This window comes from Cyrtonyx montezumae, unplaced genomic scaffold (assembly GCF_038088225.1).
Source record: "Cyrtonyx montezumae isolate F1298 unplaced genomic scaffold, pur_monq_1.0 scaffold_29, whole genome shotgun sequence".
NCBI lineage: Eukaryota > Metazoa > Chordata > Aves > Galliformes > Odontophoridae > Cyrtonyx > Cyrtonyx montezumae.
Genome location: NW_027072033.1, coordinates 21,323 through 92,841, shown reverse-complemented (window position 1 = coordinate 92,841; position 71,519 = coordinate 21,323). Strand labels below are relative to the sequence as shown.

At 41.0% G+C, this 71,519-nt stretch overlaps 4 protein-coding genes across 4 annotated transcripts in view; 3 read left to right on the top strand and 1 right to left on the bottom strand.

The window, feature by feature from the left end:
* Positions 1-16,779: 16,779 nt before the first annotated feature.
* On the bottom strand, positions 16,780-25,147 carry HABP4 (hyaluronan binding protein 4). Its single transcript, XM_065740548.1, has 5 exons — positions 25,094-25,147; positions 23,426-23,575; positions 20,453-20,592; positions 19,469-19,630; positions 16,780-16,949 (listed from the first exon to the last, which is right to left on the bottom strand). The coding sequence occupies exons 1-5, from the start codon at positions 25,145-25,147 to the stop codon at positions 16,862-16,864; spliced, it is 594 nt and encodes a 197-aa protein (XP_065596620.1). The 3' UTR covers positions 16,780-16,861.
* An 11,625-nt stretch (positions 25,148-36,772) lies between these two features.
* On the top strand, positions 36,773-43,212 carry ZNF367 (zinc finger protein 367). Its single transcript, XM_065740583.1, has 5 exons — positions 36,773-37,435; positions 37,970-38,120; positions 41,187-41,306; positions 41,712-41,850; positions 42,408-43,212. Exons 1-5 carry the CDS (start codon positions 37,085-37,087, stop codon positions 42,646-42,648), a joined length of 1,002 nt encoding a protein of 333 aa, XP_065596655.1. The 5' UTR covers positions 36,773-37,084; the 3' UTR covers positions 42,649-43,212.
* Positions 43,213-45,603: 2,391 nt separating this feature from the next.
* On the top strand, positions 45,604-62,713 carry SLC35D2 (solute carrier family 35 member D2). The gene is made up of 12 exons (XM_065740582.1): positions 45,604-45,728; positions 47,456-47,489; positions 49,038-49,124; positions 51,834-51,901; positions 54,204-54,275; positions 55,916-55,984; positions 56,952-57,054; positions 58,309-58,401; positions 59,316-59,383; positions 60,126-60,204; positions 61,814-61,896; positions 62,451-62,713. The coding sequence occupies exons 1-12, from the start codon at positions 45,604-45,606 to the stop codon at positions 62,551-62,553; spliced, it is 984 nt and encodes a 327-aa protein (XP_065596654.1). The 3' UTR covers positions 62,554-62,713.
* Positions 62,714-68,582: 5,869 nt separating this feature from the next.
* HSD17B3 (hydroxysteroid 17-beta dehydrogenase 3) overlaps positions 68,583-71,519 on the top strand; it is a 24,090-nt gene continuing 21,153 nt past the window's right edge. Inside the window, exons 1-2 of the mRNA XM_065740563.1 lie at positions 68,583-68,751; positions 70,779-70,825. Coding sequence (XP_065596635.1) covers positions 68,598-68,751; positions 70,779-70,825 — 201 coding nt within the window. The 5' untranslated portion in view covers positions 68,583-68,597. The remainder of the gene's footprint in view (positions 68,752-70,778; positions 70,826-71,519) is intronic.

The following is a 71,519-nucleotide window of genomic DNA, read 5'->3' as shown; positions in this document are numbered from 1 at the left end:
GCACTGCCAAGACTGCCTGAGCAGCAGCTGCTGTTGTTCACTCAGCTGCAGGTGTGAGCAGTGTCTGCATGCCAGCAGACACACACCACTTCTGTTGCTCTGCCACCGCAGAATCCCAGCTCCTCCAACTCCCTCAGCTGCTGCACACCAGTTACACCATCAACGTGATAAAAAGGTCAGTCCCAAACTTCCTATGCTAACAGGACAGAGGGAGCAACCAGAAAACTCCTTGGCTGCAGCTGCTAATGCAAGAAAACCCAATATGACTGCTGCTAATAGTGGGAAGATTGCCATTAAAGCTGATGGCCTTGGTAATTTCTGATTTCCTTGGTATTCTTCACAGTGGAAGGGCTCAGCTTTGTCTTTGCTACCTCCTTCAGGTTTCCTGCTAGGCCCACCTGGGTTTCTTCCTAGATTTGAGTTCTGTCAACAATTTGCTGTTCACTATTTCTCCCAAAATGTGTCTTTACAACATGCAGTACTTCTGGTATCGTGCTTCTAGGTGCTTTCTGTCCACCTCTGCCCCTTTCACACCAATATCTACTTTGTTTTTGAAGTAAAATGTTTAATGTTGCTCCCATACTTGAGGAAGTCCCTCACTTCAGTAAAAACTTCATTGAAAATGCCCACCAGAAGGTTACTTTTCCTTCACCAAGGCACACGGCCTTTGGTAGAGTCAGGAAAGACATCAGAAAACAGCATTTGATCTATGAACAAAAAAACACAACCAAGCCACTCCTCACCAACAAGCACAGAATTACTGGGTTATATGAGTAGTATGTCAACGTATTTTAATCCAACCTTGTGTCTGCTACCTTCACCCTTCAGTAAAGCTGTCCTGATATTTCATTATGTTATGCAAAACTTACTGTCTCTTATTCAAGTAGCTACTACTGTACAAATCTAGACAGAAAAACCATTGCTAAGAACTGACAGCAGCTCACAGGCAACTATGAATAAAACAGACAACTGAATGCAGAACATATTTTTTTACACTTTCTACGCAGGCAAGCATAAACCTTATTTGAATCCTTAAGCACTAGTTTGTCTCAAGCACAACACTGCCATTAGATATGATGCAGTACCTAAAGCTGCTCTGTAGATCCAGCCATCTGAAACATTTATTGCATCACACCCTCAAAAGAAGTGCTTGTGGACAGGTAATACCTGCAGGTTTGATGTACTTTATGTTAATTCTGAGTAGCAGAGTTGAAGAGTGGAAGGTGCTTCTTCGAGTCAAAAGGCTGAAGATCCCACCCCACAAACTGTTCCATGCTTGCCCAGCATGTTACTGAAAAAGATCTCTAATTCTATGCCTGTTCACTCAGTGACGTACATGAATGTACACTTTCTGCAAATAACCATGGATTGCATTCAGTGACTGATCCAGCATTACTTTATTATAAACACTGCATTTATGTGTGTACACTACTTCGTGTATGAATATGTCCATATATGCACATATTCCTGTGACAGCTATGCAAAACAAAAAAAGAAATGGCTTAAGCATGAAGTAAGAATCTAATTGATGATGTCTATGTCTAGATACAGACTGATTATGAGTAGTGTTCCTCAGGGGTCTGCCTTCAGCATGATGTTTTTCAACAACTTTATTGACATCAAAGACAGTGAGATTGAGTGCACCCTCAGCAGGTTTGCTGATGACACTTTATCTCGCATTCCTCACGTCCACACTGGGCACCACACTGATGGGTGCCTTAGCTCCACCGTATTCCTTACTTGTTTCCTCTTCTCAAAGACAAGGGTGGGGTGAAAATATGATGGAGAAGGGCTCAAGGGTTGTCAAGATCACTGCCAAGTACTGTCATGGGCAAAACAGACATGGCATAGGGGTATTCCTATAAATTATTCCATATTACTAACAGGCTGGAGTAATGATGAAACTAAGAGTAAAAGCATCTTTCTTCCCACTCTCATTCACCTCCCATCAAAGCAGCACAGAGGAACAGGAATGAAGGCTGCAGTCAGTTTGTGACTTTGCCACGCCTCCATAGTCATTCTGCCCATGCTCCACGTAGGTTCCTCCCATGGAATGCCCCCTCCTAAAATGATCTTTCATGGGTTTTCCTCAGGCTGCAACCTTCCCAGCATTGCTCCAACACAGCTCCATACTACGTGTACACAGCAGCTCCCCCAGCCCTCCTGCCCCACCACAGGCCACAGCTCTGACCCAAGGCTGCTCCTGTGGGAGTGTCCTTGGGCCGTACCTCCTCCATGCCTCATGTACTGTTGCCTTGTGGAGATGTGCTCCATGTGGTGCCCACAAGCTTCAGGGGGACAGCATGATCCTCCTTGGGCCCTCCTGGGCTACAGGAAGCTCCTGCTCTGTGCCTGGAGCAACTGCTGTCCTTCCACATACTCACTGAGGTGCTTGCAGGGCAGGCACTGGAACAGACTCTCCAGCGCCATGGGTTCAACCTGATGGAGGTCAAAAGGTGCTTGGACACTGCTCTCAGACAAAGAGTTTGAATTCTGAGTGGTCCCGTGTGCAGCCAGGAGCTGATCTCAGTGACTGCTGTGGATTCCTTCCAATTTGAGATATTTACTATTTTAGTCTGTGGTTGCTCTTGCTGTAAATAAAATGCTTCTGTAATGATTTGGTTCATTCTTCAGTTGAAAATTATTTTATTTCACCATCAACATCTTGAAAGTAGATGCAAACAGCTGAATATATTCAGTTTAATTATGCTATCACATTCACTGTGTGATTTTATGACAACTTATGTTTAAAATCCTACAGCATTTTAAACTCCATACTTTGCAGACCATCTCAAATTCCTCTTTTAGTGTCTATGATTCTATACAGAACAGAAATTTCTTGCAATATAATGTCTTCAGCCTTGTTTATTACTTCCTAATTTATTTCAAACATTCACTGCAGAAATAAATGTTCATTGCATCCCTTCCTCTAGTTAGCATTATGGCCGCCGGTAATCCAACCTACAGAAACTTCTGTGTTAGAGTTCCTCAGCCAGAACCTGTATTTCATTTCAAGCAACTTGTTAAGGGCCAGGAGCTGAAAATAATCAGCCAACATACTGTGAGGTTGGTAACAGAAATGAGTCCGTCACAATAGAAATCCCCTCAAAATAGAGAGGGAAGGAACAGCCACCACCAAAAAAAGTTGCCAAGCAAACAGAACCTGCAGAAAACATTACCATTACTTCTGGTTGAGGTCTTGTCTCCTCAACTCATCTGCAACAGCCACGACCTTGTGCTCCTCTTCATCGTTGGCCAGGGCAAGGAAGACTCCCAGAATTGATATCTGTGGAGAAGTGGCTTAGGGAAGGAGGTTGTGTGTGCTTATCTTTGTAGCAGTGCGAACAAAACAGCACATTCGGATCACTTCATTTTGAGAAGTGGTGCACTGTTGACCAGGCAACGATGAGGGAGTAAGTTTGCGGTGGAACCAGATGGCCCTGGTATGTGTAGGAAAAGAGCAACTAATTGGACACTGCTTATCTCACAAGGATAGAACAAGAACCACTGCTTAGCAATTATTCTAAAAATAGCATGTGTTCAAGGGGTATAAAAGTATGTAACCTGCGCAATAAAGTTGTCTCAGCTGCATAATCATATTGATGTCTCTCTGAGTCCTTGAATCGGCATCTTAAGAAGATCATTCCGATGTGGCCGTGGCTCATCCTCCTGGGGTCACTGCAACATTTGGTGCCCGAATAGGGACCCTGAAGCCACTGCCGAGCTTGGGATGTGAGGAAGGTGACTGGTGCTTCACAGATGGTTGGCACTGCAGCATTCTAAACGATGTAAGTGTTGTGGTAGCTGGAAGCAGGATCGTGACCTGCCCTCTGTGCCACCGTGGAGTGGGAAGCTGTGGAGAAACTGCTTCTATGTATTCTCTCTAAGGGAGGCGAGCAGGCATCTCCAAAAGGCATTTCAGAGCTGGTAAAATGGGCCTGAAAAAATGGACATTTATCAGAGGTTGCACTGATATTCAGTGTCTCTGAGTGCATGAGATTGGAAATCATATTTGGAACACAGTTATAGAAGATAAAAAGGAGGGAAAACAATTAGTATCGCTAGGCCCAACCTGGCGGGCCATTATCAATAGCTTGAACCAAATGCGGACAGAGCATCAGGTTGTAGCAGCGGCTGTCCAAGCCCTGTCTGCTCCCTCCATTCCAACTACATCTCCAACGACTACAATAAACCTGTTAGACTTTCCATCACTAGGCATAGGGCACCCTGTTTGTTCAACAGCAGCCCAAGTAAAAGCGGCATTGGAATCCCCCTTTGTAGAGGGCAGAGAGGAGGCTCAGTCTGCTGAAATGACTGGTACTGAATGAGTAAAGGAGCAAGATAACTGATTCAGAAGCGCACAAACTAACTCGACAAGGAAGGGCAAATTCTTCCGACTGTTTCCCATGCACGCCCCCCCTTCCACCCCCGCCACCGCCCCTTAGCACGGGAAACAGCTCCTGCCGGGACTCGATTTCTGATTCCAACCTCACCCCCGCCCGGGTAGCAGGGAACTCGACACCTCCTGCTGCACCCCTGCCTCCTTCCCCCCGCTCCGCCCCGCGCTGTTGCCGCTCGCCGCTTCCCCCCACCCTCCCCCCGCAAGCTGCCTCCCTCCGCACCCCCCCCCCTCCTTCCGCAAGCCGCTGTCATGCCACCCTCGGAAACAGCCTGACAGAGAGACACATACAGATCTGGCGCAGTTAGAAGAGGAGATGAAATCCCTAACAGAACAACTTCGGCAACTGGAGCTTAAGATTGCAACACCTGCAGCGCCGGGGTCTCAGATGGCCATTCCATCCGCTCCACTATTGCCGATACCACCGGCAGGGCCCCTGTTGCGTACCACCGATTCCTCTTAGTTGGAAAACTGATGAGCCAGCATGGGTGGAACAGTGGCCTATGACAAAAGAGCGCATTGAAATAACGCAACAGTTGGTTCAAGAACAAATGAAAGGAAAGGCTGTTGATGTAGTCTACCTGGACTTCAGCAAGGCCTTTGACACGGTCTCCCACAGTATTCTCCTGAGGAAACTGGCAGTCTGTGGTGTGGACAGGTTCACTCTTCTCTGGGTGGAGAACTGGCTGGAGGGCCGTGCCCAGAGGGTAGTGGTTAATGGAGTTAAGTCCAGCTGGCGTCCTGTTACGAGTGGTGTCCCCCAAGGGTCAGTTTTGGGGCCCATCTTGTTTGATATCTTTATTGATGACCTAGACGAGGGAATTGAGTGTACCCTCAGTAAGTTTGCAGATGACACCAAGTTGGGAGGATGTGTCAAACTGCTGGAGGGTAGGGAGGCCCTTCAGAGGGATTTGGATATGCTGAACAGCTGGGCTGAGCAAAATGGGATGAGGTTCAATAAGACCAAGTGCCGGGTCCTGCACTTTGGCCAAAATAACCCCATGCAATGCTATAGGCTTGGGGCAGAATGGCTTGAAGAATGTAGAGAGGAAAAGGACCTGGGGGTGTTGGTTGATGCTCGGCTCAACATGAGCCGGCAGTGTGCCCAGGTGGCCAAGAAGGCCAACAGCATCCTGGCCTGTATTAGAAATAGTGTAGCCAGCAGGAGCAGGGAGGTGATCATCCCCCTGTACTCAGCTCTGGTAAGGCCGCACCTCGAGTACTGTGTTCAGTTTTGGGCTCCTCACTACAAGAAGGACATTGAGACCCTGGAGCGTGTTCAGAGAAGGGCAACAAAACTGGTGAGGGGTCTGGAGCACAAGTCTTATGATGAGCGGCTGAGGGAGCTGGGATTGTTTAGTCTGGAGAAGAGGAGGCTCAGAGGAGACCTTATTGCACTCTACCACTTCCTGAAGGGGGGTTGTGGTGAGGAGGGGGTGGGCCTCTTCTCCCTGATAAATAACGACAGGACGAGAGGGAATGGCCACAAGTTATGCCGGGGAAGATTTAGATTAGACCTGAGGAAGCATTTCTTTTCTGAAAGAGTGGTCAGGCACTGGAATGGCCTGCCTAGGGAGGTGGTTGAGGCACCATCCCTAGCACTGTTCAAGAAGCGTTTAGATGAGGTGCTAAAGGATTTAATTTAGTAGTTGGGTAGAGATAGTGATAGGAGGATGGTTGGACTAGATGATCTTATAGGTCCTTTCCAACCTTATGAACTTATGAACTTATGAACTTATGAACTTATGAAATGATGGCAGGGCATATTCATCTCTCTACAAGCCCCTGGAATACTCCAATCTTTGTAATCCTTAAAAAATCTGGAAAATGGCGTTTGCTACATGATCTCCGAAAAATTAATGATCAGATGGAGGCTATGGGAACCTTACAACCTGGTATGCCATCCCTATGTATGTTGCCCAGAAACTGGCACATTACTGGTCATAGACCTTACGGATTCCTTTTTTACGATTCCTATAGCAGAGCAAGACTGTAAACGTTTTGCCTTCTCAGTACCTGCCATAAACAAAATGCAACCTGCACAGAGATACGAATGGGTTGTTTTGCCGCAAGGCATGAAAAGTTCTCCAATGCTGTGTCAACTTTTTGTAGCTACGGTGTTGGTACCAATCAGGCAACTAAATCCCAACACTATTATCTACCATTATATGGATGATATCCTTTTTTGCCAATAGGATACATTCACAAAAGAATGAGAAAAAATCATTGTTGAACGTCTTATCCTTTTTGGCCAATAGGATCCATTCACAAAAGAATGAGAAAAAATCATTGTTGAACGTCTTAAGGAGTTAGGCCTTAAGTTAGCTCCTGAGAAGGTTCAATGGTAAAGTCCTTATTTGTATCTTGGTTGGTCTTTGTCTGATGCAATGATTCGACCGCAAGTTGCAGAGCTTGATGTGAATGTGCACAATGTAACTGATTTACAAACAGTTCTGGGCCATATACAGTGATTACGACCTACAGTAGGGATTACAAATCATCATTAAGAACCATTGCTACAATTACTTAGGAGAAAACGGTCCGCCGGTACTAAAATTACCTTGACTAAGGAAGCTACTGATACATTGCAGGAAATCAGCAAAATAATCAAAGCAGTAATATCTTATCGGTATTGTCCAGACCTTAGGTTATCGGTTGTTATCTATGTCCAAAGTACTCATGCCTTTGCAGTTGTTCGTCAATGGCAAAAAGAAAAGGGGGATGTGGGGGATATTAGGCAGCAATGTCTACAATGTCTAAGAAGGATGCCATTGACAAACAAAGAGAAAGGCAATGACAGATTACCTATATCTAATAAGATGAGAGAATATCATTCACCACAATTTTTTTTTCTTTTAGAATGGGTGTTTCCTGCTGTTCAACCAAAGTTATCACTTTTGACACAAACAGAGATGGCAGCTTTACTCATCGTTCAAAGTTGAGAGCGTGTGGTTGCTATTTCAGGGAGAGCCTGATGGTAGTCTGCCGTTCACAAAAGTTTGGTTAGAATGGACACTACGACATTCAACACCACTAATTAGTGCCCTAGAGGGGTATGGCGGTGTTATACATACATTGAGGCCTTCCACAAAGATAGGTCAATTTTTAGAAAAAATGCAGTGGGTAAAGCCCCCTTTACAATCAGATCAACCAGTTGGGGGGGACAGTTTATACTGATGCAGGAAAAAAGACAAAGAAAGCAGTGCGTACATGGTGGGATGGTACATGGAAGCACCATTACATGCCCATAAAGGCTGCTGATTCTCTACAAATTGCAGAGTTGAAGGCTGTCTTATGGGCATTTGAGAATTGGTGCAATGAGCCCCTAAATCTTGTCACTGATTCCCTGTATGTTGCTGGCATCTGTAAAAGAATTGAGGACTTCTACTTGAGGGCATCGAGAAATGAGGAGTTAGTGTCACAGTTTATCAGATTATGCGATCTACTAAGAGCAAGAGAGCACCCATATTGTGTGATCCACATCAGAAGTCATCTCACAGAATTCGGTTTAGAGGAAGGAAACATGTTAGCAGACAGATTAGTAACTACTGTTCCAGTGAATTTGTTTGAGGCAGCCAAAATATTTTTGTGTACTTTGGTGAAGCTTTTCACCAAAATGCAAAAGGATTGCAGAGGCAGTTTCATATCAGTCAAGCTGATACAAGACTGATTGTGCAAACGTGTCCACAATGCAGTCATCATAATGAAGGTCTTGGTATAAGGACTAACCCCAGAGGCTTAAAAGCTTTAGAAATCTGGAAGAGTGACGTTACCCATATTGTAGAATTTGGCTGTTTAAAATACGTACATGTCAGTATTGATACATTTTCAGGGATGTTGTGGGCTACTGCTGAGACGGGAGAATCAGCGAAACATGTAATTCAGCATTGGAGAGCAATCTTTGCAATTATGGGTGTACCTAATACTATCAAGACAGATAATGGACCAGCCTATCGATCAAAATCCATTCAAGACTTTTTGCAGAAATGGGGTGTGCAGCATTTATTTGGTATCCCACACTCTCCCACACATCAAACAATTATCGAACGAGCACATGCTACTTTAAAAATGCAGATATCTAAGGTACCGACAACTCTAAATATCTATGAACGTTTGTATCAAGCTCTATTTGCTTTGAGCTTTTTATTTATCCGAGGCGATGCCACTAATTCCCCCTGTTGTAATACATCACTCTGGTATTAGCCTATTATCAATCCAAAGACCGCCCAAAGTTCAATATAGGGATCTGACGATAGGAGAATGGTCCAGACCAGCCACACTGATCTTCTCCGGTAGGGGTTATTCTTGTGTCTCTACAGATCAGAATGGGCTGATTTGGATTCCTGCTCACTGTGTTCGCCCTTGGCATGACCAGAATAACTGCAATTCATCGCATGGATCAACAGAAAAACATGTGCGTAACATGGAGCAATATCATTAACAATCCTGAATTTTGCCTAGCATTGCCATCAGTCATGAACCCATTTCAAACCTGTCTGATAGGAGTACCTTACATGGATTCCAGCGTGATATATTTGGCCTTATCTCAAGGCAGGAAATAGCATCCAACCCTCATAAGGACTGGGATTGTGTGTGTCTTTCTTATTGTCATTTTTTTTTTTTTTTTTTTTGCAAATTGTTGTATTTGTTGATAACTTATGTATGCCATAGTATGTGATGAGAAACAGCTGGATTAGCCACTGAATGCTATCTCAACAATAACACTGATCATGGTATGACAAAAATGGGTGATTTTTCTGTGTTACCAATGTAGCCTTAAAAATTAGAATTATTAGGCATTATCTAGGTTGCTGTGTGCTTCTATTTTAGTAGTAAATTGAATGTGAATTTGATAGGATTTCATGTTACCAATGTCGAAGTCCATGGAAATAGCACTTTTACTGTATTAAGAACGCACAGTTATGATGATATTAGCCTATCAATTAGCTCTTTTCCAATTTGTTAAGACAAACCTGAAAAAGAATCCTAGGCAAAGGAATGATCTTGTTTTATAATGAATTGAAAGAGAATTGATCATTCATCAGGATAGTTCTTTATAACTATGCATCACATAAGATAAAAGCACACACTATCTTACTACAATTTGACATATAATTCTAACAGAGAAATATGGCCCAACAGATATTTAAGTTCACTGATTCCTTTAATTAGCACCTATATTAGGAACCTAAAAGCCCCTGATAGAAGAATGATCTTGGGAAGTATTCTGATAGTTTTAAGGCAACTGATATTTACGACCGTAAGTATTTTTAGATAGAGCTAACCTTGGTAGTTTATTCTGTTTTGCAAGCAGGTGTTCCTTTTGGATTCTGCGTCATGCACTGGCTATGCATATGCAGTGTACAAATGGAAAAAACTTTGCAAAGCTCTGAGAAGAATTAAAGCTGGAGGAAATCTGTGATGGGTGAGAGAGGAAAAGTGCACCTTGAAGCAGGGGATGCCTTGCTAGCACTGCCTTTCGCATCCACCACTGGCATACTCCTTTTCTCTCTTCTTTATGGTGATTTGCCATTTCTCAAGGGTTAATAGCTAGTAATGCATTTGTTTAGGGAGTTTCTGCTTCGTGCTTACTCCTATCTGAAAATAGATGTCTGCGTGTGTCTGAGTGTACATTGACAAACTTTAACCCTTTGTGTTACTCTGAATGTGCAGTTTGCTTGTTCCTGTTCTTGAGATGTCCTGTTTCTCAGATCCAGCATACCCTGCAACAGCACCACTCAAGTTTTAGCCGCAGTCACCAAGTTAGGATGTTAGCTAGCAAGGGAAATTATACCACTAGTGATGTTCTAGCAGGTTTGCCCACTGATATTGATTCTATCTGACAGGCAACTTAACAAAGTTGTGCCACCGCTGATCTTCCACTATTAACCAGAGGTATGATGGTGAGGATTTTAAGGGTACGTGTTATATGAATCTTAGGGAACATTAGAAAATCACTATATCAGAGTATATAAAAATCAAAGGATTCTTCCTAATCAATTACTGATTCACACAGAATTATACCCTCAGGGACTCTTTTTCAGGTTGCAGGAACTTAAGCCGTAGGTAGAACATATGTTTGTTCTTTTGTTAGTAAGTTTAATAGTATTTCTTGTCATTATGATATGATTGCCTTACATTCAGCGTGTTAACTATTGAAGCCTTGACTAAGTTGTGATAACCTAAATGAACCTTTCAATGCTGTTACAGAGTTTTACACAAAATGAAGAGAGCTGTAAATCAGGTGGTTGGGATGATGTTGTTGTGGTTCTGATGCCGGTATTCCACACCAGAGCATCACGCAGCAGTGAAGGAGTTAATGCTGTGGGAGCAGCAGAGGGGCGGAGCTCCGCACCGGATGCCAGGCGGCGCTCTGCCTGGGCGCGCTCCTCTCAGCGGCCGTGGAGGTTCAGCACGTGTGCTTCCCCTGCAGTTTTCCTCCTTAACGTAAGCGCACAGCTTTTGTTTTTGGAAACTTCATTTCTCTCTCAATTGTTCAATTTTATTTGATTTAGTAAAGTTACCGTTCCTTCTCAGATCGTGCCGTTGTTTTCTTGTAGACCCATCTCTTCCCGCTGTTTTCCCCCTCCCCCTCCCGGAGCGCGGCTCTGCTCGGGCGGCCGCGCGGCCACTGACGCAGTTTCTTTTTCTCTCCCCTCTCCCTTCTCGGTTTCCCTTGGGTCACTGTCACAGATAACACCGTGACAGCTGTGTACAAGGTGTAGTTATGTTCTGCTGTTTTGTTAGCACAAAAAGAAAAAGGGGGAATTGTGGAGAACTGGCTTAAGGAAGGAGGTTGTGTGTGCTTATCTTTGTAGCAGTGCGAACAAAACAGCACATTCAGATCACTTCATTTTGAGAAGTGGTGCACCGTTGACCGGGCAACGATGATGAGGGAGTAAGTTTGCGGTGGAACCAGATGGCCCTGGTATGTGTGGGAAAAGAGCAACTAATTGGACACTGCTTATCTCGCAAGGATAGAGCAAGAACCACTTCTTAGCAATTACTCTAAAAATAGCATCTGTTCAAGGGGTATAAAAGTATGTAACCTCCGCAATAAAGTTGTCTCAGCTGCATAATCATATTGATGTCTCTCTGAGTCCTTGCATCGGCATCTTAAGATTGTTCTGACGTGGCCATGGTTCATCCTCCTGGGGTCACCGCAACAGATATCCAGCTGAGATGTTATGTCATTCACTGCTCTTTGGAAAACATGAGAGTCATCTTCAAGCTCTCCCTTTTGTACCTAGAAAGAACATATGGTCAAGGCTTGTAATTTCAATATACGGTCTTCTACCCTCTCTGACAGATTTACATACTTACATGTATTACAGACTAAGCAGCAGATAAATTAAGATGAGATCTGGAATAGGAGACAGGCCTCAACTCGCACAGCACTTGAACAAAAGAAAGATAAATGCAGCCTCACAGATGCCTGGGGTAGTTTTGTTTTCTCAGAGTCCTTGAAACAAGATCTGCCTTTCCAGCTTGGTAACAATGAAGAAGTTTTCAGCAATACAATCTGTACAGCTTTCCTAAGGAACTAGAGAATCAGGCCTAAGTTACTTACTCCTACAGTTACCTTCAAGTAATGATTAAAAGGACAGAAACCACAGTATTTACTAGCTGATATATATGTTTAATAAATTTGTCTGTAGCTACAAGAGTACTGTTTTAACTCTGCATACTCCTAGTAGCTAGTGGATTTAAGGCTGCTTCCCATAATAATTTATAATGATTACTAACATCCATTGAAATTAACATACCTGTAAACTCATCCCATACTGTGATGAATCTCTCATTCTAAGATGGATTTGACTTGTCTTTGTCAAGACTTTGTCTTGATCACTTCTGCATGTGCAGAATCACTAAGAACCGACAGCATCCTGAACATTTCAATTTGTTTTCCTCAATAGTAAGAAGTCTGGTAATTTTGGTTGATTATCTGAAACTTCAGTTCCAAAAATAGGTGCTAGAAACAAGACAACATGCAAGCACCCAGAGAAGGAGAAAAAAAGAAAAAGCTAGTAAGGGTGTTTTTTTATTAAATGATTCCTAAGCCAGTTCGTCAGGACAGAACCACTGAAGTGTGTTTCTGAACTTCAGGAAGTATTTTGTCCTTCTCTCCCTTCTCCACTGTTTCAATCCTCAACAAGAGCTGCAGGAAGGAGTATTTGTTGCAGCTGTTTTTTATAAGTACTAGTTATCATTCTTTCAATCTGCAAAAGAAACACACACATTCAAGCATAGCTTTAAGGCCAGCTCTGTGCTATTTTTTGCACTGTGAGAAGTAATGCATTTACCACATTTCCTAGAGCAAAAAGTCAGCAAAGAAAGGGACAATGGTGCATATATTCAAGAGCTCTGAAGGACCATCGGAGTTTTTACAAGATCCTAAAGAGACTCTTAATAAAGAGATGGAGAAAGTGATGTGAAATAAGAAAAAAAATGCAAATACAAATACACTAGAAATTCCAAAGAAGCAAAAATACTATCAGGCAAAAGTGTCAGCTCCCCAAACACAGAAACACTGTCAAGAAAAAAGCTCAGGAAATATGGACACTCTGCTACCTAATCTATGCAACATTAATGCAGGTAACACAGTCAAACATCACCTCCCCCTTTCCAACCAGCATAATACTAGAAGGACATACAAAAATTTTTGTTTGGAAAAGACATCACTGCTGATAGGATGGAACAAAGCCTGAAGTGAGTGTCTTCCAAGTAGGAATTTCTAAAGAGTCCAGAAGAGAACAGTAAGACACACGAAGTCTAAAATACATGATCTACAGGAAAGTCTTTAAAGAAGGGCTAAAGAAGAAACTTAAATAATGCAAAAAATGTATAAATTTTGGTATGACCATGATGAACAAGGCAAGACACTTGGGAGATGAAAGAAAAACAGCACTTGATTTCAAAGATTAGAAAGACCATCAAGAGGTAAAGTAAGACCAATTATAGGATAAAGTCACTGAAACATAATTACAAAGACTTGGTCTGGCTTTATGTCACAATTGAGAAACAAGAGAAGTCAATAAGACTGCAAGCTTGAATTTTGGAATTCCTTATTATTTACCAGACAGATACATGTACCCACCAAAAAGGGACACAGGTTTTGTGTTAAGAAATGGAAGAAAACACCACAGAATAAATACTAACTCCACAAATACCTTTGACAGGAATTGGTTAGACTGTGTTGAACTGAGTAAAAATAAAAATCCATCCATCAGAATTACCAAGCAACACGTTTGTTCAATTCTTTCGACTGTGAAGACAAGTTCAACAGAAAGCATCTGTGAGGACAGCTTATATATAGCTGTAGTTCTTGTATTTTATACTCATTAGCTGCAGAAAAAAATTACTAGCATGTAATTTATGATGATATATACAGCATATACTGATGTTGTTCAGACTTAAAGGAAATTTGAAGACACAGCAAGAAATAATTTACATTATACAAGTAATACATTCTTGTTCTACTATAGTTTGCAAATGGAAGCTTAAGAATAGCAATATAGACACAGTCTTGAATGCAAAGATCCTATAGGTTATACAGGCTTGCAGAAGTCATTCCAGAGACACACTGAAGTTAGCCAGTACCACACCAGAAAGCTATATAGTATCTACACTTTAACAGATTATTCCCAATTGCCAGGACTGTAACTACTTATTTTCAAATGGTAAATCACTCCAGGAAAGAGAAAGAATTTTTTTGTTTTTAATATATGTCTCAAAACAAGCACACCAGTGCAGCTAACCAGAAAAAGAAACTGAGTGCCCACCCTCAGTAAGTACATCGATAATACGAAGCTGTGATGAGTGACGAACGCAGCCAAACACAGTGCTGTCATTCAGCAGGACCTGGGCAGAAAGAAACCAGATGAGGTTTAATACAAGCAAGTGAAGAGTCTTGCACCAAGGAAGGAATATCTGTACAGGTTGGGGGATGACCTGCTGGAGAGTAGCTCTGCAGAGAGGGACCTGCATGTTCTGGTGGACAACAGGTTAGCAATGTGCCAGCAGTGTGTCTGGTGGTCAAGAAGGCCAATGGGATGCTGGGGTGCATTAAAAAGAGTGTGGCCAGCAGATTGAGGGAGGTGATCCTCCCCATGTACTTTGCCCTGGTGAGGCCTCATCTAGAGTACTGTGTCCAGTTCTGGCCTCCCCAGTTCAAAAAAGACAGATCTCCTCTCTAGAGTTCAGCAGAAGGCCACAAAGATGACAGAGGGCCTGGAACATCATCCCTATGAGGGAAGGTTGGGTGACCTGGGTCTGTTCAGCCTTGAGAAAAGAAGACTCAGAGGGGATCTAATCAATGTCTACAAATTTAAATGCAGGAGGCAAAGGGATGAAGCCAGACTCTTTTCAGTCATCTGGTGAGGACAAAGGGAAATAGCCATAAACTGCAACATAGGAAGATCCACGCAAATATGCAAAGGAACTTCTTGATGGAGAAGGTGACAGAGCACTGGAACAGGCTGCCCAGGGAGGTTGCGGATTTTCCTTCTCTGGAGATATTCAAGACCTGCCTGGATGCCTACCTGTGCAAGCGGCTAATGGAGCCTGCTTCTGCAGACAGGTTGGACGCAATCTCTGGAGGTCCCTTCCAACCCCTACAGTTCTGTGACTACTGGTATTTAAGTTAAAATGAGAAAAGCTTGAACACACACCCCTAATCCCAGAGGGGTTAAGGAGGGCAGAACACAGACTGGTTAAAGTCTTCTGTTGGTATATGCTGCCTACCAGATGACAGCAACACCGTAAAGCAGAGGGCAACCTAAAAAGATAAATCCTTTAAGTACATTTTGAAGCATATCATGCCTGAAAACCATATCCCAGCAGATTTTGCCTTTATATATTTGAAGAGTAACAAATTTTCCACATTAAGGAATCCCTTCTTAAGTAGTACAACCATCCCTAATTACATACATACCATTCAAACTTTACCTTAGAAGATGTGAAGCCACCAAAATGACACTACTCAAAGATATCTGCAGTGAGGTATACATAACTTGCATTTTGCATGCAGATTTGTGAGTTTCTATAATATTATTTACTGCTCTGAAAAGACTACATTATGCAGTTTCATACTTCTACTTTACTTGCTTTTCTGCATCTTCCTTAATTCAGCACTTTCCCAGTCTAAACATTTAAAAATATGACAAGCAGTAAAGGCTCTCAATCTTTTTGACTATCCACCGATTTAGAAGATTTCTGAGAAATGAAAAGCAAAGAAAAATGGCAGTTTCTGTCAGATGCTTTAGCCAAGATGTAAACTTCACATCTTATGTTCTACCTGATGTCAGGACATGCCTACACAGAGCTTGAATTTCTGGGCATGTTTACAGCTACAGTGATGGAGGTACAAACCTGAAAAAAGTAAAGGCACCAGTAACTGAAGAAAATTGCTTAAGAACTGTTCTCAGATTTAACTAAACAAATCTGTCAAAATTACACTACTTATCTACACTGCTCATCTGACTTAAGTGTACTTAAAAATCTTTCTGGGAAACCTATTATCATTCAGCTTCTTAGATTTTGCCATGTATAAGAAGACTTATCTATAAACTAAAAGCTAGCTTTTAATTAAAAGGAAAATTCTATCAACTCAGTACCCTACGGAGTTATACAAACTAAATATATATAACAGTATTTGTAGTCTAGTCGGTACTGTAATTACATAGATTCATTTCTTAATTTGAATTAATAATAAGTTGCATTATCAGGAAAGAAAGGCTCCGTAGCAACAGAAGAGGCCACAGATATTTTGTCACCTTCCACTGTTTAAGAGATACAACATGCTATTGGCTCATTCTTTGAATTCTCTTGGACAAGACTGTCTGGTTACTTCTAAGGTAAAGCATTTATTTTATCTAAAATCTCCTCTGGACACTGAATAGAATTGAAGTCAGAAAGCAAAAGGCAAGATCCTCTTTTTACCTTCTCAGATCTTCTATTTCTAAGGCTCACTGCAAGACCATTTCCTGCACGTTTTTCAGGTTCTAATAATATATGAAGGACCTTTATAGTGATTGATGAATGTGTTTGAGAATTCTATCTTAGTGAATTTTAATTGTGTTTGTGTGACTGCACAGGTACCCTAAATACCTTATTTTTTTTAATTACCTCTGAAGTACTTTAGTACTTCAATAAAGGGTAATTTTTACCCATTACCCAAGTCAAAAGGTAACACAAAACGCACAGCCCCTCATTAAATGATTACTAAGTGTTAGGAATGTCAGTATCAGTGGGCCTATAAAACTGCAGCTGTGTAATCAAGCTTTACTGATACTTATGAATTCATTTTCTTGAGCCAAAAGTAGAGAAAAAGTTTCTTTTTTAAAATATTTTTAGTAGCAAAACTTCACAGTTCAGGTTTCAAGTACATTTCTCAGTACAAGTCAAGAATATCGATAACAGTAAATGTTTCCCCTTGCATTTAGAAAAAAGTATTTTAGGTAGCTATACTTGTTGAGATTCTCCTTCAGACATCCTTGGAGACCTAGCTGTTTCTGCAGTTGCTTCCATAGGAGCAGTCAGTTCCATCCCACTAAAACAGTAAACAGAAACATAAGGTCTTTGTAAGATGTATTAGGAAAAACCTGGAGGACGAAAACATTACTTTTTTGGCAAAAATCCTTAAAAAGAAGAAAAACAATAGAAGAAACTCTAGAATCAAAAGAAAAAAAGTTGCTCTACATGACTATATGAACTAACAAAACTGAAAGGATTGGAAGAACCTAACTTTTATGTACTTTTAATCAAATAAGTAATATGCATGAAGACAATAACCCTATTATGAATACCAGTACTTGACTACAGTACATACCTGATGCTTATACCTGCATTTTTATTTTCAGCTATTAAAATAGTTAAATTCATATTCCATCTTTGAAGTTTTCATTTTCTGTAACACTTCACTGGTCAAATAAGACCTATTTTCATTCTACAGGTAAGGAAGCATTTTTTTAATTTTAAAACCATAAACCTAGATTCAATTAATCATTAGCAATTAAGATACAGATACATTTTTAGAATTGCTTAGACAATTCCAATTTAATCAAACTTCTACCATATGTGACATATCACAAGAAGGCACTGATATTTGTACTTGTATCTTAAGCAGTGATGCTACTGAACAAAGAACTAGCAAGGGGAAATAAACAGAACCATAGAATCCTCAGAGTTGAACAGGACCTCTGAAGGCCATCTAGTCCAACTCCTCTGCTAAAAACAGGGATACACATCTAGATCAGGTTGCCCAGGGCATTATCCAGCCTCTCCATTAAGGTCTTCAGGGACAGGGCATCAACCATATTACTGGACAACCTACTCTGGTGCTTCATCACCCCCACTGTAAAATATTGTTTCCTTATCTCAGTAGTTCACAGGGTCATCCTTGTACCCTTCTTAAAAATGGGTGTGATGTTGCCTTTCTTCCAGTCACCAGGGACTTCACCTGATTGCCGCAACTTTACAGATATCATTGGGAGTGGCTTGGTGACTACATCAGCCAGTTCCCTCAGGACTCTGGGAGGCATCTCATCAGAACCCATAGATTTGTTGATGTCAGGCTCCTCAGGGTGGTTGCAAGCCTGATCTTCACTAACAGTAGGAGGGACATTGTTCTCCAGTGTTCATCTCCTACCAGATGAAACGACTGAGGACTGTGTGGCAAGCAGTTATTAGGGAAGACTCAGGCAAAAACACAACTGAACTTCACTTTCCTGAGCCTTACACAGTTCACATCATCTTCAGCTATATACTATGCAAGCTAGCTTCGTGCTACCAACTAAAACCACAATTATGGTTTTAGCTAGTGGCACAACTACTGTGGTAAACAACCACATAGCTGACCACTTGTTTTGTAAAGCTGGAATACTTAAAGCTTTCAATCTTAGTATACAGTATTAGAAGAGAAGTCAGTATAATCTTTCAGAAGAACTTGGAATATCAAGCCCTGAAACTGTTACCTTTCAAAGGTGTTTTTCTCTCTTCTGAAATCTTTTAGCCAGATACCCCAAGAAAACCTAGTATATATTAACAAACATCATAATCTAAGTCAAAAATATAAAACTACTATTTAAAACAATTGTACGTGACCAAACTGTTCATTCTAAGCTCAGAATTTTGCCTTTTTCTAACACCAGCCTTCAATTAAAAACTTCTAGAAGGATAAAAGCTACTAAGAGGAATAACATATTACTAAATGCAAAGAACAGACAAAAGCAGATTTCCCCAACAAGCTTCTTGTTAATCGAAGCACAAGTAAGTGAGTGAAGCAGAGAACTGAAGTTCCTAACTTTTCTAATCTTTCTGACCATTAAAATAACAGTTACATTCTGTCACTGAGCCTGGCATGCTTTGAAACGTATTAGTGGCACAGTCAGCTAAACATCTCTCGAGCCACACAGAACTGAACTACAACTTTGCAACATAGAATACGATACACAAAACTTGAGAAAAAGGGAACAAATCTTAGGGTTCACTTTAACTACCATTTTGTAGTAACATCAATAAATACCAGAATCCTGTTTACTTGATTAGGAACATTTTTAACTCGTTTCATTTCAGTTAAAAGATGACTTTGTCCCCACTCAACAGGACTTTGGCTGGTCTTTATTCAAGAAGTCTCACCATATCTTTGCTACAAGTTAAACTCCTCAGTATATATATATGGAGATGAGTTCAGAAAGCTACAGAACTGACTTAATTACAATTATGAATAGAAAACACAACTTATGCACAACCTCAAAAACATCCAGACTTCGATGAACAAAACATGGGCTACAGTGGGAAAGAGATGGTGATGGTGGGCACAATTATATACTGTACATCATATATGTAGCTGTTCTCCAGTTGCAAGCTTCCACTTCCACCCTTGGTGTCATCTGTTCTCATTCCTTTAGAGAAAGGAATGCGCATTCTTAGTTTTTTCAGTCGAGCCCCAAATTAAAATGGGTCTTTTTGGCAACCAGTTTATCTATTGAAGAAAGAAGAGAATATGTAATAATTCTACTGTAATTTCAACTCTATTGTTCACTGAGAATAAGTACATTCAGCACTTACATCTTATCACTGTCACTTTTTCTTTCAAATTCCCATTTTCCTCTTTGGTTGAAGCCATCAAAACTTCTGTTTATTCTACCACCTCTTCCTCTGCCTCGCATTCCACCTCTTCCACCACCCCTTGTCCTTTCATAATCTAACTTTTCAATTGGTCTAAGACGACTTGATCAGAGAACAAGGAGAAACAAAATATTATGTTTACACTTGGGTAGCTGTAATGACATCAGCACAGGAGAGCTACTGTAAGATTTTTAAATCTACATCTTTACATAATACAGTACAGTTGTATTATTGTTGACATTAAAGTAAGAATTATTATACACAATAGGAATAGAAACCTTAGCTGTTGATGAATAGAAATATTAGAGAATTCAATAAAATGCTATAAAGCTGTCATGCCCTCAGTGAATTAACTGAGCAATAACTCCACTACTGAAATTCAGATTTGTATTCAACTGCAAACAACTTCTCCAAAATTTTAAAATATAAACTATTTTAGCAGACAGCAACAAGAGCTATACTCTTAACTGTTATAAGTTTGTGGAATTATTCTAGTACCTATAACAAAAACAAAATATGCATGTGTTCAGTGTCCAAGTAGCCAATAAAGGTGTAGTTTCAGTATGAAAGTAGAATAAATCTTACAATACAATCTGCTACAGATGTCCTATAAAACTTGTCAACCAAGTCCAGAAATGTCATGTTTACATTACAGAGTAAGGTCTAAGTTTTCAAATCTTAACAGTTATTAGTTTTGCCTTTGGTTAACAGAACAGTTTCAAATCAGTCTGCAAGGATGCAAAAATTACAGCTCTACCAAACATAATTAGTTTGTACTCCACCAAAACTCCACACTAATAATACAATTATGCCTTTAAGTCACCTTTGGCTATGATATCTGTTTAAAAATGTTAACTCTTTCCCCCTTTCCCATCCCATTTACATTTTTTTGAGGCACCTTATGATCTTCTGTATGATACATACCTTTTAGTTGTGAGTTCTGCTTGACTTTCTGCTTCATAAGATGAGTATTTCAGAAATGAGGGTCCCCATTTATCTTTGTCCTGCTTCTCTGCTCTGTTATTGTCTTTCCTTCCACACTCTTCTTGTTTAGGCGCTTGCTTCTAACCTACATAAACATACACACATATTACTAATAGTTTAGTAAATGAATTGCAATTACTAGTAATTAACAGAAGTAGCTAAACACACCTTCCAGACTTCTGCTTTAGCTCTCTCCAGTCCCAAATCCCCCCCAACTATTAAATGCACTGACAGTCTTGTCAGACACTGTATTTAAATACACAAAGAAAATCCACTCAGAGAATAAGATAAAATTGTGATAGATGAAGGTTCTTGTTATGCAATAAGGATAATCATATCTGTACACAGAATAAAGTTTGTTTGGTTTTCTTTAATCTACAAACCACTTGAAGTGATACATTCTCCCTCCTCAAGGTTTAGATTATCTCAATTCTTACACAAGGCAGCGTAATTGCATCCCAAAAACTAAGACATAATATCTGGTTAAAGGACAGTTTCTGAAACTAGTTTGAGAACTTTTTATTAAAGTGCACTAATTTGGAAAGCTTGAAGTTATAAAGAATACAGAATGGCATACACTGTCCACTATACGCACATTCCAACTATAACACCAATTATACAAGCACTGATTCTAAGCTGGAGCCTTAGTGTGGGAAAAGAAAACTACTACTCATTTATGACCACTTACTTTGATTGGATCTGAAAAAGCAATTGGTATGCAACTTTCCTTCAAAACTTGTAAAGCAAACAAAGGCAATGACAGAGCCTTTATGTGAGATACAGGTGCTATAGAACAAGATATCAGAGAAAGAAATTAACTCACCCCTCTCAGCAGCAGTTTGGAAAAAAGTATGAGCTCAGGAATGCAGCCTTCTATACTTTGAACTCTGGCACACCAGAAAAGGAAAGGGGGATGGGGGGGCAAAACACACAGGCACTGAGTGCATATGTGCTCCCAGAAGCACAGCTGGAGGCATCACCAAGAGTGAGAGAGAGGACAGGTGGATCTGGGCTCCCCTGCTCCCATCACTCAGGTGCTCTTCTACTGGTTCAGGCTGTGACCTGGCAATTCCATCGCAAAATCACAGAAGGGTTTTGTGGATCTTCTATGTGAAGTCTAACAAACACTGTGATAAACTGAATACTGATCTTTTCTAGGTCAAGTTGACCTAGAAAAAATGGGATGAAGTCGTGAGGTAAATAACTCCCAAGGATGGTACTTCACAACAAAATAGTATAGATGATATTATATTTTGGGTAGTTCTATATAGATGGGATACAAATAATACAAAAGAGAAGATGGCTCACCTTCAAGATGTCAAGGCTTGCAGGGGACTCCACATAGGAGGGATCTCCAAGAAGAGATCCTTCCCTGGTGGTGGTCAGCCCTTAAATGGGGTTTGGGAGAGGTGGAGCCAGGCTCCACCTCTTCCAATCACACAGGTATATCACCTCCACCTGTGCCCCCATGGTTGACTTGGTGCTCACCTCAGGTGACCAATCAGTGGTTCAGGCTGTGATTCAGCAGTTCCCATACACTCCACCCCTTCACGACATGAACCACTGATCAAGTAACCATAAGGTGAGCTCCCCTTGATACAGAGACCCAATACATCATGACGCTTACATAATTGCCCGTCGCAACGCATGCTGATGTAATCCGAGATGAGTGATGATTGGCATATCAGTTGAACTCTTCTTTGGGTCAGTGCTCGGTGGTATCTACTGGAAGCATGCAATCACACAGTGCAGGTCCATCTTATGTGTCATCAGTCCCGGTTAGACCATCACCAGATGCTGCAACTCCGGAACACTATAGCATTGTTTGGTTCCTTCTGGCGACTCATAGACTTATGGGGGGTAATATAAGTGTTTTAGAGGTACCAAGAGGAGAAGATCTGCTCTCCAGGGTAAGATACAGGCCGTATTCCTGTCTTGGGTTAACACTTCAGCTTGTACAGGGGCATGCCCTGGCCGTCTGTACCAAACTCTTTGACCCGATGTCTGTGGCTGTACGACTATATCAGGCACCAAAGGGGGTGTTCTGATCTGCCACAGAGACATGATAGGGGTCCCCTTAGCAATAAAGGCTGGAGTGTTACTCATTATTTCAATAGGCCATGTACCAATTACCAGAGGGGCTACCGAACCCCCCAACTCCAATAATCTCCCCGAAGGTGCAAGTAGGCCGCACCATCGTGGTCCTACCTGCACCTTCCAGGGCCATTTTATCTTATTGGTACCTGGTTTTAGGTCCTCAGGGGCAGGGAGCAGAAGATTGTTCTCACGGCCAATCTGAGGTCTCACCTCATTATCGGTGCCCGTAATTTGGATCCTAAGTGGGGAGGCCCATATTGTCTGTAACATTTTCAAGGCACTGGGTCTGCCATCTCTAGGTCTTTCATTCAGGTCCTGCAGGGTCTCGGGGAGTCTCTTTGTCCACCCCTGAAGGAACTGAGAGTCTGTCTTCAGGGCAGCCTTGAGAATACCATTGTAACGTTCGATAAGGCCTGCCCCCGTTGGATTATATGGCAGGTGGAATCGCCACTCAATATTATTTTCTTCTGCCCAGCGTTGTATCACTGCACCCATGAAATGACTTCCTTGGTCGCTCTCGATGACTTGTGGTGTCCCGTAGGCAGCCATCAGCCTTGTGAGTGCCTTTATAGTGTATGCCTGGTTGGCTTTTGGTACTGGATAGGCCTGCATTAGCCCACTCGCGGTGTCGACACAGGTTAGGGCATATCTCGCCCCCTCAGACCGAGGGAGAGGCCCAATATAATCAACCTGCCACCTCTGTAGAGGATTGTGTCCTCTAGCAAGATGGGCTGTAGTTTCAGGCAGTGACCTCGGTCTTATCTTAGAGCAAGCGTCACAGTCTCGGCATGCTTGAGCGATGTCCGATAGTTGTACGGGCAGTCCCCACGCTTTAGCAGCTGCCCACATGGTCTTCTGCCCAGCATGCCGCAGCTTTTGATGTAGCCAATAAGCAATATTCTCAGATGGCGAGTTCTCAACCCATCTAACTCGGGCCAGTGTGTCGGCTTCATCATTTCCTGGTGACTGTAAGGGTTGATGACCAGAAACATGGTAGACACGTACAGTTCTGTGTTTGACTGCATTCCATATGTCTAACCACATATCTTTGCCCCAGATCAGTCGGGAGTGGATAGTCCAATCCTGGGTGGCCCACTGTGTGATCCAAAGAGTGAGCCCCCGATACACAGCCCAACTATCTGTGCAAATATTCAGGATACCATCACCAGGTTCTTTGGTTATAACCATCCACACCACCTGCAGCTCTGCCCACTGGCTGCTTTGACCATCCCCCTCTTCAAACCAGATTGTGTCTGTGGCAGGATGGTACGCTACTGCTCTCCACTTACTTGGGTTGCCCTTGTTGGACCCATCCGTGTACCAGGCATCTTCAGGAATAGGATATTTTCCTTCCTGGACGGGACTCTTCCGTGGTGGAGCAACCAAAGTTTGTTTCGGTGCATCACTATGATATGTTACTGGGCCAAGAATCTTCTGGAGCTCTTCTTTCAACGGTGAGGAAGACAGGCTACTCCTCTGACTGAGATAGGCGACCCATCGTGCCACCGTCTGCACCTGGGCCACCCCCGTCTTAGGAAGGTGGGTCAGATCTCTTACCCACCCCAGGATTGGCAATGTAGTCTTGACTATAACTTTGGCCATTTGGGTTATTGGCTCTGCCACTTGTAATGCGGAATAGGCAGCCAATAACTGTTTTTCAATCATACTATATCTTTCCTCTGCTCCATGCCACACCTGAGACCAAAATCCAATGGGGGTCCGAACAGAACTCTGACGTTGTCACAGGCCCCAGCCAAAGCCATCTTGAGTTACATGAACATCTAACTGAGCTGGGAGGGTAGGATCAAATATACCCAGTGCCTGGGCTTGTTTAACCACCTGTTTCGCTTGTTGTAAAGCATCCTGTTCTGTTCTCCCCCAATCCCATAATTGGCCCTTTTTGGTAACTCTATATAAAGGTCTCAGCAGCTGCACCAAATGAGGTATAAAGGAACGCCAATATCCCAGTATCCCCCGGAATTCCTGCAGCTGCTTTGGTGTTGTAGGGACTGGAAATGCCTGAACCTTATCTATGATGGCATCAGGTAACACTTTGGTCTTTCCTGACCAGACTACCCCTAGAAATTTTACGGATAGTCCTGGACCTTGCACTTTTTGAGGATTGATAGCCCATCCTCTTTCACTTAGGTAGGCAGTTAATGAATCTGCTGCCTCCCCTACTGCTTCCAGTGAGTCGGATGTTAACAGGAGATCGTCAATATAGTGGTATAGGTTCACATTGTTCGGTTTTCTCCAATCAGCCAGGTCACGTGCCACCAAATTATGACAGTATGTTGGTGAGTGCATGTACCCCTGTGGCAAGACCTGAAAGGTCCACTGCCTGCCTTTCCAAGTAAATGCAAATTGATCTTGTGATTCTTTAGCAATAGGTATGCTAAAAAATGCATTTGCTAAATCCAGGACACAATGGTAGGTTTTAATTTCCTTACTAAGAGTGTCCATTAAGGAGGCAATATTGGGTACAGCCGCATGGATGGGCGGCGTGACCTTATTCAGTTCCCTATAATCCACCGTCATTCTCTATGTTCCATCTGACTTCCGTACTGGCCATATGGGGGAATTATATGGGCTGTGTGCAGGTCTTATAATACCTACTTTCTCTAATTCCTGCACCAACTTTGATATTTCTTCTTGCCCCCCCGGGAGTCTGTACTGTCTTACATTAGTAATCCGGCATGGTTTTGGCAAACAAATGGGCTCATGTTTCGCATGGCCCCTCAATATTGTCCATATAGCCCGGATACTAATGTGCCTCTGCCGTAGTCTGAACTTTCCCACAGTTGTCTGGAGAGCCAGACCCCATAGAATGTCTATGCCCAGGATATATTCTGGAATTGGGGCAATCGACACCTTATACTCCCGGGGCGGGAGACGCCCAACCTCCAATTTCAACCACGTTTGGGTGACTGGAATAGTCTGTCCCCCAAACCCACCAATCATCACTCTATTACCCTTAAATTTTGTTGGGTCTCCATATATAATTGACGTTTCTGTGCCGGTATCCACTAGAGCCATCACCTTCTGCACATTTGTCCTAGACCAAAATATTGTTAATTCTACATAGGGCCTCCGGTCACATCTGGAGGCCCTATGGGACCAGTGTTTTTCATTAATCCATGAACTTTGACAGATCCAAATCTTTTGCCACAGGTGGCTCAGGCACTGTAGCCCGCAACACCTATGGATGTTTTTTCCTTCTGTTTGGTATTATAAAGTCGGCCAGATTCCAGGTTATTGTCAGTGTTTCTTGTATAATTCGTACTCCCGATTTTCTGGGAGCACTCTGAAATTTTTGATCATTCTTAAGCTGTTTCCACAGCTGTAACAAAACATGGTTGGTTTGTCCATCAATTTTGGTAAACGCAACCCCAGCCCGTATGAGGTCATTAGACATAGTCTTCCGGGATACCCGTACGGGGCCTGATCAGGGTATCCGTGGAGCAGGCTTTTTAGTTTTAATAGGGAAGGCCTCAGCGTCTTCCACTATACGAACATTGCGCCTGGTTCTTACGCGCTCCGTCTCCCCTAAGTCTGCCACTAACTGGGCTGCCTGCTGTATGGTGGCCTCTGATGCCACCAACGGATTTAGTATGGAAACTAGCATCCTGTATAGGTGGGAGGGGGCCGATCTAAAAATTCAGACAATTTAGGAACTGTAGAAAACATCACACAAGTCATAAAATGAAAAGGAGAGAAGAAAACCTTCTGGAAGTATTAGCAACAAAGGTTTAGAGCTTTCAATTGAATGGAGTTTATTACTGCATGATCAACAGATTTAATTTGCCTCTACTGCTAAACAATGCAAGCTCTGCAGTGAGGCTCTTTGAATAAAGAGCTGGCAAATGCAGTTTGGCCACTGTGTAAAGAATCAAATGACTTAACATTAAGTTTGATTAAGTTACAGCTGCTCCTGCAGCTGTAGGAGCTGTAGCTCCTACAAAGAGCCTTTACACAAATCCTCTACGTGCATTTTTAAAATAACATCTAAAAAACAGTAACTTTATTTAAAAAGCCAGAATCACATCCTTATATGGTAAAAAATGTATGTTAATTTGCAACACTGTAAGCAACCCTTTCACTCTAACCTCTAAACAACACCTAGAACATTCTCTCACATGACTGTAAATCTTTCTACAGGTTACAAGTTGAAGTCACACAAATGGTGCAAACTTAACAGTAAAGACTATTTTTTCAGACTTACTGTATTCAAGAAATAATCTAGTAATAAAAAGATTGTGAAGCTTAACAACACTTTTTGAAAGCCAAACAAGCAACACAATCAATTAATTAGATAAACTTATACAATGTACAATGAATCACAATACCAGAACCTGACCAGCTGTTCAAATGGAAAGATGCTCCTTTATAATATTTAATTACTAAGCAGTGAAATGAAATTCAACAGTCAGGTCTTACATCTGATAATTACTGAAGAGTTTACATTTTAGAGGAAAAAAAAACAAGTTTAGGCATTAATATCAGAATTAGTCATTCATTATTACTTATTTGACAGGAGCTTATCCTAGAAATGTAGCCATCATTAGAAACTTTATGCCAAATTCAGTTGGTAAGAGAAACCTCCCCAGTAGGTAATCATTCACACCCACTAAGATAGCAGTCTCCCTGTAACTATTTCAGCATACAGAAGTTTTCTGACTGAACCATGCATAACAAATAAACTTTATGTCTTCCAAACAAAAAAAACAATGCCTGTGTCAGAGGCACACAGGCAGGCCCGGGTGTCAGTACTCCACACCACAGTGACAACTCTTATTTCTCAAGCAATCTCAGACACAAACATATAAGCATGCAAAAACCAGGACAGCCACTTTTAATAGAGAAAGCTCTTCCCCCACTCCCCCAAGAATTAACTCCTAATCTAGAAACTTATTCACTTTCCTAAAGCTCTACAAAAGCCAGCAGTCTTTTCTCCCATTTAAATTATTAGTAAAGTAAAACAAGGCACACATCTGATGTCTCTTCCTGCAGAAAGAGGGTTTTCCTTAGTGTCAAGGTAGCAGAAAATACTCAGTCCATCAGGTCATGGGGTAATACAGATGATTACATTCAGAACCTATATGCTCAAGATATCTATGGAACCAGGAGATAAAGATGGCTTTCATATACTTCACGGTCTTCGTAGGCTATGGACATCTGACTACTTGTGCAACAACTTTTTCTTCAAAGCTTTGCTCTGTTGTTCACAAACAGGTTCCTCTGCCTCCTGCTGGTAAACCACAACAAAGCACCCTAAAAAATGAAGGAGGCCTGTTGCTAAAATGAGTGTTCATCTTCCAGGCAGAGATTCCAGAGAGTCATTTTGCTATCTCATGCAGGAGGAAAACAATAGACTCCATGATGACTCCACAAGAGTCATAATACGAAGACCCTTTATTCTAAATATCAACAGGATATACAGACAACTCTCATGACAAATAACTTTGGATCAGGCCACATCAGCCAAGTGGCTACTTCTAATTCGTTCCTTTGCTCTTCCCTGTTCCTTCTTATGGTTCTACTCCTCTTCACCTTTCCAGACTCCATGGTCCCATGTGCTGTATTGTGGAATGTCTCCTGACCTTCATCTGACCCCAATGGTCACATCTTATGTTATTGTCCTACATAGTCTTCTAATTTTCCACAATTCCCCCTTTGTTTTTGTACCAACATTGTTACACTGAAAGCTTTTTGTTATCATGTTCTTTAACAACATGCAGGAAGTAATCCTAAGGACAACAATAACAATTATGAACAGTAGTAAACCATGAACAATCAAATCCTTCAACCATCACGTGATACCATATTGAGCTAAACAGCTATCCAAACCCGTCCTGTGCTATTACATGCTCACATTACCTTGGTATCATTCAGTGTGAAAACAGTATCATTATTCATGTAACCTTCCAAAATTGTATATTGGTATACCCACTAGGAAGGTTTGAAACAGGTCTCCTGGCATAGCCAGAGAGGCAGAAGGAATCCTGGCCAGTCATGTTAGCAAATGTTACCCACAGGTTTTGACACGGTTGGATTGTCCATGGGCCTGCTGCGATGGACACAATCTGGAATCTGATGAGGAAGGGTCTGATATGACGTCCTGGAGCCATGGCTGTACCCACTTTGCAGGGACCCATTTCATTCCTGTATCTGTAATGACACAAGATTATCCTCGCCCCCATGTTATCACCTGAATGGACCTTTCCATCTCCCTGTTTGAACGTTTTGTACCCTTACTTTAACCTCCTTTTGCATTACTCAGTAACTCCCCAATCATACCTTGAATATGCTTAATCATTGGTGGGACAGTGTCATCCCCAACTAAACGAAGAAAATTGAGAACATAGAGTACCTTATTTAACCATTCTTGGGGTGTAACCCCAGGTTCTCCCCCTTTTTGTTTTTTTTGCAAATACAGTTTCAGAGTTCAATCAGCTCATTCCGCTATAGGTTGACAAGTACTTTCCACACCATTGGATGCATTTAGCAATAATTGCATTGCTTACTGTCAGAGCATTTTTCATTGTCAAATATACCAAAAACCAGTAAACAACGCTTATCATTTTAAGTGAATTAGCTGATAAACACACTGCTACATATGATTTTGTCAAAAAATCCAACCTTTGTACAGCAGAGTTGAGAATACAGTTAACCAAATATTGGCTACACCACCTCTCCCATTATCCCACCTTAAACAAAGGAATAAAGAATCAGCTATACATGTATTTAAAAATTAAATTTAGTGAAGAAGTGCAAATTTATAACTCTAGCCTTTAGTTATTCTGGACTTATCTTTCCATGCTGAAGTATGTGGTCAGATATAGAACAAAGTCACAGGAACAGAGAAAGGAAATCAAGTAGGTAGGGAGAAAGTAAATTATTTGCAAAATTTTACAGTGAACAATCAACAAAAAATTCTGGAAACAGATCTGCAATTTGTGAAGCTGTAACCATGTTCCTCATCCCCTCCTGGTTCTTTAGTTACTGAAATTGAAGGTAATTCTTTGGCCATTTGCATGACTGTTAGCTTCTTTTTGTTCAATGCATCTCTCATCTTGAAAAGGCTTGTCTGATATTAAATGCTTCAGAAGGCGTTCACTGCTATTAAGGTAAAGCCTCCGTCCTTAGATTTGAAGTTAGTGTTAAATCTAAAGGCTGTGGCTGAGGTGGCTTGGAACCTTCAGTTGTTCTGTAACTGTAGTATCTTCAGACTTCACCGGGATGTAGTACAGTGGCAAAAGCCTCCGCCGGACAGTCAGTGAGAAATCTGTAGATCCCATTCTATTGCGAGCCTCTATCATATAGAACAGGGTATTTTGTCTTGGTAATGAGAGCAAAATCCTACCACAGTCCGTATTTGCATTCTCTACAGACAGTCTCATGATAATAGCACTTTTCGCTACCTCGTCTGCCACCTGCTTATTAAACGCATCACATAACCTATCGATAAATTACATGTAAGATTCTTGTGGTCTCTGCCTAACTTGTGTGAATGATGACTCCCTTTGTCTGTCCTCAGGAGGGTTATTAGTGCCTTCAAGGCAAATTGCACTGAAGTGCGCAGAGCGTCTACTGGTAGTCGTGCTTGAAGTTGAGGACTGTTAAAGGGAGCAGCTCCTGTCAACCGGGCAGTACCTAACCCAAGCAGGGAATCTGCCTGAGGCTTCTTCAAATTCCTAAGAGCTTTGTCTTCACACAAGCACTGCCAATAATCTTTCTATAGCAACCTTTGTGCAGGCTTCAACAATAGACTGGCTAAATGGTCACAATCATATGGCATAACTGTGCCTCAAAGATATTATCCAATAATGCCTGAGTAAATGGTGCTCCCAGCCCGTAGGTAAGAACAGCCTTGCTGACTTCCTTTATTAAGTCCCAATGAAACGGGCACCATTCTTGGGGTCCATTCTCCCTTACCAAGATGAGAAATGCTTGTGGGACAGGAATACCTTCTTTTGCTGCATGCTGAAATAACTTTTTCCAACGTTATCAAGGATCTCTCCCCCCCATTGTCATCTAACAGCAGAGCACTCATAGGGGTAGGGGATCCTGAAGCAGTGGTGCAGATGGTTTTAAAGGCGTTACCTCTGTTAACTGACTGTCTTGTTCAGGGAGGACTAGTTCAAGCTCAGCAACTTCCTTGAGGAATCAGAATCCTCACTAGAACAAACTGCTTCTTTTCCTAAGTGCCTGGTGGGCTTAAATTTCGAGTGCAGATGCTCAGATGCTGCTTCCACCCACAAAGTACTAGTAGTTCCGTTTACAACTCTCCATTCTGCTCTCAATGTCATAATACTCTTGTGCACTATTCTCCATTACTGCATCCCCCAAAGCTGTACCCACTCTGGTCCACGCTTCCGGATCAAAGGTGGTAATCATATCAACCTGAAACCCTCTGCTTTTATACCACTGCAGAAGTCTTTTTAAGGTGTCATCAATTAATGTTTTGTCCTCCTCGAGGAGAGGAGAGACCTTCTCTTTTGTCCTCTCTTGGAGAGGATATGCAGGAGGGATTTGCTAATTGCTGCTGCTCTGCAGGTGCACTTGCCCCCATCCTGCCCCTGATTGCCCACCTCTCTGGGTGACTCCTTCATTACCTGATGATGACTTTCCCTGTCTCTTTGGACAGTACCTCTCTGTCTCCAGTCCCGCTGTGACAATACCTCCCACTGGGGCTACTCCCGTGGCATCTTCCATGCCCAGCTACAATCATGTCAGGGCCACCATTTGCAGGAGGAAAACAACAGACTCCACAATGATTCCACAAGAGTCATAATATGATGACCCTTTATTCTAAACATCAACAGTATATATAGACAGCTCTCGTAACAAACAACTTCAGATCAGGCCACATCAGCCAAGTGGCTACTTCTGATTCATTCCTTCGCTCTTCTCTGTTCCTTCTCATTGGTCCTACTCCTCTTCACCTTTCCAGACTCTGTGGTCCCATGTGCTGTATTGTGGAATGTCTCCTGGCCTTCATGACCCCAGTTGTCACATCTGTTACAGTCCTACATAGTCTTTTAATCCTCCACAATCTCACCACTCTGAGTAAAATATTTCCTCCTAACACCTAACCTGAATCTCCCCGTTTTAGTTCAGAGCCATTCCCTCTTGTCCTGCCACTGGACTCCATAACACAGTATTTCTCTAGCTTTCTGTTAACCCATCCCTTAAGTACTAGGAGGCCACTGCTCTCAGAAGAACAAATCAGTATCTTAAAAATAGTTAACGTGCTATGTTTCACTGTCTGTTGCAAAATGGAAATGAGAATTTATCAGACTAAAACTACAGAAGCTCCTGGTACTGGGAAGCCACCAGCTAGCTCTCAGACGCCGAGGACACCGCCTTGTACGAAGCGGCCAGTAACAGTCGCCCCACAGAGGTGTCGGCACAGGATGATGGCCCGCGGGGCTCTGAGCCGCAGAGGGCTCAGGAGGAGCAGCTCGGGCTCGGCACTAACACGCTGCCTCCCCGCTCCCCCGATCAACTGAGGGGCAGGGACAGTGGCAGTTCCCAACAATTAACAGCAGTGAGAAACCATCTTGAGGGAGATAACTCTTGATATCTGAATCCTAAAAACCCAAGCAGGAATGTGTTGGCGGCGGATGTGAAAGGCAGTGCTGGTAGGGCGTCCCCTGTTCAAAGTGCACTTTACCTCTCCCACTCGCCACAGACCATCTCCTGCTTTTACTTTTCTCAAAGTTCACACAGTGTACTTTCCCCTGAGCACCATATCAGTGTGGCCAGCGCATAACACAGAGCCCAAAGGGAAGAACACCTGCCAGCTAAACAGACTAGACTACCAAGGACAGCTTATTCTAAAAATACCTAAAGTTACAATTATCAGCAGTCTGTGAGGCCTTCTTCACTGAAGGCAGGCTGCACAACATCATCACAGAAGTTTCCCATAGACGTTGTGGCAGCTTGGGCTGTTCAGCTGAAGCAGCTCATGTCCAACTTGCTGTTGCAGGAATTCTTCAACAAAAAAGTACAGTTCCTCATAGAAATGCCACAGTGATAGCTAAAATTATTACTAGTTAGAAATCTACAAATAGAAGATATATTTTCTAAAATAAATGTAAACCTTTTTAAAAGTTATTAATTCTCTGATTCTCTGAATAATGAATGAAAATAAAACTTATGTACTGCAGATTCCAAACCCACAATTGATTAGAAGTTTGGCATGGGAGACCAAAGAGAACCTGTTATCTCTATTTGCAAATTTACACAGTAAGGGTGAGAATCTGAAGTAACACATACAAACAGCAAAAAACATGGACAAGGAATACTTAAATGTAACATCCAATGTGAAACCAAGCCATCTGTCTGAATATTTAGTACACGGAATACATAATGGCAAGAGAAGTGGTATGAAGACAGAGTTATGCTTGAGGTCTTCATTTCATGTTTGCAGTGCTGTGCACCAATGCCTAACCTTCTGACAGCAGATCACTCAGACATGATGACCGCTGTGTGCCAAAGTTGCTTCTCTATCCTGATTCTCACCATAAGTGGCTTTTTCATGGGTGCAGAACAGCAGCTTCCTACGAATGTACAGGCATTGAAATATAATTTTGTTACAAAAAATTGTAAAAAAGAAAACACTTCAAACCAAATGATGGTTTAAAAAGTTGACACTGGTTTATTACAACACTGGGTGCATGGGGATCTCTCCACCTAGCATGCACACCCCAGAGCTAAATCACCCTCATTATATGTATTTAACATACAAATCTTCATACAGCTTCAGTGAAGTTCCTGCATACTGTCATACACACTAACACTACACATGATTCTGTTAACCAAGAGATTGTTACAAGGGGTCTTTGTTGGTCTTTTGGCTTGCCCATGTATGATACTGGTGTTGGGGTACACAGATTGCTCTGTGGCTTCTCTTTGTGTAGGTGGCTCTCTGGCACCTTTCCACAATGTTTACACAAAGGGGGTTGTGTTTAGAACTAGCCTTGTTTTGTCTTTGAATACTAACTAAATTGTCTAAATTGTCTAATTATCTGACTTGCACCAAATGACTCTTTGATTATTTTACATCTTTAAAGGGCACAGGTGCCTAGTTACAGGAAACACACGTGGAGAACAGAGGATGATGTTCCTCTGACCTTTACAGCTAAGCCAGCAAAGGACACCTTGTCCTTTACCTTTTCTACAGCCACTCTCTCCTCCCCTGATATGACTCTGGTTTTCCAATGCATAAGTTTCCCTTGTCTTAAACATAAACATCCCAAAGGGATCACACAGATCAGTGTCCTGTTCTGGGGCAAAAGGCCTGGTAGAAGCTGTGATGCTGTGTCACTTTTTGGATCTAGCTACTACATACATTTTCCAGCAAAGTGATTCTGTGGAACTCAGTTAACCACATGAAGTTTTAAACTGAGTAATGCAGAGCTACGTCAGTGGAAGGGGACCTGCTTCTTGTAACCACCATTCTTCCATCACCTTCAGAAGATGACACAAGAATCTTGTTTCATTTCCCTCTCTCTAGAACATTTGGTAACTGGCCTAAAATACGCTATTAACACACACAAAAAAATATTGTCTTAAAAGGACAACTGACTTGATATGAAGCAGTAGTCAGAAAATGTAATAATGAACAGGTAAATAAGAGATACTATGACTAAGTTACTATGTGAGTCTGTTTTACAATGTGCAACAAAGTTGCCTGAAGGATGGTTAAGTAGTGGCATTTTTTTTCTACCTAAAGATCATTGCTGTCTCCGAACATTTCTGATTAGAACTTCAGAGTATCACTAGAAACCCAGGAACCATTCTTCAGAGAGGCAGTATGAGAAGTGTAGTATTTACCAGGCCAGGAGTTGAATGTAGTTTTAAGTTCTGATAGAGTGCAGCATCTTTAGACTCCTGGATCATGATTTGTTACAGTTTTGTTATAATGTACCACAGCATTCATTCTGTCAGTCAGGAGTTTCTCAAGAGCAATGTGTTCTACTTGAAGCATTACTTACATGGGTTTGGAAAATTATGAAGAGTATTCAGTTTGCACTTGGGAAGCAATTACTTTCATAAATAAGTTGTTATTTTCCCCACATATACATTGTTCTCTTACAAGAGCCTTCTTTGGATTATTTTCAAGGCTTTAAAGTTTTAAATGGATCGAAACACATGGAAACCTGTTCAGTCATTGTCATGGTTTTATGATTTTTGGTACCAGTATTCCACATCATAACATCATGTGGTGTGTTTGGAGTTAAAGAGTTCATGCTCCAGCTCCAGGGGTCATCAATAGTTGCAGGTATACCTGTCTCAGAAGAGAAGAAGAACTCCATTCCCCAGAGGACTTTGCGATGCTTTGAGTTCTTATGTGTTTACGCTCAGAGGGAAAGATAAAAACTGTTTGTGTGTCACAACACACTCTCTTCCCTTTGGGATGGACTCAGCAGTGGGTGCTCGCTGCCATCTGCCTTCAGCATTAGCCTAAGGCCTTCGATTTATTGGACACTCTCTCTTGCTCATTTTATTTGACTTATTAGCTTTAATTACAATTACATTGTATACATATAATTATATTGTATGTATATATATATATAACAATATATATTATTGTGTTATTTTGCTTTCCAACATCTTATTTAGTAAATCAGCTTTCCTCCTCAGATCATTGCCGCTGTTTTGTTTCTAGGCCCATCTCCCTTTTCCCCTTCCCCTTTCCTGGGGCATGGTCCATGGGTCCCCTGCACCAATTGTCACAGAACCAGGCCGAACCTGCCCATAAACTGTTGATAAAGACTCCCAAAAATGATTCCCAAAATGACTTTGGAAATGAAAGTTACATACTGTTGTGTTTTCTTTCCAATCCAGCTTCATAACTTCACTGTGTATCTGACAGTAATCTCGAAATTTAGCTGATAATGTAAGTAACATGAGTTACCGATTTCATAATCTGCAGTTGATACAATTCACAATAGGCAAAAGCAGCATGTTAGCTTCATCTCAAAAGTAAGCTTTGAATTAAAAGTCCTCCACCAAATCCAAAACAAACTGTGTCCTGCACGTTAGTGCAACTAAAGAATGCAGAAAAACAGCAAAAAGTAAATCCTACTACTGTATCTGATGAAGCCAAGGCCTTTTTTCATTCCAATAATCAGACTTTAAAGGAAATACGTGAAATATAATTTTAAATACATGAAGCACAGTGGCTTAAATACACAAAGCACAGTGGCTTCCAGATTTAGCAGCATAACATTTACTTTATATGATGTACTTTTACCAGATAAGGCAAAATCAAAGTATGATACTGATTTCCAAGTTATTCCTCATCATCCTCACATCTTTCACTATTCAGACACACTCCCACTACGCACATGGCTGCAAATCCTAGCTTGCTGTGCCAGGAGCACCCCTGCAGCGGCAGTCTGGGCACTGCTGTTTGCGTACAGCTGCAGAACTGCCCTGTGTTTTGGGATATAGGACTTATATGTAATAAACTAGAAACAAGAAGACAAAACCACAAGCATTAACACGCTAATGTGAACAACCTGCTGAAGCTCTAAGCACAATATATATATATATGAGAAAAAAGAAGGGTGACCCCCTGCACTCCCCGGTTCAGGGACCTCCCGGCACCTCTTAGAGGCCAGCGCACACCCCAACCGCCATAACGGCCGCCTTTCAAAGAGCACACGCCCGCCTGCCCGCCCAGCCCCGCAGCTAATACCCACCCCGCGCGCCCCTCCCCAGTCCCGCGCGAGGCGGCCCCTTTAAACGGCGCGCACGCTGCGGCGTTACCATTGGCCCGGGCGGCTCAACAACAACAGCGCGCGCCAAACTGAAGACGGATGATTGGCCACGCCTCCTCCTTCTCGTCCCACCCACTCGCTCGCGGCGGACCAATCAATGAGGGAGCGAAGCGCGGCGCAGCGGGGTGGGCCCGCAGCCTGCGAGCGCACTCAGTTTCGAATTGCGCCGGTGGGCCGGGCGCCGACCCAATGGGCCGGCAGAGGAGAGGCCTGGGCCCCGCCCTTAGGAGGCGAGTCCTTCAGCTTCTCGCTGTGCGATTGGCTGATGGCAGCTGCCGCTCCGCGACGCCGCGCTGGGCTCAGCGATTGGCTACGCCCAGGCGCGAAATGTAACGCGGGAAAATCCCGGGCTCAGTGCGGGTGTGGAGGGATCGCGGCGCTGGAGGCGGCGGTACCTCTTTGCGCTTCTCCGGGACCGAGCTGCGAGCGGGGCCGGCACCGCTTCGGAAAGGTGCGGGGGTGCCGCGGCTCCCGCGATGTCTGGGGGCTGCCGCTGACTGCGCGGGTCCGCTCGGGGGTCGCTGCGGAAAGGTAGAAGGCGCCTAGAGTTGGCGATGAGCGGCTGAGGTGCTGCTAGGCGGTGCCGAGCAGGGCGCTCCGCGTGTCTCCGTCCGTCCGTCCGGCGCGGACGAGCCGAGCTTCCCGTGCCCTCGGTCTCTTTCCCGCAGCAGCCGGTGCAGCCATGTCGGAGCGGCCGCTGGGCCCGCCGGTGGTCTTTTGCCAGGACTCGCCCAAGCGCGTCCTGGTGTCGGTGATCAAGACCACCCCAATCAAGCCGTCCCCACGGCCGGGCGGCGAGGAGCCAGCGTCCGCCCCGCCTGTCCCCACCAGTCCCGGCTTCAGCGACTTCATGGTGTACCCGTGGCGCTGGGGCGAGAACGCGCACAATGTCACCCTCAGCCCCGGCGGGCCCGCCGCCCTCCCCGGCCCCTCGTCTGTCCAGCAGCCCCGCGGGGTGGTGGCGGGGGATCCCACCCGGGACGATGAGGACCCAGGCAGCCCGAACGGCGGTGGACGGCGCCAGCACTTGAAGGTAAGCACCGCGGCAACGGGGGAGGGCACGGGCGGCGGGAGGGCGCCGGCGGAATTAAAGGGTGGCCCCATGCCGCCGCCCCTCCCCCGCCTCGCCTCCTCCCGGAGATTTAAAATGAGATCACTTCCGGCAGTCTCGCGCGCGCTGCGGGGGCACCACCCGTGGGGGCGGGGCCGTCCGGCCGTCCCCCTGCAGGGCCGCCCACAACTGTCGTGCGGGTTGGAGTAACGTCCGCGCGCGGCCGACGTGGCTCCGCCTTCCCCGGCCGCGGCCCCAACCAGCTGTGGAGGAGCCCCATTGCAGCTGGTGGGGCTTCGGTTCTGTGCATGTGCCCTCTGGACCGCGCTGCCGAGGGCGGAGAAGGTCTTAGGGGAGGGGGGATCCTTACTGAGCTCTTGGAATGTCCTTAAGTTACCGATATCGTCGAGTTATGACAGCTGCAGGCAAGTTGCTGTGAAGGTAGCTTCTCGTTTAGCTTTGTTTCTGGCTTCTGGGGGAGCACAGCCCTTCAACGTCCTGCTTCTCTCTGCACAGGATGGCTTACGGCGTGGCCGGCCGAGGGCAGACACAGTCCGTGAGCTGATCAATGAAGGAGAGCACTCCTCTAGCAGGATCCGTTGTAACATCTGCAACAGGGTGTTTCCAAGAGAAAAGTCACTGCAAGCACACAAACGCACTCACACTGGTAAGCGAGGAGGTGAACAGCTGACATGGGCAGGTGACCAATCAGCTGAGGAAGAGAAAAATAAACACCTCAGTCATCAGCTTGTGATTGTAACAGTTAAAGCAATCATGCTTCTCTCTTATGCTTGTTTGTGCAAGCAAGGGAAGGTCTTTCCAACCTTCCTTTGTGACAGGTGAGCAGTTTGGCATTAGAAACACCTAGTCTAAATTCTTAAGCTCCTCCTTCCACAGATCCTCTTACAGGGAGAACTTGGCATGCTGTCCTTCCTAGGAATTGTTTTAGTTATATTCTCCCTGCTGAAACTCCTGTTTCCTTCTTGTTTGCACACTTTTCGAGTACTGATCTTCTGAAGTGGAAAAGGAATTATTTAAAAATGGCTGGTAACTTGTACAGTGGGGTACTGGATGGCTTAAGGTGGAGGAAAACAGCTCTCCAGTTGACTCTCCTAACATCTTCTTGTTTAGAGTTCACTTTCTGGAACAAAGGTAATCACTGTTAATTTACAGATCTATGCCTATGGAAAAGTTCTAGAAGTAACTTCTGACTAAGATCCAGTATCAACTAATTCAGTACCCTGACAAACTGGAAGCAAAAGGGAAATGTTTTTGTATCTAGTTAGTACTTTTTTTTTTTCCCTTGTAAGTTGTAATTTTTCACTTTTTTTCTTTTTGGCAAAGAAATGTGAACTATGATTTTGTATACCAACATAGTCAGAAGTCAAGTGGAAAAACAAAAAACCTTGGCTCCTACAGTTTTTTTTTTTTTATTTATGACTCAACTGTGTAAGGCAAATTTAGTTAGTAATCTTAAGCACAAGTTTCCTCATATTCTCGATGCTTTCATTTCACGTGCTGGAATCAGCTGTTGAACTTGTACGTTAAATATGGATGACTTAATTGAGCTGAACTTACCTGGTGTTACTCTTTTGGCTTTCTAAGTCACTGTTACCTTTGTTTTGTCATCCTTTCTGAGCAGTGCTTTGCGTAGTGGAATGCAATCAGATTCTCTTCAGACAGGAAGAAGATCCCCTTTATTTATCTCAGTACCTTTTCATTGCACTTTGCATGAAGGAGTCATTTTTAATAGCTGGTTGAAAACTTCTGTAGCTGGAATAAGTTTTTCTTGTTACCTCCACTTTGCCATTACAATTTTGTTCAGTCTACTAACAGTGATATTTCTGCAACTTCATATGTTGCTATGTTCTTAACCTCAGTTATTTTACCCTAGTTAAGTCCATGTTAATGATAAAACATCTGTGGTTACAACTTGAGTTACATTATTTATCTATTTACCAATTTTACTTTATGTATTTCTTGCTTTTTACATAGGAAAAACTTATGTGATAATGTGTAAGAGGCTTACCATAGAATCATAGTATAACCAATGATTGGAAAAGACCTACAAGATCATCCAGTCCAACTGTCCACCTATCACCAATAGTTCTCTCTAAACCATGTCCCTCAACACAATATCTAAATATTCTTTAAACACCTCCAGGGTCGGTGAGTCCACCACCTCCCTGGGCAGCCCATTCCTGTGCCTGTCCATTCTTTCGGAGAAGTATTTCTTAGCATCCAGTCTGAATTTCCCCTGGTGCTACTTGAGGCCATTCCCTCTATTCCTATTGCTAATTACAAGAGCAAAGAGGCCAACCGCAAGCTCACTACACCTCACTTCATGTGGTTCAGGTAGAGCAATAAGGTCTCAGCCTCCTCTTCTCCAGAATGAATCTTCTCCAGAATGAACAATCCCAACTCCCTCAGCTGGTCTTCACAGGACCTGTGCTCCAGACCACTCACCAGCTTCACTGCCCTTCTCTGGAAGTGCTCTAGGGCTTGGATGTCCCTTTTGCCATGAGGGGCCCAACACTGAACACAGTACTTGAGGTATGGCCTCACCAGGATTGAGTACAGGGGACAATAACCTCACTGCTGCTGGCAAAACTTACTTCTGATCCAAGCCAGGATGCCACTGGCTTTCTTGGCCACTGGGCACATTGCTGGCTCATGTTCAGCTAAGTGTTGACCAATACCCCCAGGTTCATTTTCTCTACACAGCCTTCCAGCCTCTCTGCCTCAAGCCTGAAGTGTTGTCTGGGGTTGTTGTGTCCAAAGTGCAGGACCCAGCGCTTGGTCTTGTTGACCCTCATCCTGTTGGCTTCAGCCCAGAAATCCAGCCTGTCCAGATCCCTCTGCAGGGCCATGTTATTCCCAGGCAGATCAACACTTCCAGCCAATTTGGTGTCATCTGCAAAGTTACTGAGGGTGTACTCACTGCCCTTATTCAGGTCATCAGTAATGATATTGAATAGGACAGGCCCAGTACCGACCTCTGGGGAACACCACTCATGACTGGTTGCCAGTAGATTAAACTGCATTCATCACCTGGCCCTCCAGCCAGCTCCTTACCCAGCCAACAGTGTAACTGTCTGAGCCATGGGCTGCCAGCTTCTGCAGAAGAATACTGTGGGAGACAGTATCAAAGGTTTGCTGAAGTCTAGGTAGACTACAACAACAACCTTTCCCTCATCCACCAGACTGATCAGTAGATCATAGAGGATTAGGTTGGTGAGAGAAGGACCTGCCCTTCATGAACACATGCTGGCTAGGCCTGATCCCCCAGTTGTCCCGCACATGCAAAGTGATCTCCCTCAAGACAGTCTATTCCTTAGCCTTCCCTGGCACTGAGGTCAGGCTAACAGGCCTGTAGTTTCCAGATTCTCATTACAACCCTTCTTATAGATGGCAGTCACATTGGCAAGCCTCTAGCCCTATGGGATCTCACCAGTAAACCAGGAGCACTGATAAACAAAACCACAATATGTTGTTTCATTGTTTCCCTTGGGGTGGGGAGGAAAGGTATTATCTAGCAGCCCTGAATGTCTGTTCGTGGGTTAAAGTTGATATCTGATGTCTAATGCACTGAGGCTTTTTGAGTACACACTAGTGTCTGAGAATGTTAATGGAGAGCTTGCTTGTGTAAGCCTTAAGCTGGAAGTGATCACTGGTACTATGACTCTGCTTTTCTGTTCAGCTTTCACAAATCTGTTTTGTTGTTATTTTTAAGGTGAAAGACCTTATTTGTGTGACTACCCAGATTGCGGGAAAGCTTTTGTTCAGAGTGGGCAGCTCAAAACTCACCAGCGTCTCCACACAGGGGAGAAACCTTTTGTCTGCTCAGAGAATGGTGAGCCATCAAATACTAACCTGTGGCTTTTAGAATCGAGGGCATCTAGTACTGAGAATGTATGCACATTCACATTGCAGCAATCTATCAAAGCTTTGGACCTTAACTTTGGGAGAGATTCCAAGGAAGAGAGGAACTAGAATGACCTTGGTAATAATGCAAACGTATCTATGAATTGCCTGTGTTGTTACATAAGTTGCCAGTACTGTTGTCAGTTGACACTGAACTATGAAATGATTAGGCATCTATCTCTTGCAGGTAGAATTTGCTGTTTTCCTCTAAATCTCACTTTTTCTGTAGTGAAGAAGGATGGATTCAACAGCATCTGTATTGACTAGATATGCTTTCATGGTGGTTGACTGCTTTCCCTAACATGTTTTTCATTGTCAATTTGTGTTTTTTAAGGCTGTTTGAGCAGATTCACACACGCAAACCGCCACTGCCCCAAGCATCCATATGCCCGACTGAAGAGAGAAGAGCTCACTGACAGACTGAATAAAAAACAGACAGCTGACAATAAAGCTGTGGCTGAATGGCTAGAAAAGTAAGTTTCTTTAGACAGCCATGAAAGTGGCCTGAGAAAGCACTCTATTCTTAGAGACAAAAAAACAAACACATGTACACACACAAAAACTAAAAAATCATCCAGCAAAGAACAAACCAAAATTGGTATGCCTCTAGTGTTATTCAGTCCAGCCTTTAAGACTCATAAAATCTAGCTTTGCAAGATTCCTCACAAGACTTCTTTTTTTTCCTCTGCTTCATTGTTTCTTTGCTTGAACAACACCTGTGAACACCTTGTTAGTGGTTAGTCTTCCTACTGCATTTCTAAGAGGAATGAGAATAGGATATGCATGAGTTGCCTGCTGAGGATACCATGTGACAGCATGATATATCACAGAAGTTGCTTGGATACTTCATATTTAATGCAAATAAAGGTTTCTGACAGCTTAAATAGTACCATGAAAAGATCTGAAAGATGAAGAGTAAATGCAGTGCTTGGTCATTTACAAGGTAAAAAAGTTGATTGTTTTGCCAGTTTTGAATGACTGCGTGTGCTGAATGTATTTTAAAAAGCATTCCTTGTGTTTAACTTTGTAGGTACTGGGAGACCAGAGAACAGCGTGCTCCTGCTTTGAAAAGTAAAACAATCCAGAAGACTGATCAAGAACAGCAGGACCCAATGGAATATCTTCAGTCTGATGAAGAGGATGATGAAGAGAAAAATAGTGCTCACTCAGCTGCTCACCGCCGCCGCCTCCAGGAACAGCGAGAACGAATGCATGGAGCTTTGGCTCTAATTGAGCTTGCAAACCTAGCTGTGACACCTCTGCGACAGTAGATACAAATGGAATTTGCCTATACAAATGTACTTCCTGGTGGCACTTAACCAGTTAGATCCTGGGCATAAGCTAAGCACCTTATTTGCTTGTTATAGGCTGCTATTCTGTAGAATTTATGAAGAATGTTGTTGCTCCATAACATGGGGTAAGAGAATTGCACTTTTTGTAAGGTTAAAGATAGCTGTAAAGTTTCTAAGTATTTTTGTAAATAGGGGACTGCATAATGCAGGGTTAACAAAGGTCATGTAAGAAGCTAGATTTTGCAAGGTTAACTCATTTGAAGCAGTTTTCACAGGAAGCACTTTCTGAACAGTGTTTGTGATTAGCAGGATGGTATGGTACCTGTGGCCAAAGAAGGCTGACAAAAAGAAAAGTATTTATCTGAACTATTTAAGCAAATTTATATTAAGTGGTAGGTCTGAATATACTGTAAGAACCAATGAAAAATATTTTTCTGATGTCAGTGCATTTTTTTTTACCTTGTGTCACTGAGGTAGAAGGCAAAGCTTAGTTATTGTGACTTGTAGAGGGGAAGAAACTGCTTCATGCAGATAAGTAGAATAGTTCACAGTATTCACTGTGACTGAGGTATGAGGCTTGACTTGATATTTTACATTTTCTGATTTGATCTCAGCAGAATCTTTTGGTAGCACTTGTTATTCCTAACCCATGATGTTAGGAACTTTTGCACATTGTTGGTTTTATCTGAAAATGATTAGTCTTGCAAAGTCTAGATAAAGGTAAACAATTGGTGATATTTTTTCAGATGCTTTTGGACCCTGTATTGATTTGGCACTTGTTTTCGTTAATAAGGGGGTATTTACAGGGTGTTGTGGATTTGTAGTAAACTATTTTAGATCTTTTATTAGCAAACACTAAGTTTTAAAGTCTTGCTTTTACATGTTTATTAGCACATAGAAGCCCCTGTACTTTTGTGCATAAAGCCACCTTATTGCTTTACTTAAGGATAACATGCCAATTTTGTGTTCACTAACTTTAGCACAGCTATCAGTTAAACACTGCAGAAAAATATTCACTATACATCTAGAAAATAGGCTTCCAAAGATAGTTACAAGTGTGTTAACAGAGTGATTTCATATATTTCCAAGATAAATGAAGTTACAGAACGCTGCTTAGTAAACTCAAATGCTGTTATAAAATGTTTAGTGAGATATTTTGTTACTTGTTGAATGTTGTACACTTCTGAGTACCATTGGGCAAGGTAATCTTTTTCTGTATTTTGCTTGGGAAACAACCAGAGAATCACAATATGCTAACAGTATATTGTTTTGAAAGTGAACTTTTTTTTTTTTTTTTTTTTTTTGCAGTTGAGCTACTGCTTTAGGGGATATTAAATATTTACTGTCCTGCTTGCTCTTAACTCTTCCTTCCCACTGGTCAGAAAATTCAGATGAGAAGGGAAGCCACTTTCTCTCTTGTTTAAATGAGAGGAAAATGTTACCAGTCGCTAGATACAGACTGACTAGATGCCTACAGCTTTTCCAGAATGGTAGTTTCTTTACATCTGAAAAATACGACTGTTGAAGTGTGGTCTTTGTTAATCTCTTGTGATAGAAAATTGTATTAACCTAGTTTGTTTATCATTATGTGTTGATGCACTTGACTTGAGTCATTGGATATAAAAAAAAAAAAAAAAAGCTTATGGGATACAATTAGCATTGTACTAGTTACATGGTTTAATGTTTTCAGCTCCTAAACTCAGTTCACATCAGGCTCATATAAGTCTTTTGAACTTAAAAGTATGTAACACTTCATAGTCATTCCTGGTGCCTAAGCCTATGTAAAATGGATAATTTAGGATACAGGTTTATCATTTTTCAAATGATATGATATTCACTTTTCAGTTTGCAAAGAGCCTGATCCCAAATGAGCCCTCAGTGAAAATCTGTTTTTCCCATTTGTATCTCAGAATTGCTTCTGAGTAGTATATATCCAGTTGTTGTAATTGCCAGCTGGTTGCAGAATGAAGTCATAACTTCATTAGGACATTTTTTTTCCTACAGACAGCTGTAGTGCTTTGGTCAACTTGAAGAGTCTTTCGGTATGATACAGATGCTGAATTCTACTTAGATGTAGACAAAATTCAGACATTTCAAGCTGTTTTATGTTGTGACAAGTTTTTGTTAAAATATCAAGGTAAAAAATTGAGATGTGGAAGGCTGCTTTACGTATCAATTACATTCAAGAAATCTTGAATTAGATTACTGTTTGGCAGCTGGAGTTAACAACAGATCAGTGAATGTGTTGTCAGTGAATGTGTTGTCACTTCAGTAATTGCTTTGAATAAAAGTTTGGTTTAATTTTCAAGTTTAGTCAGTGTGTGTGCTGTTTTAATTTTTCCATTCTCCCTTTTCCTTCCAGCCCAACATTTCACAGAACTGAGCTGGTTATTTCTCCCATTGGTTGAAATTTTACCCGAGTTCACCACCTGCAGCATGTCCTGAGTGCCCTGTCCCTGCTTCTTGTCCTGCTCTCCACTCACTCTTCCACTCACTTGACAAAACGTTGAGAATTTTTAAAAACAAAAATTTTGAGGCAACCTGGAACAACTAACCAGATGGGCTAGAGGCTGGAGCAGCTGTAAGATCTGGGCTGTGATAACTTAGAGCTGTGTTTGGTTGCTTTTAACTCTAAGGTGCTCATAGACACTAGAACTCGGATCTGCTCGTACAGAACTGGTCCTAGAGGAGAACGCTTAGGAAAGGGGTACTGCACTTCCACGGGAGTACTTTTCTGACGGCAGGGGGGCGATACGGAGCGAGAGGCTGCGTCGCCTCTCAGGCCGACAGGGAGCGGGTACAGCACCCGCGCCACCAGGGGGCGCCCCGCAGCCCTTCCAGCGGGGCCGGGCCGGGCCGGGCCGGGCCGGGCTGGGCTGCGGCAGCTGCCCGAGTGCTGCCCGGGCGGGGCCTCGTCCGCCTCCGCCGCCCGCCATGACCGGTGCAGGAGGGCCGAGGGCGGCCGCCTTGGCGCTGCCTGGGGTGCTGTCGGCCGTCTTCTACGGAACGTGCTCCTTCCTCATCGTGTTGGTGAACAAGGGCCTGCTCAGCGCATACAGGTGAGGGCTGTTGCCTCCCCTCGGTGCGGCCCACCCCCCCTTGCGGGTCGCGGCGGCGCGGTGCGCGCCCCCGACGGAAGCGGGCGGTAGCGGGCTGCTGGAACTCGGAGCGGGAGAGGAGGCGCGCGCTTGGACGGCGGGCCGCCCTGACCGGCGCGGGGAGCCCTGCGGGACGGGGCGGCTCTGCCAGCCGACGACTTCGGGGAGTGCACGGATCGAGTCCCAAGTGCTGTGGTGATTTTGAGTGCTGAGCGTGACAAAGGGTGCGATAGTGACATTTCCCCTGCCGTTGTTGGCAGGGCGCAGAAGCGGAGATGTGCAGGGTGCACACCAGCCGCTCAGCGCCTCGCCTGGGCTCACGCTGCCTCTGTCCGTGCTGGGGTCCCAAAGGGAGTTTAGGTCTGGCTAGATGAGGTCCTGAGGTCCTGACGTGATTCTCCGGAGGTCCGGGTCTGTCGACATAGCGATCTCCACACCGACAGTAGTGCAGCATCAGAGCTGTATATTTTCCCTCCCAGAGGAAAGTGCGGTTTAGTTCCTCCGTTCAGAAAGCTGTCACGTCCCACGGACGAAACCTTTGCTCAGTCACATGTGAAAGTGGTTGTTTCCTGGTAGCCAGGAGGTTGTAAGCAACCAGCTAATGTTAAGGTGCTGATAGGCACGGTTGTAATATACTTGAATAAAACACTAAATATACTTGAATACTTGAATAAAAGGAGATTTCCCCACTTTGGATCACAGCCATGTGCTGAACCATGAGAAGTACATACATTCAAATGTTAAGTGCACAGCAGTCCAGTGAAGATGACTGCGCTCATAGGATGTGGCATGTGGGCTCTGTAGATCACTCAGGGCAGAGCTCTGTGCACTGCTGTGTATGCATGCTGCTAGCTGTGTCCTTGATGCTGACAGTCATCTGACTCTCCTGGAAGCACCCTTCTTTTCTCAGGCAGCCAGAAAAACTAAGTGAACTTGAGTAGGTCTCTTAATCATACGTGGAAGACCTGCACCTTTGGCTTGCTGGGGAATTCCTTACAGAATCACAGTCCTGTACCTGCATTCTCAAACGGACATTGCTATTATAGCATAAAGCAGTGAACCCTAGCAAATAATGTGTTTGTATTTCACTGCATACATAGAAAACTAGCAGTTGCTACAATGCTTTTTTTAATTTTTAATGATGTAAATTTTCAGGGAGAAAGTAGAGACTCTTAGGTTCTTCATATTATCTGCTAAGGTTCCTGCTTTCTTAACATTCAAGCATTTTTGCTTTCAACTGAAACTGAGAGAATATGGCAGGAATTTAACCACATGAGAAAACAATAAATGTTTCCACAACATTTTCATAGCTACTTTATTCTTACAAATACACGTTTTTACTGCATTTGGGCTGTGGAAATAAACTTTCACATTAGGGAATTGCCCTGTACAGTCAGTCTCAAGACGAGTAGTGTATACATGAGGCCAGTACAAGACTTAGGCTTTGTTAGAGTTCACCAAGTATGTAACCTTCACTTAAAATAGACCAAAACCAATGATGTGTTGAATATGGCTTGCATTCTGCTGCACAAATACTGTAGTAGGACTTCAGTGACTGTTGTGGTTCACAAGCTCTTGTGGTCATCCACATGTGCTAGATTTAAACTCCTCTTTTATTTGATTTTATTTCTCTCTTCTTTATACTTTTCTACTTTCTTTGGTATTAAGTGTCTGTTTATGTTTTTCAGATTCCCATCACCAATTTTTCTTGGAATTGGACAGGTATGTTCACAAGTAAAGCATACTATAAATACTCATTATTTAGTAAGTTAAACTAATGAAAGCATAAAGATACATTGAAAGGTGAAATCTGTTGTACTGTGCTGCTTCTTTTATTAAATGCATGGTAAGAGTGATTTGTTTTAGAGAAATGGTGGAAATTTCATGTCACATCTGACAGCTATACTGTAGAGTGCTTGTAAAGTTTGCTGTGCAGTAGTGTGAGTGAAGGAGGGCTTGATGCATCCATATTTCTCAAACATCTGCACTTCTCTGGGAAGCTCACATTTCAGCCAACACCAAGGAGAAGAAAATATGGCAATACTTTGTATTAAGGGCAATGGTATGGCCTTGTTTGTTTGCAGGCCGTGACTCGCTGGCATTTCATCAGTACAAACTGGGTGAGGATCTGCTGGAGAGGAGTTATGCGGAGAGGGACCTGGGTGTTCTGGTGGCCAGCAGGTTGGCAATGAGCCAGCAGTGTGCCCTGGGTTCCTTAAACAGAGCGTGGCCAGCAGGTGGAGACAGGTGATCCTCACCCTCTACTCTATCCTGGTGAGGCCTCACCTGAAGTACTGTGTCCAGTTCTGGGCTCCCCAGTGCAGAAAAGACAGGGATCTCCTGGAAAAAGTCCAGCAGAGGACCACGAAGATGATAAAAGTCCAGGAGCACTGCTCTTTTGAGGAAAGGCTAAGAGACCTGGATCTGTTCAGCCTTGAGAAAAGAAGACCCAGAGGAGAACTGATCAGTGTCTTTAAAAATGTGTCTAAGAACTTCTTCACAGTGAGGATGATGGAGCACTGGCACAGGCTGCCCAGTGGCATTGTAGAGTCTCCTCTGGAGATATTCAGGACCCGCCTGGACGCCTACCTGTGCAACCTGGTCTAGGGAGCTGCTTTGACGAGGGTTGGACTTGATGATCTCTAGAGGTCCCTTCCAGCACCTACAACTCTGTGATTCTATGATTCTGTGATTTCTATATTTGTTGTCCAGTTATTCCAAGATTTCCTTACCACTTTGGAAGGAGCAGATAGCAAATACATTTATTTTTTCTGCCCAAGTGACCAGCATTAAACTCTTAAAATGTTGAAGATGGTCACTTTTATTCATTCTTATCATACCTTTATTATTTATTGTTCACTTTACTGTCAAATGAGCAATATACATCCCTCCTTTCACATTAACAAAAAAGCTGTATGAATGATTTTGCAGACTAAACAATGCTGTGTGCAAACAGCATGATTGTTATAGGATCATGCCCCATTTTATTTTCACAACTTATTAAGCACTCTTTGTGTCACAAGATACAACTAATTATTTCAAGCCATAAAACTTTGTTTATCTGTATTGTACTTTAAGTAAATAACAGGCAAAAATTTAAGAATAAAACATTATTTCAGTTTATACATGGACACATGTAGTTCACTGAAGGAAATACATAATATCTAGCATCTGTCAAATGCACGCAGAGATTTTGTTTTTGAAGCAGTTCTTCCAAGATACATTATGATTTTGTTTTTATATGTCTTCTTGTTTTTTGTTTTTATTTAGATGGCAGCCACTATACTTATCTTGTATGTGTCAAAACTAAAAAACGTAATACAGTTTCCTGATTTTGACAAGAGTATACCCAGGAAGGTAAGGATTACCAAGTTTGTGATATTAATTAGAAAATGTTGCCTTCTGTAGTGGCTGTCTTTTCGCAGGGCTTGGAAATGTTTTTTCATTTCATTTCATTTCATTCCATTCCATTCTATTTATTGTATTTTATTGTATTTTTTACTAAGACAAGATATAAAAGAAGAAAACAGTTTTATATTTATTTATCATATGTGATTATCTGCATTTTTTTCATTCAGTATTTGATTATATAATTTTCATTTCACTGTTATATTCTTGCCTTCTGTCTGCAGAGAAATCCAGTGTCATTTGGTAATGCAATACATAGGAAAAGATGCTGTATCTTCATACAGCTGGATGAGCTTTTTCAGATTCCTGAAGTACTTTTTTGAATGTATACAGCTCACTGCATGGTCAGTGGGAGATCTGTGCACAAAATGAAGGAGGAAGTGCTGCTTGAAAATGGGAATACAGCATGTGATAAATCAATAGGAAACAAATATGTCATAGACAAAAAATTAACAAACTGCAGTTGTATCCAGATGTAAGATTTCAGCTGGAAACAAGGATCTAAAATGCCCTCACAAAACACTATAGGTAGGTTCTAGCTGCACTGTACAGTTCATAAGTGTGTGTAGTCCAAAGACACAGGAGAAAGAGACGAAGGGAGACTTTATTTTACTATTTCATATTGGGAATTAGGATTTGAAATGACTACAGAGTTTATTTATTCATTTATTTGTTTAGCATAAGCCTTCATATTGATGACTTGAAGAATGCCGCTGATTATTTCTTCAGCGATATAGTTATTTCCCAGCTCTGCTGCAGAGTTTGGCTAGCCTAGCTTTTCAAGCCAGCATCCCTTTTGCAGAATTTTGTTTTTCAATTTTTACTATGAGTGTGTCTCAATTATTGATTGATGCAGTATGTTCTTAATGCATGTTGAAATCATCAATATTTTTGGTTTTAGAAATGTCATAGAAATATCTGTAATGTTGATTATAAAATGCATTTTTTCTTCAGTATGAACGAAGGTTTCCCAGTGAGTGGTTCTGACTTCCACTTGTAAAATCTTTTTGAGACTTTAAGAAATGTCTTCCCTCCTCACCTTGTGTTGATCCCACTACTCTTCCCTGCTGTAGCAATTATTTTAGCATAAGTACATACAAGAGCATTAAGAAACACATTCCTTTTTGAATGCCTTAATAACATATGTCCTTTGGAAGGCTTTCCTAGATGTACTGGGAACACCTAGTATTTGCACATTGCTTGCAGTTCTGGATTTGATTAGCCACAGTGAAGCAGCTGAATTGGTCTTTGTTGATATATTTACTTCTGAAAATATCACTGATTTGCACTCTTTTGACAGCTTTTGCTTTCATTGACACCAAGATTAGCACTGTGCTTAATTCCTAGACTGGTTTACAGCCTCAGAACTTTCAGCTAAAATTCTGAAGTAGCAAGGTTCTTTTGTGTGAAATCTTTGAAGCTCTCGAGCCATTTAAAGAAAATATTCCACTGATTACTGACAGGATGAAGTTGATTGCTATTTTGCCTTCACAGTAGATGATTTCAGAGGAAACAGAATGTAAAGTCAGCTCTGTTTTCACCATATGAAGATAGATAATTTTGATGGGCTGAGTATACTTGTAGTCTTTTCACTTTGAGCTCTTAACTTTAGTTAAAGCTGTACTTTTCTCCTTCTCTACTGTAAAAGAAAGACATAATTTTAGCATAGATAAAATGCAGCTCATTTATCTTCTGTGTTTTTTTAGCACACACAGCTTTGAGAAAACTTGTTTTTTGACAAACACAAAACCTCCCAGTTTTATATGCACATATAGGCACAGCAACACCAACTATTAAACACAATAGAGTATGGGAAGTGTTTTGCCTTCTGACAGAAAATCAGACTAGATGTGCACACTGCCTTTGTTCACATTTATTATGTTGGCTTGTTTTTATCTTCTGCAACGTTTCTACAGTAAGAAAATAACAGTTTTGGGTGGCAGCTATCTATTATGTAGGAGTCCATGACTTCTACATTTTGTTATGGCTCCAAACTTCTGTTATTTTTTCTCTGTATTGAGTTATACCCCCTATATTTCTATAAGAGTCAGTCTTGTTATGGTAGAAGAAATGGTAAGAGTTTGGTTCAAAGTAGTGAAGTATAATTTACCCCTAAATATTTTTCTTTCATTTCTAGTGTCTCACCTAACATAACTCATTAGGTAGATCTAAATTAATTTATCTTCCAGGCATATTAATATATGCAAAGTGTTTAGAGAAGCATACCTGTAGCTAATTCTTTTTTTTTATTCCACCTGTTTCCTTGCTTATTTTGTTACTCCTATTATTGTTACTTTTATACCTGAAATCTAAACATTAGGATACATATTAGTCTGAAGGTGGTAGCAATTAAAATAAAATGGGTTAAAATTGAATGTAAATTAAATCAGTCTTGTTAGAGATAAATTGCTTTTGTTCTAGTGAAATCAGTGAAGTCATAAATGGTAACCTGAGCAAGAGCTGTTGATCAGTTTGCAACAGTTACATATTTTCACCTAAAAAAACCCCACCAAACAAACAACACAAAAAGAAACCTCTTTCTTGCTCAAACTTGCTAAACCATATCTAATATTACAGTTCTCAAATTCTGTCAATTAAAGTTTCTCAACAGTACTTCAATATATAATCATCTGAGTTGTGCTTTTAATTTTATCACAGTTGTTTCCTCTGCCTCTGATTTATGTTGGAAACCACATAAGTGGATTATCAAGTACCAGCAAACTCAGGTATAGTAAGTTATAAATAAACTGCTTAGCTTATACCCTTTTCCTTTGTGAGGGTAAAAATTGCTGAGGAAAGACACTGCATCTATCTCTCTTAACACCTATTGCTAGTTTTAAACTTACCCAAACATTTGACCTGTTTTGAAGATGTGTGCTTTTTTTAAGAGGAGCTTCGCCAGACCTGACTCAAAATCACAGTATTCCTCCATGACAGTGAAAGCACTTTACAGGATCCTTTCCCCTCCTACTCTAGTGTTCAGTTTTTCCTAGGTGACTTATTCATAGGACTTGAAAACTGTAATAAATTTTTAAATGAAGAGGAATTTGAGAAAGATTTATATGATGATGATGTTGCAGGTTATTTAGAATACTCACTATCCAGTGTATAGTGGGGTGACAGCAGTGGTGTTGCTTTGCTGAGTCCCAGCAGGCTGAGGGGAGACTGTGGGAGGGTTTGATGGTTTCTCTGTGCCGATAAGCATAGATCATAGAATCACAGAATGGTTTAGGTTGGAAGGGATCTCAAAGGCCACCCAGTTCCAACCCCATTGCCATAAGCAGGGCTGTCACCCATCAGACCAGGACCCAGGGTCCCATGAAGCCTGGCCTTGAAATCCTCTAGGAGCGGGGCATCCACAGCTTCTCTGGGCAGCTCTGGGCGCCACCACTGTCTGAGTAAAGAATCTCTTCCTTATATCCAATCTAATTCTACCCTCTTTTAGTTTAAAGCCATTCCCTCATGTTCTGTCTCCATTCTCCCTGATAAGATGCTGTTTTACCTATATCCCTTCAGAGCAACGGGATGTCTACTGGCTTGCTGCTGAATTCACCCCTGGGTTTAACCCAGGGGACACAAGCAAGAGGAGCTTCCATGCCAGTGCTATGAAAGTATAAATCGTCTAGGGGACTTTCTGTAATAGATTGAATGACCAAATTTTCTACAGAATAGGAGTGCAAAAGCATAATGGCTATAGCAGAATTTGAGGTCAGGGCAATGCCATTGCAGCAATTTCTTCTATGTGTTTACAGGCTTTTAAACCAAAACTGAGGAGTTTTTTATATTTGAAGTATTTCATAATTTTGAGATGCTGAGAAAGAAAATACTATGCTTTTTCTTTGTTTGTATTGCTTTTATCTAAATAATAAATTTTCTTCCACTAGCAGCGTTAGGTAGTAATATTCTGCAGCTCTCTGTTATACACGCACAGAACTATTGCTTTGAAGGTCTCTTCAGGTAACCCCTTCTACAGCAGCACTGTTCTTGGTAGTACTGAAGGCACCATGAAGAAGAAAGTAGTTTCAATTCTGTGAATGCTCAGATTGTGAATAATTGTTCTCTCCTGTTTCCCTAGCTGTAATTTTAGTTGCTGTTGTTGTTTTGTTGCTTTAAATACAAATTCAGCATCTCTTCCACCTGTGTGTTGTATCTATTTTAGCTTTCCTGTTCATATTTTTGTAACAGAGAAGTAACTATGGCAGTGTTGTTTCTGCCATTAACATTTTGTTACTGCTTGTTTTGCTACATTATCAGGAATCTGCATACATCATGACTTGCTCAGCTGTCTGTAGCATGCAGGTGATCTTATGCATAACTTCCAAATATCTGTTTCAAAGTGTTTAGAAACAGTGTTAAGATTTGTAGCATAGTGAAGTTGTTGGTCGTTGTTTGAAGCAGAGGGTTAGTTGGTCCAGATAGCAGTGCTGTCATGTGCTAGTGTTTTCTTGAATTAATAATTAAAAAAAAAAAAAAGTTTCAAACTGCCTCACTTAATGCAGACCAACATTAGGTTGTTTCAAAGTTGCTTGATATGTTCTGTCTTTCATGCTTCCTGTACATTTTTTTCCTCTTGTTTGAAAGTACCATTTATTTACTAAATGTGTGTTTTCTTTTTTGCTGTGTGTTTTCAGAGACGCTTTTGTTGCTTGTCCTTTATTCCTACAGTAGAAATTATTGTAACTTATCCTGCCTATGATTTATGCAGAAAGGTCTATTTCACAGGCACTTAGAAAATAGCCTTTACCTTCTATTTCAGTACTATAGAGTGACTTTTTAGAAGGTAGCCAGTTGCAAGCTGTTTTACAAACTGGCAAATCTTGTTACTTTCAGTGATTTGGTTATCTAATCTTTTTCTAGTGTCGTACTGACATTTTCGTGTTTGGTATGTGACTAGGAATTTGTTTTGCTTGCTTATTGCTGGACTAGTGGTTTAATCCACTGCCTAGTAAAATTAGATAAGAATGAGACACACTAATGCTATTCATTTGACACTGCTTGGATTTTATTTTATTTTACTTTATTTGACAGTTTGCCGATGTTCACGGTGCTCAGGAAGTTTACCATTCCACTTACATTACTGCTGGAAGTCATCATACTTGGGTGAATTTTTTTTTTTCCTTTTCTTGTTAAGATGCCTTTAGTTTAGACCATACAAAATAGTTTACTTGTCACATCTCATGAGGATATTGAATGAGTGACTTTTACTGGCAAAGAAAGAGAAACAAAGGAAGTGGTGTTCTTTACTTTTTTTTGAAGACATGGATATATGCACTTTAGTGAATAAAGGAAAAAAATTGCCTGCTGTCATTTACATAACTTATTCTCCTAACAGTTGTACAGGGATCAAGAAAGCGGAACATGAATTAGATGCTTCTTTTAGTTATTTTGATTTCCTCCTTTAAGTCTTGCAGATCTTCAAGCTGTTTAAGGAAGATAGAAAGTTATGTCTCAAAACAGTGATGATGGTATGACAGTTTGTTCATACAGAGTAGCCTTCTGAGTCAAGTTTTGAAATATACCAGTTTGATGAAGCAGAATGGTATTTAACAGTATGCTATTAGGTCAGAAACTCTTTTATTATAATTACATTTGTTATTTTTAATGAGAAACTGAGAATTTTATGTTACTGCAACTTGGAATCACTTGTATATATGATTTCATTTGTAATGACTTGGAAGAGCAGGAAAGTAAATATGTAATACTGTCTCTTGACATCGTAGCAATATTCAGAAGGCTTGCACATGAATGAAACAAGATCAGAAAGTGAAAAACAGTTTGGTGAAGCTGAGCCCAAGCAATGTGAGAGTGATGATTTGGGAAAAGCTTTTCAAAAAGCCCATAATTTGATTGTCATTTCCTTTCTGGTTGAAGCTTCTTTTTGTGATCAAAATTGATTTGATTCATATGTGGGGATGCACTCATATTCTTTTCTAAGTACAAATTCTCACAGGGAAAGCAGAAGTTGCTATATTTTCTTGTTTACCTGAGGATTCCCTAAAGCAAGTGAGGAAAATGTGAGTCAGTGTGTTTGCAGGATTTCTCCAAGAGATACCTTTTGTTTTGATAGATTTTTTCTCAGAGGCCACCTCAGAGCTGGAATCTGGCTGAATCCCTGAGGGATGTAGAAATACAAGGCACATGTGTGATGCAAAAATACTTAATACATTTTTAAATAAAGTAACGTAGCTTTAAGAAGCAGAATAGTTTCACGCTATGCTCTTCCCTACTCTGTGTCAGGGCTAATATAGACAGACATATTGAAGAATATCATAAGCTGTGCTTTCTGCTACAGATAAAACATTTCCAAAGAAGTATATATTTTAATAACTTTGTGCTGTACAGCATCTTCTCCAGGAAAGGTGAGCAAACTACACAAAAGATGTACAGTGATTTTTTTCTTTATTGAATGGCTTGAAAGCACTGAAATAGATCCCATATGAACACCAATACAGAATTGGTTATGATTTGTTCCAACGCTGTTATTTTAAATCTTTAATCTTTACTTCAAAATTTATCTGGTAGCAGAATACTTACAATACTTCTACCATCTCACTTCTCTGTGCCAAAATCTAAATCTGTGGGCCAAAACTTCTCATAGTCAGTCACACTTCAGTAAGGTTTTCAGGACTTTGTCTTCTTGTTAAATATGTTTTGATTACTAATTAATTTGAAACTTTTCAGACAGAGAACCCTTTAATCTCAAAATAGTGTAAATATTAGCGGTCTAATTTCATCTACAGGAAACATTATCCACTGAATATTATCATCAGCGTATTTGCCATCGTTCTTGGGGCTGTCATAGCAGCTGGGTAAGGTTTTCATTTGTTTACACTCAGTCATGTTATGAGAGGGAGGGGCAACAGGAAAATCTTCTTCCTTGTTAACTGCCAAATGGCCCTAAGCTGATCCACTTACTTCAGATGAATTTGATTTGGATAATCTCTCTACTGATATAGTTGGGAGGTGCAGGGTAACAAAGAGAAAAAACTGATCTCCAGCTGGGAGTACTTGGGTGCTTCTTTTTCCACCCCTAAGACTTCCATGTTTGCGGGATAACAGACATAGCAGGTTAAAATTAAGTGAGAAACACTGCCTTTCTTTCATCATCAAAAATATATTAGTTCTCAGTAGAAATAATGATCTTTTAGTTATCAAATATTATTTTTGAGTAAGACAGTATCTTCTTTTTTATGACATCTTTTGTGACTTTTTATAACTTATGACAAGTTAAAAAAAGAGATAAGCTCACAAAATACTTCCTTTGTTTTTCTCGTATTGAAAAATTAACTTAAAACTTTAATTGAAATGTAATGTTATTTTTTTATTTTGTGCTTCACTTTGTACAAAAGTAAATAAATTCCGTGTGCTGTGACTTGGATATAGCTGTGTCCTATTAAATAAATGACGTTATATGTATGAGGTAACTAGTCAAAACAGAAAGGATGACAGTATGTCCTGACTTCAAAAACAAGTAGTCAGATTTTATTCCCTAGCTACTTCTTCTATTAAAAGAAGTAATAATTGGACAAGTTGTCAGGATTGAGATGGGTGGAATTTTTCAGAAAATGAAAATCAAACTTTTCCTGCTACTTCCGTAGTGAGTTCTGGGAAGTCTCTGATGACCCTTTGTGATCATTCTGTGACTGGAGAAGTACAACATACAAAGGCAAAACCTGCAACTGGCTGGATTTCTCTTGCAATTCTTCATTTACAACACTTCTCTAATACAATATGTTGTACAATATTTGTTTATTTACAGTATGATGTCTTTCCCAGGTCTGATCTATCTTTTAATCTGGAAGGCTACGCCTTTGTATTATTAAATGATATATTCACGGCAGCAAACGGAGTTTACACCAAGCAAAAAATGGATCCAAAGGTACCCATAGTGTCATTAGATTGAGTTTAACATTATGACAATATGGGTAGTAAATAATTGTACTGCTGTGAATTAATAAGTAGTTTTATGTACTTTTGTATTTGAGTTGATAGGTACACTTATGCATCATTAATGCAGAATAGCCTGGGAAAATCTTATGATGAGAACCTGAGAACAGGCTTAAGTAAGCTGTGCTTTACTTTTTCTCAGGTCCTTTAAGCAAACTTTATAGTGACTTTACAATGATTCTTTTTTGTTTGTTTAAATGAAAGACAAAAGCAAATTATGTAACTCTAAGCTTGATATTTATCAAAAGAATATAATTTTTTTGCTAGAAACATGCTTTAAAATGATGTTTATGTAAAATAAAGTTGTGAGACAGACTTGCCCAGTCTGAGTCAATAGCCATCAAAACTGCTATCTTCGTGGGCTGTCCAAAAGCAAATCCACAACAAATATTATTATGCCTAGGAAGTAAGCTGTACCTTCATACATATGTTATATAAGTATTGAGCAGACAACTCTTTAAATACAATGCCATGAAAACATATCAAGTCATAGCACAAAGCAGTTGAGTGATTTTGGATATAATTTTTGTCACTTTTGTGGGTCAGTCTGCGCAGTGGAAATGTGCAAAATGCATATTTCATTTTAAAGCAAAAACCAACCTGCAAAGATTTTGTGAGTAATGTGACTGAATCTGTAGAAAAGAGAGGCTGATTATTCCTTCCTGTGATCCTCTCCTGCCTTTCACTTAGGCAGATTAACAGTGTTTTTATGGCATCCCTCAAACTGCTTGAAGTTACCCCACTTATTACAGGTGCTCCACCTGAAAGTCAGGCTTCATTAATTTCTCTGTTATGATATCCTCAGGGAGCCACCCTGCCCTCAGCTTTGAGGATGAGTCTGCAGTAGATGAAATGGGTAATCCCTGGGCCAGATAGAAACTTACCTGCAGACTAATACAGAGCATTTCTGGACTTGTGCCTTGGGAGGTTTATGTGTAGCTGGTGCTGCATAGAGACTTTTGAAGGTATTTTTCTGGGCATTCAGACAAAGTAATTGAAATGGAAGCTCTTCTCAGTACTGAGCACTGTGATCAATGATCATTAGCTTGTTTTTCAAATTGCAGCACATTACATTTTAAGTACTCATTTGCAATAATGTCAGAAGAATGGCCAGGGCAGTGTTTAGTGTTTTGCTCACAAATGACTTGTATTTCCAAACACCATGTTTCATTGCATTTTTTTACAGGAGTTGGGGAAATATGGTGTCCTTTTCTACAATGCTTGTTTTATGGTGGTTCCAATGCTTATTATTAGCTTTTCTACTGGAGACTTTCAGCAGGTAGATACCAACATATTACATTTCATATTGATAATTGTTTTTAATCATATTTTCTTTTCTTTGATTTGTGAATGTTATTATTCATTTATTTATTTATTTTTGTAAGAGGTAATCCTACTTCTGTGTTCATGGCTACTATTTGTAATTATTTGACTTGGACTTTCCCTTTACAGGTAAGAAGCTGTAATTATTTACTCTAAGGAGAAGCTGATGCCCTTAGAAAAGTCAGTTTTAAACTGACTTCAAGTTCGTGCTGATGTGGGTAACTTTGAACTAACCAAATTAAAATAAGACATTCTAGAGCTGGTAGAGATGGAGAATGATCTGTGATGTTTCTCTGTGACTGTTGTGTGGCAGTATGTGTTTGTTTGCTGTAGATGTCGTTGAAGAGCAATCTTCAAAGTGATTGTTTTGTGTTTATTAGTCTTCATTTGATGGGAGGCCTTAGTGATGATCATTTAATCTAACTTTGATGTAAAAAATGTAGGCTCAGACTTGAAAGGTTTCATGAATGAATCTACAGTATGAAATAGATTTCAAAAAGATTATTCATTTGCTTATCTCTTCCTTACAGCAGCAGTATTTACTGTGCAGTCATAATGTTGGTATCTCCTTCAACAAGTATAAAAACAGATTCTATATGAAATACATATTTGTATTTGTTACATGCAGTGTGCAGCTTAGTAGCTGCACTACTATTCAGGAGGAAACTGAATTATGTGTCTAGGTGTTGTTAGTGCTGTCATCCTGTTGTTTCTGAAGCTGAATGCATCAAGTTGCTTTGTATAGTTATATAATCATTTTATAATGTGAAATTAATGTATTTTTTGACTTAATGTTAACTACATTTTGTATATCTTAGTAGTTAATTATATGTAATATAATTCTTTCTTTCCCTCTCTCTGTTTAAACAGGCAACACATTTCCAGCAATGGACAGATTTTTTATTTATCTTCCAATTCCTTATTTCCTGCTTCTTGGGGTAAGGACTGGGGGTAATCAAGTAAGATGCTTTAATGGCAGCGTTTTAGATTGCAAATCTCAATTGTAAGACATACTTATAACGTTTGTTAAAATTCTATGTATTTGCCTACCAGCTTCTGTCTTGCTTTTTAATTTTTTCTAATATTGTAAATAACTGTTTTGGTGCTGCCTGTGTTATTTCACCTGTTATCAACAATATGACATTTAGCTTTCTTACTTTCTTGTACACAGAGTCTCTCTGTCCCAAGAGCTGGATAGCTCTTTTGATAGTCTAACTACTTCTGTGCAGTTAATGCAATATAAACCGTTTAGTGTAGGAACTGTTTTGGTATGTCTGTTCTTTAAAGTACCTGGGAAAATATGGGAAACTCAGAAGTAATGAAACAATGCTTTATTCCTATAGAAACTGCAGAGTTAAGGGAATAATAAAGTATGCTAGGTCCAGTTCTGCTCTTTCACATTACCAACTCAAAAGTCAAACCGCTTTCAAATACTGACATTTAGGAAACATGCAGAACAGATGATTGTGCTAGAGATCAAGAGGCACATAGCAAGACTTCCTTTTTTTAGGTTTGTATTTTGATTAATTTGCATACACACGAGATGCAGCAGGTGGGGATGAAAACCCTAGCAGAATACTAATTCTTGAAAAAGATGGAACATTCCAAAATGCTGTTAAATTTTTGGGATTCTGGAAGGAACTTATAACATTTTCTGTTTTTTGTTGTTGTTGTTTTTAGGTTTCTTCTAATGTATTCTACTGTCCTGTGCAGTCATTACAATTCTGCACTTACAACAGCGGTAGTTGGTGCCATCAAGGTGAGTTATGGAACAGGAGGGAGGTGAGAGTGCTGAAATACACAAAGAACAGCATTGTCTCAGCAATGATCCTGATTATGCTTTGAGCTGGAAACTCATAAACTGAGACACTGATTGTATGATAGTTATATTTTACGTTTTGGAGTTCCACACTCCAGAGTGACCTTGTTTTTCTTTAGTTAAAGCTTAGGTATACCCGGGAAAGCAATGTGAGTATTGACTTATTTTTATTTTTATTGAGTTGAACCGGTTTTAGTTAAAAAGTACACATGTATCACACTTCATTAGGTACTTTCACCTACTGCTGTTTGTCAAGTTTTTTTTTAAGTTTATCAAGGTTGTCTAGGCAAATCCACTGCAAAATGATGTGGACTAATCCATTTTTATTTTGGGCTAAATGTATTTCTACTGCCACTGATAAATAGAGCATTCATAGATTACAAAATAATCTAAGCTAAGCTGTAGTAACAGCTGAAATAAGGATTTTATTGCTTATTTTATTGCTCTACTGTTTGAGAACTTGTATTCTAGCTGAATAGACTTTTTTATTATTATAAAAGTTCTGGGTAATTTGATTAACACTAATGCATGCCCGATTTAAAAACTGAATCTGGTGTACTCACAGTCTATACTCTGTAACCTGCTGTAATTTAAAAGCAGTGCAGCTTTTTTTAAGTTGATGGGACCAAGATGTCTGAGCTGGGAAGGCCACATGAACACCATTTTTTTGCTTGTGTTTGGAGAGGAGCAAAGACTTGCAGCCCAAGAGAGTTTTAGTTAAAGATGAAGTTTGTTTATTTGTGGGCCAAACAACTATTAGCATTCAAACTAGCATAGATGCAGAAATAACAGTCATTTTTGCTTTCTGAACAGTAATTACTCTTTGAAATGGCTTGATTTACTTTTAAAGTTGAGAAACACTTTTTTTTTTCTCAGTAGTCCCCAGTAGAAATCAGTAGAAATGATGTCAGTTGTTCAGGTTAGCTGATAAAACATTTGAAACTACAAGTGTTGGTAAGAAAAATGTAAAAAATCATTGGTAAAAATGATCACATAGTTCTGTAGCTTTTCTTCTTTCTACAAGGGCTAAGTTCAGTTTCCCAAAACTGACTGGGGGGGGGGGGGGGTGATGATGACTCTGAGTTTAAATTCTGACTGCCTTGAATTTGAGCCAAGTGCTTTGAATGCATTTTATTAGGCTAAGTAAAGAGACAACCCTTTAAATTCACTAATAAAGAGCTTTTATTGTAACTTTAAAGTGTACTCATGCTTGAGAATGCAAAACCTGCTTTTAAGCAGTGGGTTTTGGCTTCCCAAAGAAGTACATTATCAAAGGGTGGACATAGTTCCATTTTTGAGTATTAGATAGCTAATTTTCTTTTTTTTATTTATTTCTTCTGAACGTCATTCTCAATGCCTTGCTGACATTTAGAAAATGCATTGATTTTATTTAGGTGTTAAATTGTCCAAAAGGCAATCACGAAGCTAATTTAAACACTGATTTTAAAGTATATCTATTTCCTTAGAAAAGTAAGTTAATCAGTGTCGTTTATGTTCTTGGAGACGTAAACTGACTTCAGTAAATGCACAGCTTTTGTTTTCCTTTCAGAATATATCCATCGCTTACATCGGAATCTTGATTGGTGGAGATTACATTTTCTCCATGTTGAACTTTATAGGGCTAAATATTTGGTAGGTGGATCTTTACTTGTTAAAGCTGAAGATTTCTCAGTGAGATGCAGTTTTGTATTTTGTTTGATTTGGCCCATTTTGGTGTTGCAGTTTGGAAAGTACTGGCCTGAGGAGGCCCTGTCTCAGGATATAAGTTCATAGCAATTAGTTGTGTTTTTTCATCTTAATGATGAAAATGGAGATAAACTCATCCTTTTTTATGAGTAGTTTTACATTGGATCAGTTATGAGCTGTGAGGCTTCCAAGGAAAAAAAAAAAATTGGTATGGAAAATAAGAACACTGACTGAACAAGTTACTTTTGTTAAAAATGTTTCAGAGATGTTACCTTTTATGTTTTGGTGAACTCTTGCACCTTGTATGAATCTGTTGAAGCAACTCATAACTGTTCTTTGGAGACTCAGTACTGGTTTCTGGACATTTCTGAGGCATTCCTAATTTTTGCTATCTGGCTTTCCTTCATCCTTAGGAAGGAAGAGTACGTATCTGTAAAATGGCCGTGTGTACATACTGCATTAGTTATCTCTGAGACCTGTGTTCATTCTCTTTTCTTTAGTATGGCAGGAGGACTGAGATACTCCTTTTTAACCTTGAGAGTAAATGACAAGCCTGCACAACCTGAAGATGAGGAGAATGTACTTCCTGAGTCGAAATGTTAGCCAAGAATCCTACCTTGAAAGAGACTGAAGATGCAAGTATGTTTAGCACTGCTGAGAACAAAAAGAAATATATGCTGGAGCACATCTGTAATGAGGGAAAAAGTATTCTCCCTCAGTTACCATAATGTCTACACATCTTATAGGTTCAGAAATATTCTTTATTTATGATGTATTGTGACCTGATTTTTAGGAAAGAATGCCATGAGCAAATCTCAAGTTGTGAATTTCTTTGTTCGCCTATATTTGGTGCTATTTGTACTCAATGAAATCTGTGAATTCTGTTTCAGTTTCTGTTTACTCTCTAAAGCAAAACTCCTTGTAAAGATCATAAGCTTGATTCAGCATTGCCTTACGCAGTATGTGAAAGCAATGAAGAGATGAAAGATGCTTGTGAATCAGAATGATTTTGTCTATGCATTTGCTCTTGTAGAACTGTAGAACACAGAGATCAAAGAAGAGGTGTGCCCCAAGATTGTTCCACGTGTGTTAACTGAAAAACTAAGGATATGGCATAATGTTTTTGGTATGCATTGTGTACATTCAGTATTTTCCTCATCCTCAGTAACATGTTGGTCTGCAGTATCAAGGAAGGAAGGAAACTGAGAGAACATTTTTAATATTTATATGATTTTTTTCTGAGCAAGTACCAAGTTGGTAATTATGAGAGGTAACTCTTATTTTTGTGTAAGCACACTCATCGTCTGGGGAATGGGAGACTTTCCTTCAGTCAGGGAAGAGGTGGTCTGTGAGTGCCTAGGCAATGCTAATGTCCATAAATCCATGGTACTCGATGGGGTGCATTCACGGGTGCTAAGGGAGCTGGCGGAGGTGATTGCTGAAACTCTATCATCTTTGAGAGGTCTTGAAGAATGGGGGATGTGCCTGAAGACTGGAGGATAGCTAATGTCACTCTGGTCTTCAAAAAGGGCAAGAAGGAGGATGCTGGTAATTATAGGCCAGTCAGATGCATCTCTGTCCCTGGAAAGGTGATGGAACAGCTTGTTCTGGATGCCATCTCCAGACAATTGGAAGAAAAGGAGGTTATCAGGAGTAGCCAGCATGGGTTCACCAAGGGGAGGTCATGCTTGATCAACCTGGTGGACTTTCATGATGCTGTCACTGGCTGGGTGGATGGGGGGAGGGCAGTGGATATAGTCTACCTTGATTTCAGCAAGGCATTTGATACTGTCCCCCATGACATCCTTATAACAAAGCTAAGGAAGTGTGGGATAGATGAGTGGACAGTGAACTGGGTTGAGAACTGGCTGACTGGCAGAGTGCAGAGGGTTGTCGTTGGTGGTGCAGAGTCCAGTTGGAGGCCTGTAACCAGTGGTGTTCCCCAGGGGTCCGTGCTGGGTCCAGTCTTGTTCAACATCTTCATCAATGACCTTGATGAGGGGATAGTGGCCACCCTCAGCAAGTTTGCTGATGATACGAAGTTGAGAGAATTGGCTGACATGCCTGAAGGCTGTGCTGCCATTCAGCAAGACCTGGACAGGCTGGAGAGCTGGGCAGTCAGAAACCGGATGAAAATTAACAAAAGCAAGTGCAGAGTCTTACACCTAGGGAGGAATAATTGCATGTACCAGTACAGGCTGGGGGATGAGCTGCTGGAGAGGAGCTCTGTAGAGAGGGACCTGGGTGTCCTGGTGGACGACAGGTTGACCATGAGCCAGCAGTGTGCCCTCGTGGCCAAGAGGGCCAATGGCATTCTGGGATGCATTAAAAAGAGCATGGCCAGCAGGTCAAAGGTCCTCCCCCTCTACTCTGCCCTGGTGAGGCCTCATCTGGAGTAGTGTGCCCAGTTCTGGACTCCCCAGTACAAAAAAGGCAGGGATCTCTTGGAAGGAGTCCAGTGCAGGGCCACAAAGATGGTGAAGGGCCTGGAGGATCTCCCCTATGAAGAAAGGCTAAGTGAGCTGGGTCTCTTTAGCCTTGAGAAAAGAAGACTGAGAGGGCACCTGATCCAGCTTTATAAGTATCTGAGGTGTGGGGGACAAAGTGGTGAGGCCAGACTCTTTTCAGCGGTGTGTGGAGACAGGACAAGGGGAAATGGCCACAAACTGCAGCACAGGAGGTTCTGCACGAATGTGCACAAGAACTTCTTTACGGTGAGGGTGACGGAGCACTGGCACAGCTGCACAGGGGGGTTGTGGGGTCTCCGTCTCTGGAGATATTCAAGACCTGCCTGGATGCCTACCTGTGTGACCTGGTGTAGGGAACTGCTTTGGCAGGGGGGTTGGACTCGATGACCTCTTGAGGTCCCTTCCAACCCCTATGATTCTGTGATCTTTTTATTACCACCATTCCCTTCTCTGATGCTTTTTCTAGCCTTTAGATGCTGCAGAAATGATTCTACTAGGTACAGATTACAGGAGGGTATATATGGAAGATTATTTAATATAGGGAATATTAACATGTTTCAGTGAGTCTAAAGGGTTGGTGTCTTTCTGTGTCTTACATATACTCTGAAGTTTTGTGGTACTAACTGATATTAACTTATGTTCAAAATTCACAGCAAGTGAGTATAGAGTTAGTACAGTGATTAAAAATAAGTCTGGAAATTCAGTATTTTTTATTATTTAGGACAATAAAGGCACTGCTCTGTATCATTATTGCCTTCTCTGAAATACAACTCATAGTGCTTACTTGCATTTCTCAGGAGGTAGTATTTAGTCTGAAAACACCTTAGAAAATCCAGTGCAGGAGGACAGCAGATTCATTAATCTTGTTGAAGTTTTCTATTCCCTATGAGTGTGAACCAAGAATTTTTAAAAATAATTGAATGAAAATAAGCTTTTGTAAGACCTTCATATGGACCCAGGGTGATCTCATGACTTGTATCCCAGTTTGAATTAAAATGCAACAATAACTGAAGAGCGTTCTGCTGTGTGTAATGTGTACAACTGGACTGGATTAAATCTAAGAAACAGGTCAGAGGCATCAGTGACTGTCTGGGCTACCCACTCCACTACCTACACTGATCTGAATGGTAAAAGGAAGAGTGGCTGCAGATAAGTTCATTTTAGTAATTAACAATAGCAGTCAAAGTTGAAACAGCAATCTGGGCTACCCAGTTTCTCACAGCAGGAGGTGAGATGCGAGGGGGCTTTTGTCAGCCTGATCTAGTGGAAGGTATCCCTGCTCACGGTAGGAGGGGTTCAATGGGATGGGATCTTCAAATGCCTTTTCCTGCTCAAACCATTTGCTGATTCTTTGAGATGTGACTGTCATATTCTACCAGTTGAGGAGGTGGGAAAGAAATGTGTTACTACAGATACTTTAGAAAGTTCTTTTGTTCTAAAGGATTCTCTATATACTTCAAAAGCTCTAGTGATTTTTGAGTATAACCTTGCATAGAACTCCTGTTTCTCCAGATCATCTCTGCCTCTGAAATCCTGATTTTTCTCTCCAGTGGGACAAGGCATTGTGAGGTTTTCACTGACTACTCAAAATCTGTGAAAGCTGTTTGATTCCAATATCCTTGGACACATAAATGTACTAAATGAGATGTAGTTTCCACACAGGGAAAGATACTGTATGAATGTAATTGATTAATGTTTTGCTGTAATTTTTACAAATAAATAAGTACATATTATAATTTCAACTGATTTTTTATTTCTGTGTGAATACTTTCAATCATGTGAGTAGTATAAATATTTGCTTTCTGTGCCATCAACTTCTGTATTATAATTGAAATATTTTCATTAATTCATTCTGTACTACAATGGAAGTGGTTTTATTTAAATAATTCTTGGCCAGACACAGTTTTTCTTTTTTAGAATATTGGTAATCATTGAAATGGTTATTCAGCTAAGCAGATATTTCTCTCAGTTAGCAAAGCAGTAATTTAAAACTGATTTCTCATATGATACATTTGTAGGTAGCTCTGCCCTTAGTTTTCTGCAACTTCACACAATTAAAACAGTTGTAAAATCATATGACTTATTTGCTGTGTGAAGCTTCAGTTTCTTTTCTTCTTTTGAAACAATGGGGAAAATGGTTACAGAAAACTTCAGAATATGTATTTAAGCCATAATAGATGGCTTAGTTTTAATAAACACTGGGATAGCTTCTTATGGTCACATTCCCTTACAAAAGTTTCTTGTGGTTACATGCTACTAGCTGCAGAACTTAATTTTCAGAAATCAGTCCAATATTTTAAAATTTAAGCTCTACAGTAGGCTGTGTCCACTTGTGAGTAGAAACACAAGAAAAAGCTTAAATTACAAATTAAATGATAACTGGAACGAAAAGAAAATGTTGCACTGTACAGTAATCTGCTCATAATCTGTGTATGTAGGGAATGCTTACCATTGGATTAGCTGTAATGGGATGAAAAGTACAGCAGCCATTAGAAACTTTCTAGCCATGCAAGGTGTAACATTCTTGTAGTGATTCTTGTGAAAATAACAGAGAAGGAATACCTCAGGAAAAGAAAACAAAACAAACTTAAACTGGTTTGGATGAACAGTTCTGCATGTTCATAAGGATTTATTTATTTTGTTCCTCCTGGATTTATGGATATTAAGGCCAAAGTAAAAGAATCTCAGACTTGTGTCCAGTCTCTGGAAAAGAAAGATGCAATCGAGTCAGGACAGAGCAAAAGAAGACCAATAGCTGTGGAAATTTGGAATTTGATTTTTTTATTTTCATATAAAGGAGGTATTGTTGCATATGAAGAACATGCTGCAGCTAGTTTAAATTTAAAGTATTCTTTGAGTAGTAAATGACTTGTGAGGAATTTCTGTATGTAAGCATTTTGGAATATGCAGACCGTTGTTATGGCTGGCTTTACTTGTAGAGTAAAATGAGGTGTTACAGTGTAGGTAACAGTGATTTAACATATTTTACTGCAATTTTAAGACTGTTAAAGTGTAGGGAAACTGGATTATCATTAAGGTAAGATAATAATGGTTTTTATATCATCTTGTTCTGTTCCTTGTGTTTCAGACATCGTCTTTTCTCTGTAATGAATCTATGTATTGTGATGTTCTGACTGAAGGTGTCAGTAATGTGACACTCAGCATACACTGCTGCTTTTCTGTTCAAGTCTCTGACTGTCAGAGGTTCAGATTAAATTTTAAAGATGATTCATGTTAAATGTGGGAGAATATCATTGAAGTATGGATGCAAACTACCACTTGCAAAGAAGAGTAAGTGCTGTTTCTGTACTTTTTCTGAGAATTTCCATGTGTCAACATAAAGAAAAAAAAAACCTTTTAAATATTAATTTCATTTTAATATCAACTTTTATTTTCAGTTTTATTGTTATTATTATGAATTAGCAGTAGGGCACTGTTCTTAACACTACCTTTTAGCCCTATGATTTTTATCCATGTCCTCAACTTTAGTGCTGGTTCAAACGTATTTTGTTCATAAATCTTAAAATCCTATTCCTTTGTTAATAAACTGCCATATTAGTTTGTGCCTTAATTTCCCAATCTGTAAAATGCATAATAAACTATTTTCAGTAAACTCTTTAAAAAGTTATATAGTATTTCTTTCTCTGCACAGGAAGAACTAGGTGTCTTTATTACCCTTTTATTATTTAGTCTCCAAATGTGGAGATAAACCAATTTTTCTGGCACAGGCACAAGTTCAGTGCGCCCTGGAAGCCTCGACTAGAGTTTAACTCTTTCCTGCTGCACAAAGCAGTGTTGTTCTGCCTTATCCCCAAGGTCTGAGGTATTCTTATCCAGGGTTTTGGTTTAGATCCATCATCAGTCTCCGCAAGTCTTAAGCAACTAAAATAAAAATATTTTTTTTTCTTTTAGCTTCATTTCCAGGAAAGGAATGAAACCTTCCTACTGAAACAAACACTAGAACTCATTGTTTCTTTTCTTTTTTTCTTTTTTCTTTTTCTTTTTCCCAGTCAGTTACAAATCTGAGTGTAAAACAGAGATACTATTCTAGTCTAAACTCTGGAGGTTCCTTGGAGAAAGCAGACCACATGCTGTGATTAGACTTCTGGCTGCTCTGCCATTGCCCACTTCCCAGGCAGAGTGTTACTGTTGCGCACTCGTTTGCTGCTTTCTTGTGCCATGGACGACTTCCAGCATCAGCTGCTCATTGTTATTGGGGCACTGATCTGCTTCTCTGCGCTGCTTAAATGCGTCAGATTCATGAAATATATTTTGCCTCATGTTTGGAGTGCTTTGCCTCAGGCTTTCTTCCGATCACTGGGAGAATGGGCAGGTAATGGAAACTTCCTCACCTTCTTGTAATTGAGAGATTGTTACATTACTAATTGGGAAATTTTCCTTGTGTTCCCTTACCCTGTTCCTTCAGAAGGAAATGTGATTTGCACTAAGTGTGCTTTACTTCATTTCTTCTTGTTGCCTGCTAGTAACTTCAGTTTTATGATCCTGAAGTGTTTGCCTACCTGGGGAGAAGAGAAAAATAAACTGGCAGCAACCTGAATCCCCAGTGTATGAACGTGAATTCTCTTCCTATTCCTACTTCTGATGTTTTTTCTTTACTGGAAATGCTTTTCTTTTAATAGCATTGCCTATATCCTCAGTCTCCTGATAAGTGAAGCAACCAGTTTATGTCTAGCATGTGTTCTCCACTCTTCAAAGCCACTTGTCTTTGCTCCTGGTGACTTTGCTCCAGTGTGTTACTTTCAGAACTGGTGATCTATCCTTAATGGTATAATTAACAAGCCAAATCAGTTCTTACCTAAAAACTTTGAAGGCTACAACTCGGCAGTGCTTTTTAAAATATATTACATATCCTCATAACATGAATGTTTATTAAAAAGATTCTTCCTACTAAATATTGATGTTTTTCTTAGTCGTGGTGGATTTTCAATATGAATGAAATGGCAGAATGAAAAGTAAGTATGAATGAAAAGGCAGCACAGTTTCTGAGATACTGGGCTACAGATGTCTCCACTGGTGGTATCTTGTTAAGAAGCAACCCCAAAAGTACTCTAGTGCTTCCTTTACTTGCCACTGCATTACAGACAAGATGTCATTGGAATGTATGTGTTTAATAAGCACATTTAAGGACAAGTAAGAAATGAAATTCAGCCCTTTGTGGAAGACCTGGTTAACCACCGGGTGCTTCTGAAATAATACGCAGGCCTCATTTTAATGTTTGGGCGTGGATGGTGTATGGACAGTCAGTAGCACTGCATGTAGCCCTCTGTCTGAAACCCTGACCTCCTGAAGGCTGAGAGACTGTCCTTTCCTTCAGTGGAGCAGCTGTGTTCTGTCATTTGATAAACATTAAGTTTTCTCAGCCCAGAGGCACTCATTAGGCTTGAGGGGCTTGCAGCATCATGTGGAATGTGAGATCCTGAGCCCTGCAAGGATGCAAGCTGGCAGGTGGAAGCTTGCTTTTCATATACAGGTCTGCTGTGGTCAAAATGATCCCTCACTTTTTCAGCAGGGGACTTCTGCTCCCTGCAAACAGGAGAGTAATTGCTGTCCCCTTGGCAGTGAACCTGGCTGTTCAAAGTCACTCTGCTTCTTCGGTTTCTCTGTCAGTTTAGAAGTCCTTAATTTACTTTGTTTTTAGGCACTGACTCATTTCTTAATTGAAGAAAATGTGTCAGATATAACTCTCAAAATAGCTTTAGAGCTTTCACTTATTTATCCCTTACTTCTAAGGTGATAAGTATTTTCCTTCTTCATTATTTGTTTTCATGATATTTAAAGTACAGTGTGCCTTGCAAATGCCAAAGCCTGTTTACTTTCCCAGTGACACTAAATCTAAAGGTAAATCATGAGAAAGATAGCAGAGGTGATGTAAAGTTAGCTTTTCCTTGCAGACAGACCTACTGTGTGAGGAAACGTATCAGCGTCTGGTCACTCCTTACGTCCTGCCTTACTGCAATGAACATGCAAGTTACTAGGAGAACTTTTAAAAAATACGTGCATAATAGAAATATTCTGCCCTGTAATGGGTAATGGATTTGTTGCTGTCTCTTCATTCAAAGTGAGAGTAATGACTAAGTTGCTGCATTAGGTAGGTTACTGTGGGGAGAGATTTGCTTGGAAGACAAGAAGTGCTAAGTAAAATAACAACAAAAAAAAAAAAGTCTCAATAAAAAGAAAGGCTTGATTTGGTGGTTTACTAGAAACATTTTGATAATAATGTCCAAGAAATGCAGAAGATTAAACAAAAGCAAGATTAAACAAATTCAAGAAAGAAGGAGCTAAAGCAGATCTATGTATACAATCATAATAATCCTTCCTACTTTTACTTTATTTCTCCAGTGGTCACAGGAGCAGGAGATGGACTTGGAAAAGCATATTCCTTTGAGGTGAGATAAGTTACACTCCCTTAATCTTACTCCAACAAAATGGCAATAGCTATCCATTACCAGTCTCTGCATGTTAGTAAAAAGAGCCTGGGATTCAAAGCCACTTGTGACAAACATGGTACTAATCCTTTCCCTCTCTATGCGCAGAATAACATGAACTGAGTTCTGTAAGGACACTGATGTTGCATTTAAGAGGAATGTCATTCATGTCGTAATGGTCCGGTCCGTCCAAGGATATGAAATGAAAACACTGAGTAATTGAAATGATTTTGTGTTGTCTGTCCAGAGTGGCATGTCTTCCAGACTATCCTTTTATTTCCCCAGTTTTACAGCTAATGCACTTTTTCTCTATTGGTGAGGTTGTCCAGTATTAAACATACAAAATGTATTTTGCTATCCTTCACAGCTGCAAATAAACATTTGAGATATATATTTGAAACAACAAAGAAAGGAAAAATGTATATAAATAAATATGACCTACAAGCTAAGGAACTTGTAAGCAACCCTGGTAGTCTGATTAGTTATCAGTCACTGCAAGAGCCTGCAGGAGGAGGGAGCTGCGGTCAGCCCTGTGCTGCAGTGTAGGTGCCACAACAATCCCCATCTGCTCACCACTGCTGAAGGCATGGTGGCCTCTGAGACTGTCCTTGCTATGTGTGATAGTGACAATGGCAGATTTTCTCTTTGATGTCTT

Bases quoted from the DNA above. Each gene is read 5' to 3' on its own strand.
- HABP4 (XM_065740548.1), bottom strand. From the start codon at position 25,147: ATGACGGTGGATTATAGGGAACTGAATAAGGTCACGCCGCCCATCCAT. The intron at 23,576-25,093 runs GTACCCAATATT...CAACCCTTACAG, and splicing joins CGCCGCCCATCCATGCGGCT to TCACCAGGAAATGATGAAGC. The intron at 19,631-20,452 runs GTATGTATCATA...TCTCTGATCAAG, and splicing joins GCAGAACTCACAACTAAAAG to TCGTCTTAGACCAATTGAAA.
- ZNF367 (XM_065740583.1), top strand. From the start codon at position 37,085: ATGTCGGAGCGGCCGCTGGGCCCGCCGGTGGTCTTTTGCCAGGACTCG. The intron at 37,436-37,969 runs GTAAGCACCGCG...CTCTCTGCACAG, and splicing joins GACGGCGCCAGCACTTGAAG to GATGGCTTACGGCGTGGCCG. The intron at 41,851-42,407 runs GTAAGTTTCTTT...TTAACTTTGTAG, and splicing joins GTGGCTGAATGGCTAGAAAA to GTACTGGGAGACCAGAGAAC.
- SLC35D2 (XM_065740582.1), top strand. From the start codon at position 45,604: ATGACCGGTGCAGGAGGGCCGAGGGCGGCCGCCTTGGCGCTGCCTGGG. The intron at 49,125-51,833 runs GTAAGGATTACC...ATTTTATCACAG, and splicing joins ACAAGAGTATACCCAGGAAG to TTGTTTCCTCTGCCTCTGAT. The intron at 55,985-56,951 runs GTAAGGTTTTCA...TGTCTTTCCCAG, and splicing joins GGGGCTGTCATAGCAGCTGG to GTCTGATCTATCTTTTAATC.